A 60,348-nucleotide genomic window follows, 5' to 3' on the forward strand; every position below is an offset into this window, starting at 1 on the left:
TTAGTTCTCATCTATTAGTAAAAATCTGTGCTGCCTGTCAAAAAATAAACACGAGCTCCCAAACACAACTTAATTAGTTATTAATGTGTAGTTACCTGAAGCCACCACAGCTTTTCCAGGTGCGACACAATTTAGATAGGGTGCTGCTTGTTCTACTTGCAAAATACCACATACACAAATCCAAATTCGCTAATCACAATCCATTGTTTTTAATTTTTGAGAAGGAACTCAAACAATACTTAACAACTATCCAATATTCATCAAACAAAAAAGCTATTAAAACCACTGAGTTATGCATTTTATATAATATTTTATTGGATTAATAGCAATGTTTTGTATACTATTTTGAATACTGCGACCCCCTGGCATTGTATTGTTCTTTGTTTTGTATGTTTTACTAAATGTAATACCTGAATTGTCAATAAAATTTGCCAAAAAAAAAAAAGATAGGGTCTGTTACATACCTTTCCAAACCATTGATATACTGATCCATGAGACAGCAGTGCCTGACAGCCCCCAATTCTCTTTATGTCATTAACTAAGCAAGACTCTCTCAAGCTTTCAGACTCACAGGCTCATTAAAGATACAAAGAAGAGACCAAATCAATTCAAATCCATTTTGTGTGAGAGATCAGATGACAAGAGAAGTCACATGTGGAGTTGAATCAAGGATAGCTATTCACGACACAAAAATAAACAACTCACACTTTACGGCAGTAGAGTAGACATGGCTTCCCAGTTCAGCGGTGTGCTGCAGCTGACAGACCTGGATGACTTTATCACCCCCTCTCAGGTAATGACAGCTGCTGTGACATGTTATACCGTTGTACTTAGTCTGTATAGTCATCGATACTGACTCACATCACGTCTGTAAAAGCAGTTCAATAGCCGTAAAGACGTAAAGGACGTAGCCAAGCACGTTGACTAAGTTAGCTGTTAGCTAGCTGTCCTTGTCAGAGATGTGGCGTATAAAAAGAGATGTCACCCGAAATAACAGCAACGTTAGATTACCCATCACTGACCGACCCTTATTTTTACGTGGTTTTACTCTCCTGCTGTAAATGTTTAGTGTTTGGAAAGTGTTTTTTTAACCCGAGAACTTTAACAGAATAAAAAAGTACGCAGTTAGCCTGATGCTAATGTGAGATATGATGCAACCACAATGAAATAACAGGTGCTTGGTGATAGCGATAGCTCAGTTTTAGTGGATAAATATGAGTTTAACTTCATCTTCATTTCATTTTTGATTTATTTCATTCATGGTATTCATTTATTTATTCATTTATTCACATAGTTGCACATATACATTGTGTACACATTTTCACCATGAACGAAAAGGAGCAGGATGAAGAAAAAACTTATAATACCTGCCCCTCTCTGTTGTTACAAAATATTAAAGATGATGAAACATACCGTAGTAATGACAAAAAAAATAAAAAATAAAATAACGGTAAACACCACTCGTCTATCTATCTTTTTCTTTTTCCCCTCTTTTTCTCTTTCTCCTTCTTTTTTGTAGATACTTATCTTATCTTTTTTAAACATTTTCTTAAACTGAGACATACTTGTACAACTTTTCAATTCCTTGCTTTGTGAATGCCATAGTTTTACACCTGCAAAAGAAATACACATTTGTTTTAAGCTTTAACCTTGCAAGTGTATGTTTAAAATCAAGCTTCAGTCTGTTTCAGTCCTCTTCCTCCAATTTAAACAAGCTTTGTAAATGTTCAGGTAATGATCTGTTCTTTGCTTTAAACATTATTTTTAGGGTCTGTAATTCTATTATATCAGCCATTTTCAACAAACCTGCAGAAATAAAAAATCTATTTGAGGGATCTCTATTACCTGCCTTGTGGATTACTCTTACTGCTCTTTTTTGTAGCAGAATCAGAGGAGTGATGATGATAGATACTCTTTGCCACCTTTGCTTTTACATATGTGGTTTTATTAAACGATGTTACTATAATTCGGGTTAGTGAGTTTAAATAGTCAAGTCGTGTGCTATTTTACGAGTTGTTAGCTGTTGCGTAAAAGAAAGAGATGTCACCCCCAAAATAACAGCAACGTTAACTTACATTACCCATTTTACCTCCTGCTGTAAATGTTATTGAGAAGTGTTTTTAACCCGAGGACCTTAACAGAATAAAAAAGTAGCCTGTTACGCATTTAGCCTGATGCTACTGTTAGATATGATGCAACCACAATGAAATCACTGGTGCTTGGTGATAGCTCGGTTTTAGTGGATAATGGATGGAGTTATTAGTTTAACTTCGTCTTATTAAACGACACGATACTATAACTCGGGTTAGTGAGTTTAAATAGTCATGTTGTGTGCTATTTTACGAGTTGATATTTGAGTTAGTCACCACTTGGCATCAGGGCCGTTGCTAGGAATTCTGGGCCCCCTTAAAGAATACTAAAGTGGGCCCCTCCCCCTAACTTTTCCTTTTTTTTTTCTTAGACTACGTATGTATTATCGTTTTTTTATTTTTATTTATCTATTTCTTTGTTTTGATGCTAATGCAGCATTACACTGCAAAAACTCAAGTATCTTAGCAAGAATATTTGTCTTATTTCTAGTCAAAATGTCATTTCTAGTCAAAACAAATCTCATTCTACTTAAAATAAGACACATCATATTAAAAGTAGCTTGTTTTTAGACACTTTTTACTTCTTTCAAGCATATTTTCACTTGGAATAAGTAGAAAAAATCTGATAGTGGAGCAAGTTTTTCTTCCTTATTACAAGCACAAAAAACTTACTTTCACTGGCAGATTTTTATATTTATTGTGAATTTAAGTGAAAATTATTTAAAAACAAGTTCATCTTTAGGTAATGAGGTCTTATTTTAAGTGGAAAGAGATTAGTTTTGACTAGAAATGAGACATTTGGACAAGAAATAAGACAAATATTCTTGGAAAGATGTTGAGTTTTTACAGTGTACTATGAGTATTAGTCAGGGTCTTATGCAGAATAAATCAGTCATACAAAGATTAGACTACTGGGGGTTTTTATGGGCCCCACTGGGCGCTGGGCCCCTAGAGTTATCATCACCTTTCTCCCCTATACAACGGCCCTGCTTGGCTGAGTGATTTGCCTCTGCCCCGGTTGTTTTTATATTGTTGTATTTGTGTCGCCTTTCTTATATGTCATGAAAAACGTTCTCGTATATGTTTGCTTTGTGAGGGGCAAAGACCCCAGACTGTGTCTTGAAACCTTGGACTCTCAAATCATTGCTTATAGTTTTATTTCGGTTTATTTGTGTCTCTGTGTTGCAGGAATGTGTCAAACCTGTCAAAATAGAGAAGAAAGATGGTAAATCTCTGGCCAAAATTCAAATAGAAGACGATGGCAGCTACGTCCAAGTCAACCAGGTGAGAGTTTATAAAGGCTTAAAGCAAAACTTGTATTTGTGTGAGTCATTCAAGTTTAAAGGGATAGTATCATTTTTTAAAAGTGGGGTTGTATGATCTACAAATAGCCCCTAAGTACTTTAATTGCAGTAGCAGAATCTCTGCACTCCTCCCGTTAGCAACGCCAGCCCATAGCCCTGCCCAGAGATTTACAACATACATTGTTGTGAATGGACCCAAAGAAACAGCCTATTTTCACGGCCTAAAAGAGGTTTTACCTGAAAAAAACATACACAGTTCCATTGTTCGCTATAATACAATTTTTTCCAGCCCCTCAAAGTGCAGGAAAAACACAGTTTTTATTTGGACCTAACCAACTGCTGAACTGTGTTTTTCCTGCACTTTAAAGGGCTGGAAAAAATTATATTATAGTGAACAATGGAACTGTGTATTTTTTTTTCATGTAAAACCTCTTTTAGGCTGCGAAAATAGGCCGTTTCTTTGGGTCCATTCACAACAATGTATGTTGTAAATCTCTGGCCAGGGCTATTATGGGCTGGCGTTGCTAACGGGAGGAGTGCAGGGAGTCTTCTACTGCAATTAAAGTAATTAGGGGCTATTTGTAGATCATACAACCCCACTTTAAAAAAAATGCTACTATCCCTTTAAGAATGACACCTCTCTGTATGCTGTGAATTAATCAGCTTTGTGTTTGTAGGATGGTGCGAAGAAGAAGCTGGAGAAAGCAAAGATCACACTGAACGACTGTTTGGCCTGCAGCGGCTGCATCACGTCAGCAGAGAGTGTCCTCATCACACAGCAGAGCCACGAGGAGCTCTTCAAAGTGCTGCGCAACAACAAGGTTAGAGCGGGATATGTCTGTTTTAATCTGGTGGTTTCATATGCCTGCTCAAGACTGCTAGTGCTTTTGCAGCCCTTTGCAACATGAAAAGTGAAAACCTTTTGTTTCAGGCCGATGCCACTGAGCAGAAGGTTGTGGTGGTGTCCGTGTCACCACAGTCCAGAGCCTCCCTTGCAGCACACTTTAACCTCAGCAGTAGTGAAACAGGCAGGAGACTCACCTCCTACTTTAAAAGCATCGGTGAGCACAAATATCATTTTCTATGCTTTTAATCTACTCTTTAAAGCATACAACAGCTATACAGGAAATTACAATTAAATGGATGGAATTTGGCTGAAGATTTATTCCCATTCCCTAATCCATTTATATTATTGTAGGGGTGCATCATGTGTTCGACACTGGCTTTAGCCGGACATTCAGCCTGCTGGAGAGCCAGAGAGAGTTTGTGGAGCGGCTTCAGAGGAAGGAGCAGGATAGTAAAGCCCTTCCCATGATGACATCTGCCTGTCCAGGTATTTGACCGAAAATTGATCATGTGTACTGTTGAAACCTGTTGTCATTTCTCATCCTCATTTCCTGTCCTGTCTTCTACAAATCCAGACAAAAACATTGTTGATTTTATTTACTGACCGCCTAATATATTGCCAGATTTATGTTTCCACTGCAGTCATATTTCAAGCTTCCAACGTGTAATTTCATTCATTCATCAGTATAACATATAAGTCGAGTAAAACCGCAGTACCTTCATTTGTATGCAGCTATGCAGGATGTCATCTGTGATCAACCATGTAACTCACCAATAAATGCCTAATAAAACACAGGAAGTAGCATCATTTAGTGTAATGATACTTAACTCTATTGTACTGGCAGTGTTTGTTTGGCAAAACCAACTTCTATTGTGTGTGAATGTGTCTTCTATTCAGGGTGGATCTGCTATGCAGAGAAGACCCATGGGGACTTTATTCTTCCATACATTAGTACCACTCGCTCGCCCCAGCAGATGATGGGTTCACTGGTTAAAGGCTACTTTGCTGAACAACAGGTAAAGTTTGAGTCTGAACTACAAATTTAAGTTTTAGTATCAATCAGGGTTCCTACGCAAGTATGGAAAGTATGGAATAATATGGAATTTGATTTCATACATTTCCAGGTCTTGAAAAGTATGGAAAACGGAAACTAATCGAAATATATTTATCTTAATACTTATCTGGGTTTGGTCTTATTCACATTATTACTTTGTAGCCTATGCGCTATTGTACCTAGCTACAATATCCTGGAAATGATTTGGTTTCATAATGGCATACAAATTCAGAATAATGAAAACAAATGATTAATTGCATGCTTTATTAATGTGAAACACATCTATTTACTCAAATGTCACAAATTATTTAAAAAAAAATTTACTGAGACACTGCAAAAACTCAAAATCTTTCCAAGAATATTTGATTTGCCTTATTTCTTGTCAAAATGTCTCATTTCTAGTCAAAACTAATCTTTTTCCACTTAAAATAAGACTCGTCACCTAAAAATTTACTTGTTTTTAGATCATTTTCACTTGTTTCAAACAAATTTTCACTTGAAATAAGTAGAAAAATCTGCCAGTGAAAGCAAGATTTTTGTGCTCGTAATAGAAAGAAAAAACTTGCTCCACTATCAGATTTTTCTACTTATTTCAAGCGAAAAATCTGCTTGAAAGAAGTAAAAAGTGTCTAAAAACAAGCAGCTTTTTATGTGATGAGTATTATTTTAACTATAATGAGATTTGTTTTGACTAGAAATGACATTTTGACTAGAAATAGGACAAATATTCTTGGTAAGAGTTTGAGTTTTTTGTAGTGGAAATCCGGAAATTAGGGTCTGGAAAAAGTATGGAATTTGGAAATTTAAAATGTGTAGGAACCCTGATCAATGCAAGTGAGTATCCAGTGCTGGTGGAGGCTGACTGCTACAGACGATTATGGAAAAAAGAGATAATAATGTGTTGCCATTAAGGTGTGCACTGTGTGTGTTGTTAGGGCCTGAGTCCACAGCAGATTTACCACGTGGCAGTAATGCCATGCTTTGACAAGAAGCTTGAAGCCTCGAGGTCAGATTTCTACCTGAACGAAGCTGAGACCAGAGAAGTGGACTGTGTCATCACCTCTGGTACAGTAACTACTCCAGTGATGCTGTGTCTGTGTGTGGCTACGGACTGTCTAGTTTTTTAAAATATATTTTCCACTGTCCCATACAGCGGAGGTACAGAAAATGCTGGAGGAGCAAAACGTGTCCCTAAATGATGTGGAGCCTGTCGTCCCAGATTCATTGTATGTTTTGTTCCATTTTGCTTTTTACTGTCCTCTTAAAATAAAAAATAGCATAAATGTCCAGAAGTATAGATACATTTATACATGCTACATTTTGTCATTAACTTAACCCAGGTTCAGCAGTGTTTGTGGGGATGACTTCCTGAGCCATGCTGGGAGCGGTTCAGGGGGTTACCTCCATCATGTCTTCACTTACGCCGCCAAGCATCTGTTTGGAGAAGAAGTGAAGAAACTCTCATACAAAATCCTCAGGTGTGTGTGTCTATCTCAACAGCTTTTAAATGCTCAAGAGCTTGATGGAAATGAGTGGTTGAGGTTAATTATGTGTCCTGGGTCGGTTAAACTAGAATTTGATATGAATCCAGTTCATTATATACATTCAAACAGGTCTCAGTTTTCACATAAGTAAAGTTTAAGTCCCCCCAACCACCAACTTGTGTGTTAAAAGATTGCTGAACGTCCCTGTCTTCCGACCTCAACCCCTCTCTGCCACAGGAATAAAGACTTTCAGGAAGTGACTCTTGAGAAGGATGGAGTAGTCCTGTTGAGGTTTGCTTCCACATATGGCTTTCGCAACATCCAGAACCTTGTGCAGAAACTCAAGAAGGGAAAGATGACATACGACTTTGTGGAGGTTATGGCCTGTCCGTCAGGTAAGGAGAAACGGGTTCAAGTAAAAACTCCCAAAAACCTACAATTATTTGTGCACTTTGTTCTGGTATAACATGAATTTGCCACACCAGAGAGTGACACAGTTGTAGTAGCAGTATTACCGAGACATCCTTATTACATGTCACCAAAAAGCACAACATACACAGTTGTGATTGGGCCTCATTCACGAACCGTTGTTAAGAACAAATTTGTTCTTAAGTCCTACTTACGAAGTTTTTACGAAGATTGTGGCATTCATGAATGTTTTCTTATCCAGAATTTGTTCTTAACTAAGAACAAAATCTACAGTCAGGAGTATACTTACGCACTTTTAAGTGCTGAGACTTCTGCAAAAATAACCGATTATATCGTTTTCTTTTGTTCTGCAGTTGTATGATATTATATGATTTGAATAAGAATTATTTTCTTATCTTTTATGATGTTTTTAATAATCATATATTAAAGCAGATATCAGTGGAATGTTTTTGTTAATATAAGTCCTAAATAGTCCTATTTTCCGTCAGCAATCACTTACATGAAGTATTTCAGCCTAAACACGAGTCTCTCCGTCACTCTGCTCTGCTGTAACCCGAGGAGAAAATTTTCCTTGTGGGATACAAGTGTTATCCAATGAGGAGAGAGAACGGCATGAAGGGCTGTGTGTGCAGCCAAGGGATGCGCGTGAATGTGGTGACGTAGCACGAGGACCAATTGATGCCTGACAAGGGCGGGGGCTGCTAACTCATGGTGCGTTCAAGGAAACTCGTACTTTGTGTTTTTCCTTCCTGTGAAGTCATACCAGTTCGATCTGGTACGAGTTCACGGGTCGGAAGTTACGAGTGGCCGTTATAGGGAACTTTCACAGACAACAGGATGGTAAAAACACGAGCTACGGGTTACCTGGAACGCTACCAAGTCGTAGTTGTGACTTGAAGCTGTAACTTACGGTTTCAAAAGCCTGCAGAGAACACAGCATTAGCCGAAACGGCCGTGAAGCTGATATCTGCTTTAATAATAATAATTGACAAATCATTGCAGTCTCTTAAAAAACATTATAGACACTTAATTCATATCAGTTGTTGTTGTTTTATCTCTTTTTTTTGGGGGGGGGGGCATACAGCTGCCGATATGATTTTTTTTTTCCTAATTGCGGGCTGCAACAGTGCACTTACTGTAAGTGTTCACACTACACACAACTGTTTTTTTTTCATATGTGATAATATGATGATATTTATGATGGCACACGTGAGAGTGTGGTCTCTCTGATAACAACCGAAGAGCTGCATCCACTGCTGACGCTACTAAATATAGCCTAAATGTAAAAATATAAACTAAATATATATATTTGTTTGTTTCTTTGTTTCATTCCTGCCGCAGTAGCGCCACTTCACTATTTAAGTTCTTTTTATGTTTGGAGTCTGGTGCTCCCTCCCAGATTTTCATTTGAGCATTTCAACTTTCTTTCTCACTTCACCTTCTCTGCTCAGTGCCTGTGGGTGCTGTGTGCACACGGCCCTGCAGTCTCATGCCCTTTTACGGGCATTGATGGGGCTGTTACCTATGCTAATCCTATGTTAATTAGACTCACCTGGCACACGCCCTCAACTTACGAGGAGTTGGCATTCATCAAGTAGGAACACAGCTGCGAACAATTCTGAGGCTTACGAACGCGTTGATGAATCTGACGTAGGGTTTTCTTAAGGAACCTCTTAAGAACAACTTAAGAAAGAATCTAAGAAGGTTCTTAAGAAGATATTGGTTGCAAGGAAATTAAAACCCATCATTTTCTTCTGAACTTCTTGTCTACAGGTTGTCTAAATGGCGGTGGACAAGTGAAGGCTGCAGCAGGTCAGAACCCAAAGGAGCTTCTCCAGAAGGTGGAGGAGCTCTACAAGGCAGAACAAGCCCTGTCGCCGGAAGACGACACTCGGGTGGCGCAGCTGTACCAGACCTGGCTCCACAGTGTGGGGGAGGACAAAGCCAAAGAGCTGCTGCACACACATTACCACACAGTGGAGAAAATGACCAATGGTCTCGCTATGAAGTGGTGATGAATGAATGAATGACTGCAGAACCGTCCAGATATGACCGTGTTTATCTCTCCTGTGAGAGAAGTGGGCTGAGGTTTGATGTATGCCAGCAGACTTAAACCACTTTTCCCCTTGTCCAAAAGCTGTGTGCCTTACACGGAGGAAGACCAGCTAGCTAGGGCAGAATGATGACATAATGCATACCATGCAACCATAATGAAACAAAGCCAAATCATGTGTATGGTCTGATGATTCTACCTTTCACTACTGAGTGTCCTTTCATATCAATGAATAGTAAATAATCTGTGTGCTACTGTTACACTTAGCGAATGTAAGCTGAATGAATATGGCAATATAATCATTCCTTGTTAATTTAACATAATGAGTATTCATATTTTGAAGAATAAACACATTATTACATTTAAGCCATTTGTTTTATAATTGAAATGAAGAACGTGTCCAATAGAAAACAGACTCAGACTGATGTGTTGCATTGAATTTTCTTTACTCTGACGTACAGTTACAAGCTCCTGTAAAGTGAGGACATAAACTCTGATGTAAAAAGCAGCAATTCACATTATCTTTGACTGGCCTTATGGTGCAGTTTCTAACATAGCAGGAACCTGTCCCGAAAACTGTCAAGTTCAATTTAATTGTATTTGACAGTACATTAATTCTCTATAGCTTTCAACCCCCAAAGTAAGTACAAGACTGACTGCAAAATGTTAAAGGAGAAAGCTGTGGCAAGGTTACCAGACAGGAAAAAGTCTTCTAATACAAAAAATAACTTAAGCTTTTTCTATTCAAAGCAATAAATACATACAACACAGTTTAATCTCATTGGTGTTTCAGTGGAAACTGTTACATTAGGTTTGTGCATAGCAAGCTGGGAGACTGGCCTTCAAATCAATAACATTTTTTAGGAATATTTTAGGGAAGCAGCTTCATACTGGCCTTTTTGTGCAGACATAACCAAAACAAATGCCCAATGATGGTCAACCTGGTAACCAGCAGCATGAATTAGTTAAAACTCAGGGTAATGGCATCACCATGCTCTCTCTACACTCGTGTCCTGCTGCATTCAGTTGTTACAAGTCATTCCTACTTGATACTTGAACATGTCACATGCTCCAAGCTCTGAAACTGGATCTCAGGGTCGGAGAAGGCCCCACTCCAAAGCCAACATAGCATGGGGAGGAAGTCTCTCCTTGGGCTTCTTAAATTTATCCTTCTCCTTGCGCAGGACTCTAAGCACCTCTATTGGGTCGGTCTTCCCTGTGAACTTCTGCACTCCTTCCTCCCTGTAGTAAAGTAAAGAGGCAGGGAAGAGTGATTAACGACTGAAACAGAATAATGGGACAGTTTTCCACTTGGCATCCTCTATGTTTCATTCACAAATGTGTGTAAATATCCAAACTCACGAAAGGCGAAGGAAAGGGTTGTATTCAAACTCTTCCATTAGGGTAGATGGCACTGTGGGTTTGTCATCATCATCTCTGGCCTGCAAATACAAACCCCACAAAGGGACTGAACCACCAATGGTAATATGATCCTAAAATAGCATTTGTCAATCTGTATTGTTGGTGGTCACTACTTTAAAAACATCAATAATAAACACAGATATTGTTGTTTTATTTGTAGACTGTATTTCCTCTCCTCTAAAAACTCTGTATTAACCCACAGCTGAAAATAGTCCCAAACAAATGCACTATTTTTTGAGTTTTAGAAAATAATTTAGCCTTGTTTTAAAAATGAAACTCTGATCAATGAACCAATGGGCATGGGAATTACAGAAAGGCACAAGAAAGTAGCTAGGCCTACTATGAGACAGACTAATCAATTGTTACATTTTGGGCTTTTGTTGACATTAATAAAATGCAATAAGACAAACTTTATTATTTAAAAGGTTTTCACCACAGTGCTCACCCTGGCCCAACTCAGCATCTCTTTAACCTTCTCGTTCTCTGGCTCCACCAACATGGCAAACTTCAGGTTCTTAATGGTGTACTCGTGTCCGCAGAACACCTTCTACAGATGAGCAGAGCATGGTTTCAAATCAGGCCACCTCATTCCTCACCTCAGGGCCGTTGTATAGGGGAGAAAGGTGATGATAATTCTAGGGGCCCAGCGCCCAGTGGGGCCCATAAAAAACCCCAGTAGTCTAATCTTTGTATGACTGATTTATTCTGCGTTGTCTTATTTCTTGTCCAAATGTCTCATTTCTAGTCAAAACTAATCTCTTTCCACTTAAAATAAGACTCATTACCTAAAAATTAACTTGTTTTTAAATAATTTTCACTTAAATTCACAATAAATAGAAAAATCTGCCAGTGAAAGTAAGTTTTTTGTGCTTGTAATAAGGAAGAAAAACTTGCTCCACTATCAGATTTTTTCTACTTATTCCAAGTGAAAATATGCTTGAAAGAAGTAAAAAAAAAGTGTCTAAAAACAAGCTACTTTTAATGTGATGTGTCTTATTTTAAGTAGAATGAGATTTGTTTTGACTAGAAATTACATTTTGACTAGAAATAAGACAAATATTCTTGGTAAGATAATTGAGTTTTTGCAGTGTAATGCTGCATTAGCATCAAAACAAAGTAGGCTAAATAAAAAACAATAATACATACGTAGTCTAAGAAAAAAAAAAGGAAAAGTTAGGGGGAGGGGCCCACTTTAGTATTCTTTAAGGGGGCCCAGAATTCCTAGCAACGGCCCTGCCCCACCTACACACTAGTAGAGTTTGAATCTGTGCCAGGCTGAACTCAGTCCCTTCATCAAATGTGTGTTTATTCAGCAGTGTGACTCAGCCTTACGTCTGCTCTTATCTCAGGTCATGTGGGCCGGGGTTAACCTTGTGAAAGCTACACACACACCACATTGTATAATCTCTCTATATTTCCACTCACCGTGTCTTGAGGTAGGGAGCCCAGCACTTGGGTGAGGTTGTGGTACATCTGTTCAGCCGTACCCTCAAGAAACCGCCCACAACCGCCAATGAAAAGCGTATCCCCTACCAAAGACCAACCAACCAAAGAAATGACAAGGATCAGTGTTCAGTCCTTCTCACACCACACAACAATGCACACTGCGTTGACCGATGAGGATTCATATCTCTAGCCACTCAAAGTGAAGCGTTTTAGCATTTTAAGGGATAGTATCATTTTTTTTAAAGTGGGGTTGTATGACCTACAAATAGCCCCTAAGTACTTTAATTGCAGTAGAAGACTCTCTGCACTCCTCCCGTTAGCAACGCCAGCCCATAATAGCCCTGCCCAGAGATTTACAACATACATTGTTGTGAATGGACCCAAAGAAACGGCCTATTTTCATGGCCTAAAAGAGGTTTTACCAGAAAAAAAAATACACAGTTCCATTGTTTGCTATAATATAATTTTTTCCAGCCCCTCAAAGTGCAGCAGAAACACAGTTTTTATTTGGACCTAACCAACTGCTGATCGGCGGGCGCTACACCCTGGGCGGAGGGATACTAGAGTTTGTTAGGTCCAAATAAAAACTGTGTTTTTTCTGCACTTTGAAGGACTGGAAAAAATTATATTATAGCGAACAATGGAACTGTGTATTTTTTTTTCAGGTAAAACCTCTTTTAGGCCACGAAAATAGGCCGTTTCTTTGGGTCCATTCACAACACTGTATGTTGTAAATCTCTGGGCAGGGCTATTATGGGCTGGCGTTGCTAACGGGAGGAGTGTAGAGAGTCTTCTACTGCAATTAAAGTACTTAGGGGCTATTTGTAGATCATACAACCCCACTTTAAAAAAAATGCTACTATCCCTTTAATGAGTGTACAATACAGGTGTAATCTCAGTGTGTCTCAGATTTCAACTGGTTCACTAGACCTGTGAACACAGCCGGGGCGTCAGTGCACTCATCCTCCCAAACAAAGTAGCACATGTGACCAGAGGTATGGCAAGGAGTAAACAGGCACCTCACATTGATGGAGTTAAACTGCAAATGGAGAAAACACAACGTCAATGACAACAGGGCAGAGAGACAAGAGAATCTGTATTTTTTTTGCCGCTGACATGTTGGTAGCATAACTAAAAGGACTGTCCAGGTCAAGTACTAAAACCAGGACTGGCCCCTGGCATAAACACTCTGTGCGGTTGTTTAGGGCCACAGCCGTTAGGTGGGGGGCCACATGATCAGAAAGGTGAAAGGTACCGGGGTTCATTCAAGTCATTTAAACATCCTGAGGTCTGCACGTGCACGCTATGAGCTTTATATGTAATGTGAAGTCAATATTCAGCTTCTTTTATCTCACATTTGAGACATTTGGTGAAAATAGAACGGCAGAATGACAACATTTGTGCTCAAAAAGCAATCTTACAAAATGTCATTTTAGACTTGTTTTCTACACTTACTGTATCTATTACTATTACTGTATTCATATCCTATTTCAAGCACCAAAAAACAGTTCATTCTCATGACTGAAGGAGTGTTTTCACAAGGGATTTGACATTTTTCAAAAAGCAGACCTCAAATTTCCAGCATTTGGCCTAAATTATTTCTTTCTACAGTGTTCTAGGACAAATTGAAATTGGCCTCAGTGTGCTTACAGCGGAGGTTCTAATATTTAGACATAAAACACTTGAGTATTGTTACATCTGCAAGTATCTTAAAAAGATAAATTTAAGAAAATATGTAAAAGTCGAGAAAATGGCCTCAAACCTCAGAGGGGATAAACACGTCTGTATTCAGTTTTAACCAGTGATTTGGTGTTTGCGCTTAGAGTGCAGGGCCACAAACAAAAATCTTGTTTAGGGGGCCACCAAAATCCTAGAGCTGGCCCTGACTAAAACTAAACTAAAGACATTTTACTATCACTTTGTGGGCACCTTGAGTTCCTGAGCACTGGTGACTTTATCCGTTAGACCCCCGATCCGGTCGTCTCCTCCGTACACCCTCAGGCCAGGAACATCCTTCAGCAGAGCCTCGTTCCCCCGAGCGTGGTCCCTGATCAGTGGCAACAGTTCATTATTACATCCATAGTGATCTGTTTGGGTGTGATGTATTCTTGCCTCTTGTATCACCCAAACACTCTTCTTACCAGTGATGGTGTGTGGTGAGAACAGCCGTCAGACACAGGCCCTCTCTCTTCACTATTTCTAGCAGCTGGCCAAAAAACACATGTGACTTTTAGCAGTCATTCCCACCAGGAAGTAGGCTATGGATCTCTATCGAAGAGCTCGAAAAAAAAATAAAAAAAATAGCCAATCAATCACCAGTTATTTTGGTTATTGATCAATCATCAAATCACATTATTTACTGTTTTTCTTAAGTTTCTTATGTGATGCTTAACTAAACATCTGAGAGGTTTGGACTGTAGACAGACAGACAGACAAATTAAATTAAAGGACTGGCTTTGGGGTTTTGTAATGTAGGCTACGTATTTGAGGCTAAATAACTGATTAACAACATCATCAACAAATTAACGAATAGCTCAGCCCTATATAGTCTACTTGCCAACAATGAGTACCCGAAAATGTTGAGTACCCCAAAGTTTTATGTTAGAAATATATAGTATGGGTCCCCAGTATTCAGAAACTGCTGGATGCTAACTTATATATATTGGGCAATTAGCATACTTGACATAATTAGCATAAATTAGCATAATTGCCTATATGGGCAATATTTCAACAAAATTGACTTGGCTGATCTGGGCAATATTAGTGTGCTTTTAGGGGTTATTGATGATGCTGAATCCATTTCTGACATTTTCAAAATTCAAAATGGCTGTCTAAACCGGAAGTGACCAGATTTTAACTGCCAGTGGCGGTTAAAATCTGGTCACTTCCTGTTTAGACAGCCATTTTGAATTTTGAAAATGTCAGAAATTGATTCAGCATCATCAATAACCCCTAAAACCACTCCAATATTGCCCAGATCAGCCAAGTCAATTTTGTTGAAATATTGCCCTTAAAGACAATTGTGCTAATTTATGCTAATTGTGTGTGTTATGCTAATTGCCCAATATATATAAGTTAGCATCCGGCAGTTTCTGAATACTGGGGACCCATACTATATATTTCTAACATAAAACTTTGGGGTACTCAACATTTCCAGGTTCACAATGGGGCCCTATGGGCTGGCAAGTAGACTATCTCACATAATTTATTATGATTTATCCACAGTTGTTGTTTTGCAAAATGTTCCTTGCTTGTTTATTCATCAGTCAGATCTAGTTTAATGCCTATAATGGCTTCATAATGAACCATAGTGTTGCTTCCACTGTGTATCACAGAGACTGAGCCTGCAGCTTTAACATCTGTTTCTCACCCGGTGTGGCACAGCTGGATCCACAGCTATGGCCAGTTTACTCTGCTCCTCTATCACCAGGTACATGTAGTTGTCTTCCAGGATGGAGATCACCTTTACCTTCATGGCACCCCTCACTGCACTGTGAGAAGAAGTTGTGTTAGTTACATGGATCTATATAATACCTAGCCTACATCCATCATGGTTAGTTCACGTTGCTTATATCGACAGTCACTAAGCACCAACATCTGCACCAGCTGTTGCCTATTCCCTGATGGACATGTCCCTGTTAGCTGCAGCAGCGTTCAGACTGCCCCTGCCCCTGAGGCTGAGTCATGGAGGGAACTGACTGAGACGTTCACGGTCATGCAAACAACCTACAAAAAAAAGAAGGAAAAACGTGCTTACCCCAGTTTAACAGATTCCGATGATCCTGTTGATAGTTGTGATGCTCTCAAAGTTAATATACTATTGTATTCACAGTTGGAAGTTATCGCGACACTTTGCTTACATTTCAAAACCAAGACATTTTAATCGAAACCAGAAACTTTCAACCTGTGATTTATTCAGGAACTGGTCAAATACGGAACATTTATAATATTCAGTTATAGATAGTGGAGGACTTTTATGATTTTAGTGAATAGCCTGTTGCAAAGTTAATGTTATCTTCATGTCATTATTGTGTGAAGCATCTGTTCTTGTTAATAGTACTCCACATTTTTGAAAAACAGGTAGGCCAACCATTATGTTAGTATTTATTTTATTTTTTAATAAAATAGACTTAAATGAAGGAAAATACTACAAGAAATCTCGCCAAGTGATAGTAATGCAATACTTATTTTAATATATTAGACGGATATCTATATTTTCTGCTATACTTTTACTTCACTTTATATAAAGACCTTTTATTCACATTTACTCTGCAGTTGTATTGTTTTTAATTTTAATAGAAAACAGTGTATAAAGGCCCTGCAGGGTCTTATATGGGTGGATGAGGTTGTACTGCTATTACTCCTTTTGGCTCATAAGGTTTGGTAATATCATGTAAATGACAACAAGACTAGCTTGCTTTATCTGAGCAGAAGTCTGTCAGCCTGAATTAAGTTTAAACATGTGTGTGGGACCTATAAAATTAGCTTGATCCTCTAATAATGTGATAAATATGATCATCTCATACTTATACATCATTCTGACCGCTCTCATTTGTACTGACTTACACAGACGTTTAATTGCTTTTTTTCAAACATCATGCAGTAATCTTTGTAAGACTGAATTTCACATGCAAAACAGCATCCATGGTAACTGGATCTGTACACCATCAAGTAGTGCTCACAGAATGCCTTCATAGTTTTCATGCCAAATCATACATATGATAAACAACTAAACAAACTACTTTCATGCAAATATGAAAATAAAATGGCAGGAGGAAACATTCCAGGTCAGAATAAAACATTAATACGAATTTTTACAGACAAAGAAAATACTTTATCAATTTACAATTTACATTCCAACATTTGTTTCTCGAGTGACTCCCTGTCTACTTCAAATTTCAACTCTGAATGCAACAGCTGAGTTTGTACATCTATATATATATTACATCATATTACTAAATACACTCTAAAACTTCCATTTACAGATGAAGAAACGTATTTCTTATTTAAAGCGTTCAATTAATGGCCATGGTTCCTTTCTACATCAGCCAACCAAACTACATGATAAAATTAAAACAAAATGACGGATAAGTGTCTCGCCATATTAGCTTTGAACGTAGCGAGAAGAACTGTATGCCCTCGAGTATGGATGCAGCAGGTCTATTTCAAATGGCTTTGAGGATTAGTTGCAGATTTTTTCTTAAGTATTACTGTTGATAGCTTGTAGTGCTCTGAGCAGTTCTTCAAAAACAATCAGCATGAGCGGCGCAGGGGGGCGATCCTCACTCCTTGGGCACCCGGAAGCCATCTTTTTCTTTCCGGAGACTTCTCATGGTTTCAATGGCTTCTGTTTGCTTTACGTGGTCTTGGACGGACTTCTCTCTAAATTTAAAATCATAAAACAGGAATTACTGAGGCAGCCCTTTATAAAGTCAAAGTCAAAGTCAAAATCTTTATTTGCCATTTGTGCATACACACATAGGAATTTTTGTACGGTTGTTCCAGGTCAGGTGGAGAAACAAAAAGAGAACTCACAAAGATACAGTATACCAGACACAATGAAGACACTTTAAAAAGGCTCAAGCCTGGGATTAAAAAAAGGACAAGGAGATAACATTTCTAAAAAGGCCAGAGATCTATGTCTATAAGTAAATAAATATAAGAATAAATAAGTGTAAAGTGCCAAGTGCTACTGAGGTGGATGCGTGTTGTGTTGCCATGTGCCCGGGTTATTTTGTGTTTGCTAAAAGTCTGACTGTAGCCGGGTAGAAACTGTTGAAGAAGCGTGATCTGTGTGTGATGATGCTGTCTGGTCGTTTGTGTTTAAGCAGGGAGTGAGCTGGATGTTGTGTGTCTTTAATGATCCTCTGTGCTCGCTTTTGACAGCGCAGTGTGTAGATGGAGTTCATGGATGGAAGTTCAGTCCCTATGATCTTTTCTGCAGCCTTTATGACTCTTTGCAGGGCCTTCCTCTCTGACTGGGTGGTGTTTCCATACCACACAGTGATGCCACTTGTGAGGATGCTCTCTACCAGTCCTTTGTAGACCTGGGTGAGAGGGCGACAGCACAGGCCTGCCTTCCTGAGCAACCTGATGAAATACAGTCTCCGCTGGGCCACAAATGTACACAAACTACAATCCTCTGAAATGTTTAGTATTCACTCAATTTGTACTTACTTAACTCTCATAAAGGGGTTAAATGTGAATTCATCTGCCAAAGTGGATGGAATAGTGGGTTCCCCATTGCTGCACTTCTCCTACAGAAATACAAACACATTACACGTACACGCCGAGTTGTCTTTGGTTTCAACTCATCTGATTGAGGGAGGGAGTGATTGATTAGATGTGACATGTTAAATCCAATACCTTTGCCCAGGCTAGCTTCTTCTGAATGACTTCATTGTCCGGCTCCACGTGACGTGCAAATTTCAGGTTGCTGACAGTGTACTCATGACCGCAGTAAACACGCTTAAACGAAAGCAAGACACAATGGTTAGTCAGTCAGTCAAATAAGTCTAAGTATACCACACCCACAGTTAGTCAGTCATGTTATGAATGACTCATATCTTCCGTGTTACATTAAAGGGATAGTAGCATTTTTTTAAAGTGGGGTTGTATGATCTACAAATAGCCCCTAAGTACTTTAATTGCAGTAGAAGACTCTCTGCACTCCTCCCGTTAGCAACGCCAGCCCATAGCCCTGCCCAGAGATTTACAACATACATTGTTGTGAATGGACCCAAAGAAACGGCCTATTTTCGTGGCCTAAAAGAGGTTTTACCTGAAAAAAAAATACACAGTTCCATTGTTCACTATAATATAATTTTTTCCAGCCCCTCAAAGTGCAGGAAAAACACAGTTTTTATTTGGACCTAACCAACTGCTGATCGGCGGGCGCTAACCCTGGACGGAGGGATACGTGAGTTGGTTAGGTCCAAATAAAAACTGCGTTTTTCCTGCACTTTGAGGGGCTGGAAAAAATTATATTATAGCGAACAATGGAACTGTGTATTTTTTTTCACATAAAACCTCTTTTAGGCCGCGAAAATAGGCCGTTTCTTTGGGTCCATTCACAATTATGTATGTTGTAAATCTCTGGGCAGGGCTATGGGCTGGCGTTGCTAACGGGAGGAGTGCAGAGAGTCTTCTACTGCAATTAAAGTACTTAGGGGCTATTTGTAGATCATACAACCCCACTTTAAAAAAATGCTACAATCCCTTTAAGGTTTGAAGTAACACCTTTTACAATGCATTGGAGATACAGTAGGAGTACAGATATTTACTGTTTCAGGAGGCAGGCGTCCCAAAATGTCTATCAAGGCTCTGTACATCTGCTCTGCAGTACCCTCGAAGAATTTACCGCAACCAGCCACAAACAGTGTGTCCCCTGAAAAGAAAAACAAGAAAAAACTCAAAAAGAAATAAGAGCATTAAAAGATCACGCATGACAGAGAGAGGGATGAGTAAGCAAAAGCTTGAGAGATGAATGGGTTTTGGCGGTGAGTACAATGTCTCAGATATCTCCTAGTATCCACATGAACAGTTCATCAGACCAAAACGCTTAATTCAGGGTGTATACAGGAATCTTGAAGTTAATTTTAATACCTTTTTAAGACTTTTTCAAGACCTTATCAATATTTTTTAATACCTCACCACCACTTCAAGCTGTAACCATTTACATCAATGACACTTTTAACTTAACAGTTTTAGTTTGTGATAAAGACTATAGACCACTATGATACAACAGAATTCAAAATAGGCTGGGATAATAAATCAAAGGCAAAGTTTATCAATTTACAAACAATTTACGAACACACCCACAATAGCCTAGTTTTCTATGCACCGGTTCATCTTTGTTTTTTAATAAAACTAATAAATTCACACACTTTCACAATGTTTTTTAGGACTCTAGCTAATTCAGCTGATTCAGAAAAAATACCTTCAAAATTTAAGACCTTATAAAGTCGTGAAAAGACTTTTCAATACTTTTTAAGGGTCTTAATTTTCCCAAAATTGATTTATCACCTTCTAATACTTTTCAAGACCCCGCGGATACCCTGTAATTAGACCTACCTGTGAAAACAGCTGGCGGCTCAGTGCTGTTTTCTTTTGTCACATAGTAGCAGATGTGACCAGTTGTGTGACATGGTGTGAACAAGCATTTGACATTGAGTGATCCAACCTGGGAGAGAAAAGAATAACAGCAGTGAGGAAACCACCAGGCATCAGGGGTACGTAGTATTTGAGTTGTAAGATACAGTAGATGACTTGATGGTTTTACTTTGAAACTGTGGTTATGAGAAACTTTCTTTGTAAGAGCATCAACTCTGTCATCTCCTCCATACACCTTCAGCCCCGGCATTAGCTTCACCATCTTCTCATTTCCACTTGCATGATCCCTAAAAGGCAGAATGATCAGTGCATTGTTATAACCATTTGGCTCATGCAGATAGTAGACATCGTGCATACAAGTAAATGTGTTTTTTACTCGTTATCTCAAGCTTTTGTGGAAATTTATAGTGAATGTAGTAGCCAATGTTAACATGTGTATAGGGATGTCACGATTATAAATTTTCTTGGTACGATTATTGTCAGAGTAATAATCACAGTATTACGATTATCACGATTATTATGCATTAATTAATTTCACAACCGTATGAATGTGTAAAATCAAATATAGTCAAAATATAATTACATTACTCATTGTTTACACAAAATATTTCAACTATCTATTAATATATGACCAATTCTTAATCCCCAGGGGAAGTGTTTGAAATATTCAGGTCATAAATTGTCATCTATACCAAATGTTTGCGTTTATTTTAATCGTTTTTTGTTTTGTTTTGCTTTTTTTTAAATTAAAAATGACACGCTAACATTTAAATTACTACCAATTCATTGTTACATTAAGTAAATGGACCAGTATCTGTGCATTTACCTTTATTTTTGCGCACATCTGCCAATACAGATCCGACATAATCTTTTTCATAAAGTGACGGTATTTAGGAACCTTTACGATTAATTAATTGTGCCGTTTAATATCACGATTAATTGTGAAAACAAGTAATCGTGACATCCCTACATGTGAATTAGTAAATGATACACATATCACAGCATGTAGCCTACCAATGGTGATGAGTGGTCAGAATGGTTGTGAGTTTAACACCATGCTTCCTAACAGCTTCCACAACCTGTTGAGAGAACAGATACAACCGTGTGAGATATTATTGCTAATATGTGCGGAAGAAAATATTCATTTGGTGTAGTGAAGAGAGCAAAACCCAAAACCTATGAGTGTCTCTGACTCCACACCCCACTGGCTTGTCCTATTGAACTGTATTAGATAACACACACACACACACAGAGCAATAAATAACCTAAAATGATATAAATATCATGACAGTAAAAATGCATGGCCTAACAAATGGCGTTGTGCATTCTGACGGCAGCAGGAATGAAAACTTTCCTGAATCTTCCTGTTCTGCAGATCAGGGAGATGAGATGATAATTGAGTCACATGTCTCTTCCACTCATATGTGTGACATTAGGACTTCCCTGTCTCCATCAATACCTTTGTTCCCCATGTAACCTTATATGACCCCCCCCCCCCCTCTTTCCTCAACTAACTGTACTGTATATCTGCCCCCCTGTCCTTCATTCTGGGTCGGTCTATTTCCATGGACGTGCTCTGTGACACTGAGCTCACTGTTTTCCGGATTAATAATAAACTCACCACACCACGGCAAAACTCATGAACTATGTACTGGAGTGAATTTTCTTCAACAGTAGCTGGTTAATCGAACAAGAAAAGAAAATTATAAACTATAATAATAAATTACAAAATATACATCATCTGCATTTTGGACTGAATATGCCACATTTGGGTCATGAAACTTTTTTTTTTTCCATTATTTTATTTAATTAAGGATTTAAAAATATTATTACACAGAAAATCCTAAGATGCAGCCCCTAAATGGAAGGAGTGATGGAGGAAGTATTGAGATCCATTGGTTATATGGTAGCATGTAGCAACACAAAAATACTACCATGCACAGAAATGTCATCAACAAAATGCACTGCAGGTATATATAAAAAAAGGCACTTAACTTAGCTAAACAGAAGCACATGTACCGTAGCTACATCAGTATGTTTCACAGCAGGGCCGGCTCTACGCAGGGGCAAGAGGGGGCTGTGCCCCCTCAAATAAATGTCTTGCCCCCTTAAAACCGAATTTTAGAAGTTGAGAAAGCACATTTTAATATACTCAAGAAATGTGTATATTACAAGTGGACAAAATCATCTGCAGTAGCACAAAAATCCGCCGAAAAAGGGACAGTGTTCTTTTCTAAAATGTTCTGTTCTTTTTTTTTTTGTATTCATAAGACTACCTTTCAGTTTTGTAAATCTTGACCATAGTAGACCCCCCCCCTCTTCTCAGGGTACACCAGAATGCTTCACTCACATTTTAAAATTACAAACATTTTCTGGGGGGGGTGTCCCCAGACCCCCCTACAGGGGTTTAGCTACTCACCTTTTTCACCCCCTCTGGGTTTGCAATGCATCTTCAGGTATATGCACCCCTAACCCCCAATATAATGTGGCTCTTTGCATCACAACAGTAACAAATTGGGGCTCCAAGACCCTGGTTGGCCCCCCGGCCCCTAGTTGGACAGGTCTGAAGGTAGAGGCCTGACAAAGTGCAATCCACTTCTCCAGGTTGGGGTTGGACACATAGTCAACAACCCAATTCAATGAAGTTACTACTGTATAAGCACGGAGAAAAAAAAGTGCTGGAGCATGATGTGTTCACATGATGCCCCCTTCACATTTCTGACTGCCCACTCATATATGCCTGCCTAGAACCGGCCCTGTTTCACAGACTGAGTAGCCTATCTTTTTTAAAAGAAAATGTGCCAAACTATGTATTTTTACTTAATAATTAATAATTATATTTTTAATATAATATAATATAATAATAAGGGACCTTTATTGGCTCCACCGGGTCAACGACAGCCGCTTCTCTGGAGTCAGCATCGATGAGCAGGTACATGTAGTTGTCACTGAGCGCTGGGACCAGTTCAACCCTCATGTTGTGTTGCTCCACCAGGGAAGACTTCCTCACGGCGCTGTGAAGCAGAGCAGCTGCCTGGGCCTGGACTTCCACAGGGGCTACACCAGAGGAGAGGACACACACAGCACAACACATGTCACACAAAGACCAGCGTCAGGCTGACACGAAGACACAAGACAACTCCCGGCCTGAGTCTCATTTAACTCTTTACATGATTCACAGTTTATCTTTTCCATGGAAGCTGTTTGTTTACACTCAGGGCCGGCCCTAGGATTTTGGTGGCCCCCTAAACAAGATTTTTCTTTGTGGCCCTGCACTCTAAGCACAAAAACACCAAATCACTGGTTAAAACTGAATACAGACGTGTTTATGCCCTCTGAGATTTGAGGCCATTTTCTCAGCTTTTTACATATTTTCTTAAATTTATCTTTTTAAGATACTTGCAGATGTAACAATACTCAAGTGTTTTATGTCTAAATATTAGAACCTCCGCTGTAAGCACACTGAGGCCAGTTTGTCCTAGAACACTGTAGAAAGAAATAATTTAGGCCAAATGCTGGAAATTTGAGGTCTGCTTTTTGAAAAATTTCAAATCCCTTGTGAAAACACACCTTCAGTCATGAGAATGAACTGTTTTTGGTGCTTGAAATAGGATATGAATACAGTAATAGATAAGTGTAGAAAACAAGTCTAAAATGACATTTTGTAAGATTGCTTTTTGAGCACAAATGTTGTCATTCTACCATTCTGTTTTCACCAAATGTCTCAAATGTGAGATAAAAGAAGCTGAATATTGACTTCACATTACATATAAAGCTCATAGCGTGCGTGTCCACCTCAGGATGTTTAAATGACTTGACTTATGCCAGCGGGGCCCTGTTACACTGCACGTAACACTGATAAACAACGTTAGCTTCGATGCTAATGCGTAAAAACGCGTCACATTTTGACATCTCGCAGCTAAAACATTGATATGAAATGACAGTCACAGATGATATTATGTAAGAGACAGGACGGGTTCTCTAACATAGACCAGCTGTGTGGACATCTGACAGCTTCCTTCTTCGTACACGACCAAAGGAAAAAAAAACCTGTTAGCAACTCGTAACTACATAATATCAGTGTAAACAGGCTAACGCGTGCTGGGTGTCTGTATGTAGCTAAGAAAAGAGAGGACGTACCAAACTTGAAGGCTGTTGCAGCTCCTATTAGAGTGCAGGCACTCCCTGCTAGGGACCTGAATAACATAACAACAGTATGTAACTACAGCCTTCTTATCGCAGTCACAGTATGAACCAGAAAAGTTTGGTTGTGGTTCAGTTCCGCCGCCGCCCCCTCTTCAACTCCAACCTCCCAGCCGTCACCAGTCAAACCTGGGGGAGTCGATCGTGTAATATTCACTTAAACACATGGGGAAATGCGTTTTTTATGTATAGTTTTAAAGATTAATCCACAATGAGGCGTTGCTGGGTGTGAATTGTGTCGTTTTTATCCGCGTAAACTGCGCATAAACATCGATTTTTATAGATGTGATCAAAGATATTCAATAAATGGAAAGATACTCCATGAGCGGCTGCTCCAACACTTCCTGTCTCTCTAAATGGGCGTGGCCAGAGCGATAGATAGATATAACCATATATAACATATGTTATATCTATCGCTCTGGGCGTGGCCAACCGTCACCACCTCGTCTGTGATCTCGTGTGTGGATTTATACAATTTGTAGGTAGATAAAAGTGAGATATTTATATTTTCTTATGATAACATTAAATATTTACACTACTAACAGTCATATTTAGCATGACAAAAATAATTTAAATCATTTTCACGGGAGTTCGCGGCCGTTTGTTTGACGTTGCCTAGGAGATCTGTGCCAAATCTCGCGAGAGTGTGTCGTAGAGACAGAGACAGGTCTGGAACAAAGTGGATTTTCTCCTGATGTGTCCGTCTGAAAATCGCCATTTTGGTGTCAAAATGTTCAGAAGAGATGTGGCTTGTGAAAAATGAGTCCAAAATTTTCCTTCAGTGACTGTGGGGAGAAAGGACAGACCATAATCTGTGTTCACGTTCAATTTTCCCATTGGAGTCAATACATTCCAGGCTGCCTCTGGTCTCCCTAAAGGGGCGTGGCCGTGCAGAAGCCCACGTGACATGCATACAGGAAGCTGACTCGTCATGGAAGGTCTTGGTTTATAAACCGTCTTTGATGTGATTAAATGTTCGCGTTTTTTTTGTGTTTGTCCCTTCGCGGTTGCCGTAGGTCAATCTGGTCCTCCTGTCCTGAGTGACGGTCAAAGTGTAGTTGAAGCTGTCCCGGACCAGTACTGACTGCTTCGGAGCGGCACAGACAGTCACAGACACACACACACACACACACAGACATGACAGCGCGGAATATATCCCGGTTTTGGGAGTGGGGGAGGAAGATAATTTGCGTGGGGAGAAATTACGCGGATCACGCCAAGGAGCTGAAAAACGCGATTCCCACAGAGCCCGTCCTCTTCCTGAAGCCCCCCTCTGCATATGTGAGGGAGGGGTCCCCGATCCTGGTGCCCCTGTACACCAGCAACCTGCACCACGAGGTGGAGCTGGGGGTGGTGATCGGGAAGGGGGGCACCGCCATCCCCCAGTCCGCCGCCATGGAGCACGTAGCCGGCTACGCGCTGTGCTTGGACATGACGGCCAGGGACGTGCAGGACGAGCTGAAGTCCAAGGGTCTGCCCTGGACCCTGGCCAAGGCTTTCAACACCTCCTGCCCCGTCAGCGAGTTCATCCCCGCCGAGCGCATCCCCGACCCGGGCAACGTGAAGCTGTGGCTGAAGGTGAACGACCAGCTGCGGCAGAGCGGCTGCACCGACCAGATGATCTTCTCCATCCCCTTCCTCATCAGCTACATCAGCGACTTCATCACCCTGGAGGAGGGGGACCTCATCCTGACCGGGACCCCCAAAGGAGTGTCCGCCGTGCAGCAGCACGACGAGCTGCAGGCCGGGATCGAGGACATAGTCACCATGAGCTTCAGAGTGGACAGACAAGAACACTAATAGTCTAAGTTACTTGCCAACAATGATAGTACCCGGAAATGTTGAGTACCCCAAAGTTTTATGTTAGAAATATATAGTATGGGTCCCCAATATTCAGAAACTGCCGGATGCTAACTTATATATATTGGGAAATTAGCATAATTGACAGAATTAGCATAAATTAGCATAATTGCCTATATGGGCAATATTTCAACAAATTTGACTTGGCTGATCTGGGCAATATTGGAGTGGTTTTAGGGGTTATTGATGATGCTGAATCCATTTCTGACATTTTTCTGTCTAAACCGATGACCAGATTTTGAAATCCATCAAAATCGGCCCACTGGTGGTTAAAATCTGGTCACTTCCGGTTTAGACAGCCATTTTGAATTTTGAAAATGTCAGAAATGGATTCAGCATCATCAATAACCCCTAAAACCACTCCAATGTTGCCCAGATCAGCCAAGTCAATTTTGTTGAAACATTGCCCATATAGGCAATTATGCTAATTTATGCTAATTATGTATGTTATGCTAATTGCCCAATATATATAAGTTAGCATCCGGCAGTTTCTGAATACTGGGGACCCATACTATCTATTTCTAACATAAAACTTTGGGGTACTCAACATTTCCGGGTTCACAATGGGGCCCTATGGGCTGGCAAGTAGACTATAAGGGAAAAGATGAAATATGAAATACAGTACAGACCAAAAGTTTGGACACACTCAATGCATTTCCTTTATTTTCATGACTATTTACATTGTAGATTCTCACTGAAATTCCACTAATGAACCCTGACAAGGCACACTGACACCTGTGAAGTGAAAACCATTTTCAGGTCAGGTTCACCTCTTGAAGCTCATCAAGAGAATGCCAAGAGTGTGCAAAGCAGTAATCAGAGCAAAGGGGGGCTACTTTGAAGAAACTAGAATTGGTGGGGGCAGAGATAGAAGAGGAGGAGGAGGAAGAAGGAGAGGAAGAAGAAAAGAAGAAAAGACATGTTTTCAGTTATTTCACCCTTTTTTGTTAATTCCACATGTGTTCATTCATAGTTTTGGTGCCTTCAGTGAGAATAAAGGAAACACATTGAATGAGAAGGTGTACGTGTCCAGACTTTTGGCCTGTACTGTAACTGTATACGACCAGTCAGACCCGTGAGAAGAGAGTGATTGTACTGTAAACTTGAATTTTAATTGTCAAATAATTCCTCAGCATCTGTGTGGACCAGCAGGTGGCAGTACAGCGCCACCAATGCCATGTTACTGATGAGTTTAATGCTGCCTTGTTCAGTGGTTTGGAGTCCATGAAGCAGTTTGATGGTTAGATTGATTGATTGATTGATTGATCTCAGCATCATCTGTGGATTTGTACTTACTGATCATCGGTTTTTACTGCATCTCGACTCGAACCGAGGATCTGAGAGTCATGCATTATGTGCTGATGCTGTTTTTGTGGTTTTGCTTTTAATCCCCTGTGGTGGTGGGAGAAGTTTTCCATACTTTTATTATTCAAAGAGATATAGAGATGCAATGACATGTAAAATATTTTCACACAAATAAACTGCATTCAAAATTTAAATAGGCTGAGAGTGAGTGCTGACTGTTATCTCAAACCAACAGTGTCATATTGTTCTATATAACATTATGAGATCATCACTACGACAATTCAATTTAATTCATTGCAATGGGTTGTAATGAGTTAAATACAATGCCTGCAGAGATATTGAGATCTTATACAAATGTAAAAGTGTCAGTGCAACAGTACAAGAAGTTTGCTCTGAATTACAAAAGTTGTTTAAAGTATGAAAATTACCCAGAGTGACCGATTCAGACTTGTATAATTGCATTTTTTAATGATGCATTTGATAATGGTGCTATTTTTGACCGACTGAGATCAACAATATAGGCTACCTGGTTTTATTTTGTTGATTATATGTTGCATTATCTATACACAGTATCAAATAGCCTAACCTCAGTTTTAAATAAAAGTAGTGGAGCAAAAAGTACAGCATGTAAGAAGCACAAATAGACAGACTCAAACATAGTTACCTCAAAAATTGGATTGTAGTGCAATGCTTAGTATGTGTTTACTAACATTGCATCACTGGTTAGATACATAACATAATTCAAAAAGTTGAGATTTAAAATGGTCTTATGGGACTGTTTTACCCCAAAGTTCAAGTACATTTCATCTTCACCCTGCAGGTCATATTTTTGACAAAGGGAATAGATGTTATAAGTACAGTAATGCCTGAGGGTGTAAACTGACTTTAGTCCGTTAAATTAAAAATCAAATGCCTCTAAGACACAATAAATGACTGATGATTCTTTGTCACAGAAGGTCATCCACAACAGCACCACAAGTCATGCTCAAAATACCTCATGTTACAGTAATATGGACTCAAAATACCGTATGTTAATATGGATTTTGAGGTAGTGAAACCAATCATTACCAGAATTATAATATCACAGTAGTAATAGCAGAAAGTCCCAACATTTTTGGCATTTGGCATTTGTCACACTATAGTATTACTGTATATTATATATACAGTATAGTGTGTGTATATATAATACGGTATATTACTGTAGAACAGTGGTTCTCAACTGGTGGGTCGGGACCCAAAAGTGGGTCGCGGACAGCTGGTCAAAAAAAGTAAATATTTAATGCGCATGTGATGTTGGACATGTCTTTTATTTTGAAAAATAACTTGTATTGAAAGGCACACGTCACGTGAACACATGCAGTTGTAATGCTCCTCCTCAGTTTCTTATTATTTGCTCTGAATGCAAAGATATCAGTTTCTTATTAATGTGGCCTGAATGCAGCAAATCTTGTTTTGTTTTGTGGGTCTTTATTTTGTGCAATTTGATATTTATTCACTTTTGTGAATATGCTCTGAATGCAGAGATGCATTAGAAGTCAAATTTGTTGGTCTCCATTTTGTGCAGTTTGATATTATTTTATTCACTTCCGTACATGCAGTTGTCATGGTCCTCCTCAGTTTCATTCATGTGCTCTGAAATGCACTTTGCTCAATAAAGAGCAAAATGAGTTTTTAAAGGCTTAAAAAAAAAATCTTGGTTTGAATTCTATAGAAGTGGGTCGTGACTTAATGACCATGGGAAAATGTGGAGCCCAGAGTGAGACTAGTTGAGAACCCCTGCTGTAGAAAACATTCCCTTTGCCGTTATCATTTTATAAATGTGTAATTTTGACTTTCCCACTGTCTACCGTTGGAATAAGCACATTCTTCCAGGCCTGTTTAACATCTGTTCCAGGTTCAATTACAATTCTCCCACAGGCTTCTCTGTTTTCAGGATCAATCAGAGCCTCCATGAACCTGTCCCAGGCCAGTCTGCTGTAACCCGAGTCTGTGTACATCATCTCTCCACACCTGTAGGGCACGTTATCTCCAAGACTCACACTACCCCGACCCGGGCAGGGCCCTCCGGGGGCTCCAGGTTATATATACGTGTCCATCATTAGAACAGTTATGACAGATTCAATTAGATTTGGGATCTGAGAAATTTAGTCGTGGCCTCTTTTTGCTTTCCACGTTAGAACAGAGTTGGAGCAGCCCTGCACGGTTTAGCTCACATGTGCTCACAGGTGCTGTCTGTCGCCTTTATGAGATATGAATCATACTGTTCATTGTCCCTGTGTGACTGAAGGTATTACACCCTCACAGGTTTTTAACAATGGCTTCAAAGCTCCAGCTCAGCTCTGGTTTAGTGTTCACCACATGAAGCAGCATGTTGTCACGGAGAAGGTGTATCTGACGCTTTCAAGGCAGAGGGGATTACGTGGAGACAACAGTCTTCCGATCTAACTCGGACTCACAGTGATGTCATCCATGCAGGGCCGTTGCTAGGAATTCTGGGCCCCCTTAAAGAATACTAAAGTGGGCCCCTCCCCCTAACTTTTCCAGTTTTTTTTTCTTAGACTACGTATGTATTATCGTTTTTTATTTAGCCTACTTTGTTTTGATGCTAATGCAGCATTACACTGCAAAAACTCAAGTATCTTACCAAGACTATTTGTCTTATTTATAGTCAAAATGTCATTTCTAGTCAAAGCAAATCTCATTCTACTTAAAATAAGACACATCATATTAAAAGTAGCTTGTTTTTAGACACTTTTTACTTCTTTCAAGCTTATTTTCACTTGGAATAAGTAGAAAAAATCTGATAGTGGAGCAAGTTTTTCTTCCTTATTACAAGCACAAAAAACTTACTTTCACTGGCAGATTTTTCTATTTATTTCAAGTGAAAATTTGTTTGAAACAAGTGGAAAATTATCTAAAAACAAGTAAATTTTTAGGTGATGGGTCTTATTTTAAGTGGAAAGAGATTAGTTTTGACTAGAAATTATACATTTGGACAAGAAATAAGACAAATATTGTTGGAAAGATGTTGAGTTTTTACAGTGTACTATGAGTATTAGTCAGGGTCTTACGCAGAATAACTCAGTCATACAAAGATTAGACTACTGGGGTTTTTTATGGGCCCCACTGGGCGCTGGGCCCCTAGAATTATCATCACCTTTCTCCCCTATACAACGGCACTGCATCCATGACATGAAGGTGGTAACTGAGCCAAACAGTGGATTGTTTGACCGACATGGGCGTTTTTACAGTTATGTTGAATTTATGCAGCGGTATGGAATCCCTGTTACACCCAAGGGTTTTTCTATTGTTTTTGATGCTGTGCCTTCGGGTATTATTTCCCTCTTTAAAAATCTTAAAGGGATAGTAGCATTTTTTAAAAGTGGGGTTGTATGATCTACAAATAGCCCCTAAGTACTTTAATTGCAGTAGAAGACTCTCTGCACTCCTCCCGTTAGCAACGCCAGCCCATAATAGCCCTGCCCAGAGATTTACAACATACATTGTTGTGAATGGACCCAAAGAAACGGCCTATTTTCGTGGCCTAAAAGAGGTTTTACCTGAAAAAAAATACACAGTTCCATTGTTCACTATAATATAATTTTTTCCAGCCCCTCAAAGTGCAGGAAAAACACAGTTTTTATTTGGACCTAACCAACTGCTGATCGGCGGGCGCTAACCCTGGGCGGAGGGATACGTGAGTTGGTTAGGTCCAAATAAAAACTGCATTTTTCCTGCACTTTGACGGGCTGGAAAAAATTATATTATAGTGAACAATGGAACTGTGTATTTTTTTTTCAGGAAAAACCTCTTTTAGGCCGTGAAAATAGGCCGTTTCTTTGGGTCCATTTACAACACTGTATGTTGTAAATCTCTGGGCAGGGCTATGGGCTGGCGTTGCTAACGGGAGGAGTGCAGAGAGTCTTCTATTGCAATTAAAGTACTTAGGGGCTATTTGTAGATCATACAACCCCACTTTAAAAAAATGATACTATCCCTTTAATAGGTGTCATGATGCAAGAAAATGAAAGCAATTACATTTGTGTGAACAGAAATGCACATATACACCAAAAAGGGACAGCACAAGATGGGATACATGAGCAGCAGCTGACTATAAAACTTGTTTTACAGCAACTGTACCACACCATATGTGACAAATTACCTCAGACATGTCATAACATCTGTTAGTAGCCATCAGTCCATCAGTACTTTTAGTGCAGAGGAATCCATCTTGCTGGAGGTGATCAGGTCAAATCTGTCAGGTCCATGAGGAAAATAACTTGAACATTAATACAAGTTTGAACATGTAACCGTGTTTCATATGAAGAGAAGCAAATTTATGTAGCTTTTAAAACAGTTTTTTAACATTACAGTCCTGTTAAGTCAGTATAATCACTTAAAAGAAATATATAGCCTTTTGCATGTTTTTTTGGTCATAAAAATCTTTGTCTTATCTTTATGTCAACCTTCTTTACTGACCTTCTTTGTTGAGGCTTTGATGCAGCCATCTTCAAAAGAATATAATCAGCTCTGATCATGTAACAATTTACGCTAAACATATGAAACTGCACATAAATCATCAGGAGGATTTCTTGCTTATGTATTTTTTGGAAACATATGAATACTCCATTTAGGGCCTTTCAACTGGAAATACTTTTTATGGTCACTTTTGTGACCGATGGGATTAAATGGCCAAATCAAACGTTTCGGAATTTTCAAAAGTCCGGTGCCAGGTACCCCAACTTTCAGCGTTTTTTTAGGAGGTTTCCCATGGGAGTTGAATTTCAACATTTTAATATGTGATATTACACACCTTCCTGAACACAATAGTGGAGAAATTTCTTGGTAAGGACTTCGTTCCCAGATTTTTGTAACGTTTCCCTATAGTCACAGTTATTTCGATCTTACATTTTTGTTTTTCATGTTAGGAAATCCAGGGTGGCAACCAATATAGCTATAAAAAAAAACATACATAGGACAATATTTCAGGCTGGGATCATCATCATTTGTTTACAAGACATCTTAAAGATTGTAAAAATATTAAAAAATACATACCGTATTCATGTGACATTAAAGACAACCCCTGCCATGCTAAGGAATAGCCTCTCTGTAATACATTGTATTGGTGGTGGGGGGAGTGGGGTGTGTGTAGGGGGTTCCGATGAGCGGGAAATGTGGGCATGGCTGTTTTTATTACCACCAAGGAGTGTTTTGGGTGAAAAACTAATGCTTGCAATCAACTCAGAATCGTGGAAAACCCCTCACAAGCTACTTAAGGCCAAATTAAACACTTCGGAATGTTCAAAAATCATATTAGGAAATCCAGGTGGTGGCAGCCAAAATAGCCTAAATAAACATACATGGGATAATATTTCAGGTTGGGATCATCAACATTTGTTTACAAGACATCTTGAAGATTGTAAAAAAAATATAAAAGTTAGGAAAAAATGTCAATAGGGCGACAAAAGATGTTAAAAAAAAACATGCATGGGACAATAATTAGCGTGGGGATCATCAGAATTCATTTACTAGACACCTTAAGGATTACAAAAAGCTAAGTTAGAAAAATATATCTTTCGGGTGCATGGGAACCCCCCCCCCCCCCCTGGCTACTAGACTAAAATGCACAGATGCTGCCATGCTGTATGTATCATCGTCCTAAGATGACTGACACGTGGCAGAAAATTTGAAAAGATTTTGCACTGACCATTTTTTCATGGAATAAAACCATCCAGTGCAATACTTTAATTTCAATGCAGGGAGTTCCAGTGTGTGTGTGTGTGTGTGTGTGTTTGTGTGTGTGTGTGTGCGTACGCGTGCATTCAGGAAAATGACCGTTTGCGATGGTTCACTGTGCGTGCTGCACTGTATGTCGTGAGGCGGTGCTGTGGTTTGCTGTGCTGCCATTCTTAGAAAAAAAACCACCAACACACGCAACTGTTGGAGGGACTGAGTCAGAAAGGATACATATGACTTACTGCATCAAAAAGACATGCACTCACATGGCCAGGAAATTGATTTTATTTCATTTTTGGAGCAGCAGAGAGGCGACTGGATGCGTCTGATCTGGATTGGCCTTGTCCTCTTTACATGTCTCCTACATCATTGACGAGTTCTGACTCGTTCTCTCGCATGCAAACAGTTACGATGTATTTAATTATTCAGTCACTCCCACTGAATGAATAAGTGGGTATTTAGGGATTAATAAAGCCACGCAGCAAATCAAGAACCAATTTGTGATTTTTTTTTTATAGGCCAAACTATGGGCCTGTAATGTATTCTTGTAGAATAATGAATGGGTTCTTTGGCAAATGAAAACAAACCATGCATGAAGGCCAGGTGCGAGCCCCTTTCATTCAGAGTGATTGACTGCACGTAGTGTGTTAACATTTTGTTTGAAGATGCAGGTGGAAAGCAAAGTGGGCAGTATACCATGGAACATAATGTAGACTTAACAACTAAAGGCAGCATTTGATTTCTCCATGCTTCTTCCACATGTTTGAATTTCTTGAAGCCAAATAAAAGTGAATGCTCCTACATTAGGGATTTGAGTTTCCAGAAGAGTTGTATTTTCATTTTTAGAATGCACTTTTATTTTTTTCTCGTGTGTGAAAGGTTTCCATACAATTGGCAGCAGCGTTTCAGTTAGTACCTCATCAACCGAGTGTAAGCCTGTCCATAAACTCAGATTGTTCAAGTTTTCCAATCAAGGCCCAATAAGCAGACCATAGCTGGTACATTGCAGACTAAAATGGCAACACAAGTATGTGCTGAAACGTGTCCAGAAAAACAATGTTATAAAATCCTATTGTAAAAGTTCTTAATCCCATATCCCTTAAGAGTTCCCCAATTTGTGTTGAGCTCCCCTGACCATTTGAAAATCTCTCAAACCCAAATTACTTTCTCATCAATTAAAGCCGGAGTCACAATTTAACAAGATACTGTGAGGCCGAAACCACAGAGAAGAGAGAAAATCCCCGAGCATTTCTTCCTTGAACTTAAGGAGACTGCGGTATGGGTAGAAAACGTGTGGAGTAGCGTACATACTATGAACCGTCTTCATTTGTGGCTGCTCAAAGGGAAACTACTTTTACACTCTAATCCTACTTTGTATCTGATATGTAGAAATCACCCCGCTTTCCTTCGGCACAGCTCTCACGAGTGGTTCATCCCGACCTCAGACTGTTTCTAATTAGTCTGACATGTGCCCATTACTCCCAAATAAGAGTCACCACACAAAATACACATCTCTCATCACGCCTTATCTCAAATAGTCACCCTGGCCTCTAACTCAGTCCATATTGGGTGATTTTCACTCATGCAAACAAATCCACAATGGTAGGAATTGATGGCATGTGTTAAAACTGTGGGCTCAAATCCTTGGAGGCTGCATGCCAGCCAGAGGTAAACAGATTACTGTCCCCATGAGAACGGTGTTTTATGGACTGGTAATTTATTGTCTTTGCCTTTCAGTTGTTTTGAGCAATCGTAACCCAAAAATGCCCAGAATTCCTAGATACTAAGAGAAAAAGATACACTCTTTCCATCATCTGGTTTTGGCATGAGTATTGAATCTGACAACTCGTTTTGACTTTAAACTGTTGGACCCAAGCTTTGGCACTACGTATGTGAAAAAGAACAGCAATAACAATCCTTTTTTTTTTGGAGTTATGAACAGCACATGTAGGAGATGAACAGAATGATTCTGTGATACAGTGGTTCATTTTTAATATATTGATCTCTGAGGTCATTTTTAGACTTTTAAAGGAGCTATTTGTAAGTTTTGCCTTGGCCAACATTAGCATTAACAGGTGATAGTGTGAATACTTCAGCATCTTCTTACTTGCCAAGAGCTGTTTCTAGAGGTAAAAAAAGAAATACCAGTGTACATTCTTGTTTTGCTTTTATTTTCACTTCTTCTTTTCGTCTTCTAAAGTTAGCATGCTATCCAGCCACCTGCAGTCCAGTCCACCTGGCCTATCCATTGTTACGTTTAAATGCCAAGTCACTGTGGTGTAGCATTTCTTATAGGACATATTATAAACTATTGTAGTGTATTGGCTAACTGTGTCATAACAGATCATAATATATACCCAGGGGGCAAAGCAAAAAGACGGACACGGAGCGTTGTAAAAGGTTTGACAACAGAAATGATATCTAGGAACTTCAACTAGCTGCTGGAAAGCTACAGGGGCCAAAACCCCTTTCTTGGGTCATTTTGCTGGCGAAATGATGTAAATGCAAATATTTAGGTACTACAATGGCATAAATAGTCATACAACTATAACATTTGGCAGAGAGTATCTTGACACATAGGGGGAGGCATGAAAAAAAGATTCTGGGGTTTGTTGCAACTCGATTTTAAGATATCACCCTCAACATCCCAAAAAAGACCAAAAAAAGTACTGTTCACCTGACAAATTCTCATGAAAATTATGAGTTTTCAGCACTTTATGGAGAATATCTATGCCTAACATGTATATAGAAAATGTCCTTAATTCATAAGCTTCCATTTGAGTCCAAGATAGCCTTTCTATCTCCAAAGCCCCACTTGCTGTGGCCAACGGTCTTCTCTATCTGTTCACTTTGGGAAGACCAGAAATAGAATGGTTTCTGATCATGTCAGTTAACGTGTAGTTTTTCACAATAGGTGTTGTTGTTTGGAGACAGCCTGTAGCTTTCCAGTAGCTAGTAGAAAGGCTATAAAGTGCTGAAAAATCATAATTTTCATGAGAATTTGTCAGGTGAACAGTACTTTTTTTGGTCTTTTTTGGGATGTTGAGGGTGATATCTTAAAATCGAGTTGCAACAAACCCCAGAATCTTTTTTTCATGCCTCCCCCTATGTGTCAAGATACTCTCTGCCAAATGTTATAGTTGTATGACTATTTATGCCATTGTAGTACCTAAATATTTGCATTTACATCATTTCGCCATGCAGCAAAACTACCCAAGAAAGGGGTTTTGGCCCCCTGTAGCTTTCCAGCAGCTAGTTGACCGGGTTGTCCACCCAGGTTTTAATCCTTCAAGTTCCTAGATATAATTTCTGCTGTCAAACCTTTTACAACGCTCCGTGTCCGTTTTTCAAAAAACTGGGATTTTGCCCCCTGGGTAATAACATCCCTGAACCTGTGTATTTATGTAGTGGAGGGGCACTTAAAGTTAATGCAATACAGTACCACCTGTTACTGCCACCATCGTTTTTGTTGTGCTGTTAAAGCAGTCTTAAGTTTTTCCACGTTGCATATTCTGAAGACTCAAATGTTTGGCCAGTATAGAGTTGATAAATAAACTGGTGATGAAAATGAATTACGGTACACATACATTTTCTTTAAGTTAGAACAGTAACACCAATGTACCCTACTGAATCAAATGAAATCATGAATTTTGTGAACCTCCATACACCTAAAATATTGATGACAGAGTCAATAAACATGACTCAATGCTGGTTGAGCACATATGAGCTCAGCCGACCACAAATGGAGGTTGGCTGTTCATGAGCTCATTATGTGCAAACATAGACCAGAGGCCATATATATTGTCAGCCTTGTTTGCGTAGATCACAGAGTTGGATGAAGTTATAGTTTAGTAAATGTCGTCTTCATGTCCCAGTTTTTGGCATGTATTATCAATCATTCCTTCATTTTTCTTTTGCGTTCTTTCATTTGCCTCGATTGAATTTCTCACATCATTACCACTGTTTGGTGACAACTGTAGATTATGGTGAACGTCCTGCTGATTTAATGAAAATTAATGACCAGGCGAGTCCTGCAAATGCCGATACTAACATCTTTCCCAGATGGCAGAATGGCAAATCAGTTATCTGTAATGCCTGCTGTTGGGCTGGCACAGCGAGAAGGCAGCTATCGGTATGACTGGTAATACAGCTTAATAAAAGTTGGCACGGATGAAGTGAGCCAACCATGTTTAAATTTTACTGTGGCCCACTAAAAGCTAATGCCAGACATATAAAACAGAGGGGGGATGTGACAGAAATACAGACTGGAACTAGAAGAGGCAAGATGCATGGAGAGGGCCAAAGCTCTGGGTGTGTGTGTGTGTGCATGCAAACCAAAGACGCACACCGACATACTCATGCGAAGCCGTATGCTATTTTTGCACTCATAAACCACTGACATTTCCACAAACAAAGCTCAGTTTTAATTGATTTGATTGGATATTTTTGGTTTAATCATTGATTACAAGCACTGGCTGAGGATATTGCCATGCATTGTTAGAAGAACATCTGCAGTTCAGTGTATATTTCAGTTCATAAGAGTGTGTTCCTTTTTGGGTTGTTCCACCAGAGCAGATGTATTTGTTTTCCTTTCATAAAGGATAGTGTACCATGAAAGAGAAGAGCTCTGCTGCTAATTCTGAGCCCAGAGAGGAAGGAGGGGGCTTTTTTTTGGGGGGGGGGGGGGGGGGGTGAGCTGACATCTTTCATAATTAAAGGGCCACAGTGCAGTGCACACAGGCCTCAGACTGTACATGTGGCCTCGCTGTGTGGAAGTGGTGAGGGGAAAAGCAATGTGAGAAAGACTGAGGGAAAGAAACAAGTCAGGCTGAGGTTTCTCTCTACTGATGAAACGAGAGAAAACAAAGTCAAGCTTTGGAGAGAGCTAAAGTTTACGTAAGAGGGATGACACAATTTTCACTTTTATTTTTGATACTGGTATATTGTGTCCTGCTTTTTTTATCTTCTCAACATTAACTTGCATGTGTCTGAGTTCACTTCAGGTGAATCCTGTGACCTCTCCAAGACGCAAGAAAGCTGTTTTTATGCAATGACTTTAACATACTAACAATACAAACTATTGTAACCTACAGTAGTTATTCCATGATGTGCTATTTTGGCCATAGAGATACCATCGACATTTTATACATTTATGGGTTTTTAAAAGTCACCATCTTCCAAACTCTTTAATGTGGAGTTACAACAGCCCCACTTTAACATGTGGAGCAACCCGAAGCTTAACAGGCCTGACTTGCTTGATGTGGTCGCTAAGATATGAGTGGACTATAGCTGGAGGGGTTTAGTGAATAGTGGCCGATCCTTCCACAGATAAAGGGATTAGAATATGGCAAATAGGTTCCAGCTACATGTATTACATCCGTTGGATTAGTATTTACTTTTGCAGGCTCCAGTCTTCTTCTCTTCAGTTCTCGGTCTAGATAGTGTAACATGAAATGAGAAAGGATGAAACAGTACAGAACGAATGTCATGTGAGATAAAACTTTACTTCACAACACAGAGAATCAGAGTCAGAATGAATGCTTTACACAAACTATTGTGCTTGGAGTACTTTACATATGGAATTAAAACTGGTCCAAAAATAATCACAGATAAAGATAGTTTATCTTATTGTGGACGTGTGTAACATACAGTTGGTGCTGTCCAGGCTGAAACAGTGATGCTGTTTCAAACGGAAGAATATTTACAAATGCCTTTATGGAATGTGTTCATGATCGGTATTTAATATTTACAGATGAGGTATCATTGGTGCAGTAACTGCAATATACAAAGAAATATCCTCCAACGTCAAACGAAGATAATGTAGCATCCCAAGGACAATTTGGAAACAGTAAATGTAATAAAAATATAAATGCAATTATTTTTAGTAACACTGCTAATAATTGAAAAGAAATAGTGGTTTATCATGGAGTATGACATTTTCTCCAATGTCCTGTCTATGAACATAGAGTCAGTTTCAATGTCTTGTCTTGTCATGTAATAAATACATTTATTTCATTAAAAAAATGTAACTGTTGTATTTCAAATCAACAGAAACTATAAATATCAGCTTATTTTATAAACACAACATGAAACAATACAAAAATGATATTTGAAGGCAATGTTTTTTGCTTTCCCTTTGGTACCTAGTTTGTTTCTAACTTTTATACAACATTAACATACAAGCAAGAACATGGTTTAATAGTTTATCAACTAAGCCATTAACTATGCATGTAACTTGCATACTGGCAGCAAAGGGCCAATGTCGGCTTTTCACTCGACAACAAAATAGCGACAGTTCATGAGTGCTGCATGTCATGTTGATTCCACTGAGGCAGAATGGTCCAAAAGGAGTCCCAGTTTGTATTCCTCTACCCCGTCCCTGAGAACGTCAGCCCTGTATCGTATTAAACAGTAAATCTCTCCAAAATGGAAGAGACTGTTTTTTTTTCTGGGCTATGACAGGATCTTCCTCTATTAGTCCCAGCCAAAGTCCTGTCCGCTCATCTGGTAAAAGCGGTGGTTGAAGGGCCTGTAGAAGTCTCTGAGCCTCTGTAGGACCTCAGAGGGAATCTGGGGGTGGGGTCTGCCTTTAGACTTTCCGAGGCAGCGAGGTCGGCTGCTCCCTTCGGGTTTCTTCAAGCAGGGGAAACCTTTGGTCTCGTTAAAGTAGAAGTGTTTGTCTGAAACAACCCTCTTCAGACCCAGGAAGTCCTGAACCCGTCCCATCTCCCCGGCTGGATCAGACACCAACCGCTCACCGCTAACAAACAGAAAATGAGACAACGGGAAGTGCTGCAGCCAGTTCTCCAGATGTTTGGCATAGAGGCCGATACGCACGGCGCTCCACGTGGTGTCAATAAGACCTGTGGAGGAGTTTTTCAAGGCCAGGCTCTGGAAGGATGGAAGGCCTGGGTTCTTGGAGAGTGTCTGGGTGTAGTCGGATACAGCCCGCGTCACGGGATCCCTGACCACTACAATGAGCTTGGTTTGGCAGTTCATAGTGCAAACACGGCCGGGAGCCTCCTTTGTGACAAAGTAGCTGGGGGTCTTCTCCATGGTTATCTGACCGTCCAGCGTCCGAGGCATCAGATTCCTGGATGAAAAGGAGAAACTGGTCAGACAGAGAATTTTTGATTCTTTTCTTAAAGGGATAGTAGCATTTTTTTTTAAGTGGGGTTGTATGATCTACAAATAGCCCCTAAATACTTTAATTGCAGTAGAAGACTCTCTGCACTCCTCCCGTTAGCAACGCCAGCCCATAATAGCCCTGCCCAGAGATTTACAACATACATTGTTGTGAATGGACCCAAAGAAACGGCCTATTTTCACGGCCTAAAAGAGGTTTTACCTGAAAAAAACAAACATAGTTCCATTGTTCGCTATAATATAATTTTTTCCAGCTCCTCGAAGTTCAGGAAAAACACAGTTTTTATTTGGACCTAACCAACTGCTGATCGGCGGGCGCTAACCCTGGGCGGAGGGATACGTGAGTTGGTTAGGTCCAAATAAAAATTGCGTTTTTCCTGCACTTTGAAGGGCTGGAAAAAATGATATTATAGCGAACAATGGAACTGTGTATTTTTTCACATAAAACCTCTTTTAGGCCGCGAAAATAGGCCGTTTCTTTGGGTCACAACAATGTATGTTGTAAATCTCTGGGCAGGGCTATTATGGGCTGGCGTTGCTAACGGGAGGAGTGCAGAGAGTCTTCTACTGCAATTAAAGTACTTAGGGGCTATTTGTAGATCATACAACCCCACTTCAAAAAAAATGATACTATCCCTTTAAAGCCAACACAGGCAGCTGCTTCTCATTCTCAAATGGCCAAATGTTTGAAAGCTTGTTTTCCTGCACATAATAATTCATCATTAATAATTAAAACAGGGACAGACAAACAAGCTGTAAACACAATACTGACTTATTGCCACAGCCATATAATGTTCACAGTGGAGACCCTAAGTACAATCAATCAAATCAAGATCAATCACACTCACACTTAGCAATCTAATCATATACTGACTTCAGTGAGCGATAATGTAAACACATTATATACACTGAACATTAAAGCACCCCAGAGTCTGTGTGATTAAAGCTTCAAGCACTGTACTGTGTTTATGTACGAGGGCCCCAGACAGCCCCTCCGAGTCCCGCTGTAAGGCCTGCACAACAGGACCATCCACTCGCTATGGGCCTGATGAGTCAAAAACCACAAAGCCTCAAGAACCACTTAACAGCAATTTCCTACAGATTTCCAAACCCCCTTCTTCCTGCAAGCGCACTACCCTCACCTCCCCTACGGATTCCCCAAACAGACCAAACAGACCAAAGTCGGCAGGAAGTGCGACCAGGATGGCAAGATGCTGAGCTCAGCTAGTGTGTTAAACATATGGCAGCAATGAGGAGATGTAGTACAGAGTGCAGCACTATGTGTTACTGTAGTGCCTAGATAAGCTTCACACAATAATTTGTTAGCTGTTACTCTGTCACTTGATTGATCCCTTATCATCTTAAATTGTACGTTTACATTTAGCTTTGATTCAAAGTTTCCTCTCTGCTTTGCAAACAGTGTGCACCTGCTGTGCAGTGATCTTTGTCAAAGTAGTTTTTCCTCATTGATTTAATTCAGCAGCATCTGCTTACAGTTCAAAGTAGCTGTCTTGCACGTCACACAGATTTATTTCAGCACTATCTGCCAAACAGGCAGTGTGGGTATCACAGATGCGGCGTTCGCTCGTGCATCTACGTTTGACACTGAAAGACGGCATGAGGCAGAGCTGTGGTGGATTTCGATTTAAGAAACGATTTGTTTTGCACGACAAACGGATGAGCAATGTTCAAAACAGCAAATGAATTGTCTGTAGTTGATTTACATAACACGTCTTGTGCTGTGTTACTGGAAACAGGGAGCTTTCATGTGGCTCCTTATAAAATAAACAAATAGGCTAATGTAGCCTGTGCTGCGTTTGTCTCAGACTCAAAGTCCATATCCAAGACAAGAGGCCATTCTCAATGTGGATGAATGACGTCCAAGAGATTTTATTTTCTTTTTTCTTTTTCTTTTTTTACTGTGATTCAATGATTAATAAAAAGCTGTATTCATAAACTAATGGTTCAGTGGTGTCATTGCTTGCAGAAGTTGGTACAAAAATACCAACTGGCAGCAGAAATTAATTTCAATCAATGAAAGCAATCAGTTAAAGGACATTAATACACGCTGTTTGCCTTGCAGAAAGATTGGCAAACATCTTGAGCGCAGCTTGCCAGCATCATTTACTTTTTTTTTTTTTTTTTAATTTCAGCTGAATCATATGCAAACCAGAGAATCAGTCATTAGAAACTCTTGTTGTGCAGCCAAACATTCTCAAAAGCCACAGCGCTGGACTTTATTTTAAACTCAAGTGGAGATTTTTTTTTTTTTTTTTAAACAAGCAGTTTGACATGGGCCTAACTCACTTATTCAATTTGTTGCTGAAAGTTAAATGGGAAGATTGGTACCAGTCTTGCATCTGTAGCCATGGTAAACATGAATCTACCACTAGTGGCCACTTAGCCTTGAAGGGGAAACAGCTAGTCTGACTCTGTCCAGAGGGCAGGGAACAACATCCACCTCCACAGACTTAGTCCGTATCATTTAGAAACAGCACATTATTGTTGTAGGAAGGGTTATGTGAGTTTTAAAGGTGCTACTAAGTAAGTATGTTGGATTTTGTTGCCAAGCGAGCTGTTCTGGGTTCTCTGTTTGCAGGCTGTGTGCTAAGCCAACCGGCTCACAGTAGCTGTGTTTAGTATCAGCAATTATCAGACTATTGCTGTGTAGATACTTAACATGTCAAATCAATTATATGTAGGCTAAACAGTGAGTGTGACTGTGAAGAGTTTCAGAAGACAGCTGGATGACTCAAGCACTAATACTTCAGAGACTGTGCATTTGAAGACTGATAGTATCATTTATTTTTTCTATATTCTATGGCAGGGGTGTCAAATGTGCAGCCCACGAGGCAAAACCAGTTCACCAGAGGATCCAATCTGGCCCACGGGATGAATTTGCCAAAGAAGGGGCATAATATTGTCGAAACTGCAGGTTGTTTATAATGTTCTGTAAAAGGACAGTTCATTAAATGGAGCTAAACATCGTAATAATGTACTTGTACTTCTTTGCCCTAAAACAAAGGGGAACTTTTTTAGTTCTCATTATTCAGAGGTTATTGTGTTGTTATTTTAAAGGTCTGTATGTGGCGACTGAACTAAAATGCATTTGACACCTCTGGTCTATGGTCACGTCACATAGCTGCACAAATGAGCTGCTCCAATTCGAGAATTGCGGTCTTCTTTTCCTGACCCAACCTTTGCCAAGATACTTTGCACATTGATGAAGAAAATAATGTAACAGCCAACGATGCCAAGCTGTATGGTGTCTGTTCTCTTAGAGAAAGTCCATGAATGTAAGCAAGAACAAGGAAAAATGGCTTATGTGGAGTTGTTCCTGAGTAAGTTTCAAGTTTCGCCCTTTACTTAAAGTTAAGCCATTTCAATCAGCCCCATTAAATGATCCATCTAATAAAAGACCATTAATTGATTATTATCCAACTACAAGACCTGCAAATGGCCTATCCCTGTCTCTCTGTCCCCTGTTTATCTGTGTCTGATCAATACGTCTGTCTCTGCATGACAGATTGTTCAACGTGTGTGTGTGCTTGAGTGTGTTGGTGCACACACACATTCACACACATGCGAGCGCAGAGTGTTTACTGATTAGAAACTGAGCTCATCTCCCTCTTTGCCCTCTCCTCTCTCGACAAAAATCTTGGATTTGTCCTTCACTCCTTCACATAAGTGTCACTTCAGTAATTGACCATAAGTTGCCTCTCCATACTCATGAATAATTCATGACTTGTGGCTTTTGCCCCCCCACTCTGCTAAGGTCCCTATCCCCCTCAACAGAATTTGTCTCATTATCAGAGAATCAATATAAGACATTTTCTATCATAAATCTGTTCTTGGACACGGTGTCAGGAGAAACTGTAAACAGATCATGGATGATTCATTTCTTGTCAATTTCCTCATGGATGTAAATCTATTCTTATGCTATATATGTTTTTAAAATACACCTCTTCTATTTAACAACATTTCTGGCTACTGCTATTGCATCTCAACATGCAAAGAGAGTAACTCAGAGCACAAAGATGTTTTCTATTTAGCGCTATATGGGAAAGTCTTGCTGACTAGCCACATTAGTCTGGAACTCCCTGCTGTTAAAAGGATGTAGCGCTTTTCCTCCCTGAAGTGCCACAGCACTGATTACACTACTGATATGTTCTAGGCAGTCTGGATCAGAAGATTAAATACTAATGCTGGCAACAAAGATGTGGCCAACAGGCTTCCTGCCCCCGCGATTATGGGTTCTCCTGCTGAAGTGCTGCAGCTACATCCCCTGTAGTGCCCTAACAAAAGGCATTCTGCACAGACAGCAGAATTAAATCCAGACAAAAAAGATCCTAAAAATCCAATTATCATGTCATTTTCTTCATCGGAAACAGATGTCAAATTCCTTGGATTATTATCGTCATTTACTGAAACATGTGCGCTTAACGTCAATGGAGACTTCTGCTCTGGCAGGTATCTCTACGTCCAAAAATGCTTTCTTTGTTTAGATTTATTTTCAAACTTAGTGGAAAATCAAAGTTATATAAATGAGAAAGTGAACAACAAAACGTATGGGGACATTTTTCACAGCAGTGCGCTCTATATGCTTAGAGTGTGACAGATCGAGCCTCTGGGTCACGGATGGCCCATCAGCCTGACAGGATGAGCATGGGAACCTCGATTTACGCCTCCATGCCTGAGTAAAACACATGCTGCCATTCCCCTCTGACTAGGAGACAAGAAAAAAAGCACAACAAAAGAAGTCTTGTGAGCTCAATAAGCAGCAAATGGAGCAGTTGAAAGAAATTGTTTATCCTGATGAGAAGATTGAGACTCTCTGTAGGTACTGAGTGTATGGCTACAGTGGCTGGTTAGCTGAGCATACAGACTGGAAACAGGGAGATAATAAAGCTAACTAGTCTACTTGCCAACAATGAGTACCCGGAAATGTTGAGTACCCCAAAGTTTTATGTTAGAAATAGATAGTATGGGTCCCCAGTATTCAGAAACTGCTGGATGCTAACTTATATATGTTATATATACAATTAGCATAATTGACATAATTAGCATAAATTAGCATAATTTCCTATATGGGCAATATTTCAACAAAATTGACTTGGCTGATCTGGGCAATATTGGAGTGGTTTTAGGGGCTATTGATGATGCTGAATCCATTTCTGACATTTTCAAAATTCAAAATGGCTGTCTAAACCGGAAGTGACCCGATTTTGAAATCCATCAAAATCGGCCCACTGGCGGTTAAAATCTGGTCACTTCCAGTTTAGACAGCCATTTTGAATTTTGAAAATGTCAGAAATGGATTCAGCATCATCAATAACCCCTAAAACCACTCCAATGTTGCCCAGATCAGCCAAGTCAATTTTGTTGAAATATTGCCCATATAGGCAATTATGCTAATTTATGCTAATTATGTCTGTTATGCTAATTGCCCAACATATATAAGTTAGCATCCGGCAGTTTCTGAATACTGGGAACCCATACTATCTATTTCTAACATAAAACTTTGGGGTACTCAACAATTCCGGGTTCACAATGGGGCCCTATGGGCTGGCAAGTAGACTAAACCTGGTTCTATCAGTTTCACACACACACATTGACACATTATACAGTATATCATGTGTTTATTCTATAGTAATAGTATATAGTAAAAGTGTCATAGTCACAGTGTTTACATGGGGTTATGTGTCAGTCGACAGCCAAGGGTGGTAACGTCTCAAATTAGCCAGCCTACCCCCTGGTTTCCTGGCAACCAAACAGTGACAGCAAAACATAATTCCCAATGCAACCAAGACATGTGATTGTTTTTTGTATATTAGTCATCTCAGTGTTAACTGGTTATATTTTCTTTCATTTGACAGTCAGGTTTGCTGCTTCCCCTTTTCCAGTCTCTTTGCTAAGATAAGCTAATACAGTAATGACTAAAGGGAGTGCAGCTTCATGTTTAATGGACAGACACGGTGTGGTTGTAATGTCATCGAACTCTCTGTAAGAAAGTGAGTAAATGTATTTGAATGTTGTTTTCTGTGTAACCTTCATAAAGCCTGGAAGTTAGTTCGCTGTAAGTGTGTGTTAACATGCCACTGACACAAGAGGAGTCATCATTGTCTGTGGGAAGGTAAAGGCGATCGCCGCCACGCTGTCTATGCGTTCTTTGTCTGAACAGAAATCTGAGCAAGCAGCAAATCCTCAAAGTGTCACGGACGTCAAAGTTGGAACAGAACAGGAATTAACAGGAATAATGCCGACCGTAGCCTGAGGAGAGGCTTGAGACTGAGAAACAACAATATTATAAGAAATGGGCTATTTCACAGCTAGTGAAACAGTGTGTATTAAAGTTTAAGTTGTAGATCCAAACACACACACACAACCACGGTGTGACGGCAGTGTGTCACACCACCGTGACCGTCAGCCTGGAGGTGAATTCACAGCTGTCACCTCTCTCCATAGGCAGAGGGAGGAAGTGGATGCTAGATCCCGCTGGAAACCACATGACAACAGGGAGACTGTTGCCACCCACACATTTTAAATACATTGTTATCAGATTTTTTTTTTTTTTATCTATGAATAATGATGCAGCAATTGACTCAGGGGTGGGTTTTCTCAACAGGAGGTTTGCCCTCACTACACAGAGACAGTGTTTTACATTTTCATCTTTGGTGGTTTGCAGCAGGATACCATTGTAAGGCTGTGTGTGTGTGTGTGTGTGTAAGAGTTGGTGAGTGGGTAGGGGTGAAATCATGGACACATGTGTGTGAGGGGGGGTGACTTTTCTATAAAGGAATGAGATGGTTTTTATTGGTCAAAGGCTAATTAGTGACTACTGTTTAAGCGTCCAGTCATAATTAGGAGTCTTAGCAGGATGTCAGGCTTTGCAGGGGAGTTCAATAACATTTGGCTCATGAAAGTAGTGGTGACACAAGGGTGGAAGGGATGATTAGAGATTTCAACGCCCATACGAGTACAATGCTTTTTTTTTTAATACATCACAGTGGTGGCTAGAAAAATGTTTTTTCTTTTGAAATTCGTCTTCATGTTGAACAAAAGTAACAGAAAACCCACCATGGACATTGGACACTGTCTATCTCAACAACCACTTAATGATAAACCATTTGGTGATTTCTCTCTCTCAAGCTTTCATCTGGTGCCATAATCAATTAATAATATTCATCAACTTACAATGTACTTGTGTTAGCAGAAGTGTGCCAACAGACATTCAACTCTTTGTCATCAAACTTTACCCAACTAAATTCTTGTGTGAATACTTATAGAATAATATAACAAGTCTATGGCACTGACAACACATTTAATACCAACGTTCAGCCTTTGACAGTTTTTGATAATTGATGCTTAGCACACAATTAGTGTCTTTAAGTACTAAAGTTTACCCAGTCCTTGTATACAGACATTAAAACCATGCAATTGTTGACGACGTGTGATACAACAACTGTTCAAGTTTAGTATCATTCTATTTCTATTCCATACTTCCATTCGTTTTTAAAGGGATAGTAGCATTTTTTTAAAAGTGGGGTTGTATGATCTACAAATAGCCCCTAAGTACTTTAATTGCAGTAGAAGACTCTCTGCACTCCTCCCGTTAGCAACGCCAGCCCATAATAGCCCTGCCCAGAGATTTACAACATACATTCTTGTGAATGGATCAAAGAAACGGCCTATTTTCGTGGTCTAAAAGAGGTTTTACCTGAAAAAAAATACACAGTTCCATTGTTCGCTATAATACAATTTTTTCCAGCCTTTCAAAGTGCAGGAAAAAGTTTTTATTTGGACCTAACCAACTGCTGATCGGCGGGCGCTAACCCTGGGCGGAGGGATACGTGAGTTGGTTAGATCCAAATAAAAACTGTGTTTTTCCTGCACTTTGAAGGGCTGGAAAAAATTATATTATAGCGAACAATGGAACTGTGTATTTTTTTTCAGGTAAAACCTCTTTTAGGCCACGAAAATAGGCCGTTTCTTTGGGTCCATTCACAACACTCTATGTTGTAAATCTCTGGGCAGGGCTATGGGCTGGCGTTGCTAACGGGAGGAGTGCAGAGAGTCTTCTACTGCAATTAAAGTACTTAGGGGCTATTTGTAGATCATACAACCCCACTTTAAAAAAATGCCACTATCCCTTTAACTTTCAGTTATTCTTTTTCTGGCCATGGCAGCACAGTGCCTACCAAGCATCAAAACATTAAACCATTTTCCCAGTAGCCTATTTCTTCACACAGTGTTTTCCTCACTTGCTAACTGCAGCACAGAGCTAAAGCGACACAACAGAAACCTCCCCAAGCCTTTAAGGGAACCCCAAAATAGACCACAATGCACCTCAAATTATTATAATTTCCACCATATGGCGTGTGTGAGTGTGGGCCGACTCAAACCTTATAACACCACCTACATCCAACTCCAGCCAAAACCTACCACCATTAAAACATACTATACAGCTCAACACAAGAGACCACTTCCATGTCTGTTACACCAATCAGCCGCGTTCAGCCTCTATCACTAATGGCCTCAGGGATGGACACAGAATGAGGTGTTGGGAAAATCACCCTCACTCTGAAAAGGTTGCCCCATGTGCATTAAAGTCTATACATACATCTCAACTGTCAGAAATCCAGACATGGTAAATATTTGAATCTGGCTGGATAGAAAATACCAAGATAAAGCATGCATATGGAGTAAGTAGTATTTTACTGTAAGTGTTAAAAAATACAGAGAATAGTCTCACCTAACAGATATACACATACATTAATAATGAATAGAATAATGAACATAAGGTCAATGTTTGCATATTAAGTATTTAATCAAGATTAATTTATATTCACCAATACAGAACATTCATAAAGCCAACAACAAATAATTTCTGCTCAATATGCAAGCAGATTGAATATTGTTCAATCAATAGTCTCTTATGCCCAATCAATATCTTTAAATATGATGTCTTTAATTTTCTTTCAATCTAATGGGATAGTGAAGATAGGGCTATTTGCATACAGACTGCAATAATCTCATTGCAAAGTGTAAGAAATAAAAAAGCCAGTAGTTTAATGTTTTAGTTAGTCGGAAAGGAAAATTGAATTGGGAGTAAGAATTCAGATCTGGATTTGGAGATTTGGCTGATCCAACTAACTTGATCGAGGCTATATTAAAAGAAAAACTGACCTATACAGAGCAGCATGGTTCTCTCTGACTTCTTGTTATCACTTCATAGTCCTATATAATATATATAAATAATAATCTAAGGACATTCCTGCCTGCCCTTGTGCTGCTGCCCTTAAAGGATTTGTACTATATTTTAATGGCTATCCGATCAGGCCATGGCCTTTGGTGTCAAGACAGTAGGTCAAACAATTGACAAGCTTTCAAAATATTGATGACACTTTGAGTTTTTCCTCAAATAGAAATGCATCAATGATCTTTTCATAAATCAGACATACAGAGACTATAGTCATTTGGTTTCAAGGATGTTGAACCCACAGCTGTGGAACTGATTTTCCTTTCTGCTATAGTAAAATAAACCACTGCTTGTTCTACTACAAGACAACAAAAACAAATGCGTTCATTCTCACGTCATCAAATTGAAGATTAAAAAAAAAAGGAGACTTCATTTATGGATTAGTCATTCCAGACAACGTCATGGTGACAAGGCCATGACAATCAGAGCCATTGTGCCATGGAAAGCTGAGGTCTTTCTGTTTTCTGTGGTGGTTCTTAAGTTTCCCATATGAAACCCATCACTCCATGAAGTCCCCTTAAAGCCATAAAACAACACAGAAAATCATTAAATCTTTGCTTCATTTTGAATGCGCTATTTGTGGCTTTTCCATTCCCATAATGGGCTCATATGCACACATGCAAACGAGAGGACGGGGTGGAGAGACAGACAGACAGACAGACAGACAGGGCGGAGAGGAGACCGACCGGATCGCTCAGATAAAAGAAATGGAAAACACACATGAATGAGGTCTAAGTTTGTCTCACAGTAGACAATGCTGTTGGAACAGCGCATCCCCGCTGCCACGTCTATGAGGCGTCTCCAGTATGTAGATCAGCCTCGGCTTCTTCCAATATCTGACAGCAAGGACTCAATATATGACAGAGCACGAATCTCATCCATCTGCTAAAATCGCCTGCAGTTTGTCCTTGTTTCTCCGTCCAACACATGTGGAACCAAGCTGACTATCTCAACGCACAAATTGCAGTAAGACATGCTAATCTCATACTAGACAATGAGGTTCTCACTTACCGCTACAAAATGATGAACATATTTCTGGCTTGGGAGCATTTGAATACGTTTTTCATTTTGATTATGGTTGAATGTCAAGCATGCAAAGGTCATATGAGACAATGTAGCTTAATAGTCTACTTGCCAACAATGAGTACCCGGAAATGTTGAGTACCCCAAAGTTTTATGTTAGAAATATATAGTATGGGTCCCCAGTATTCAGAAACTGCCGGATGCTAACTTATATATATTGGGCAATTAGCATAATTGATATAATTAGCATAATTGCTATGGGCAATATTTCAACAACTGCTTGGCTGATCTGGGCAATATTAGTGTGGTTTTAGGGGTTATTGATGATGCTGAATCCATTTCTGACATTTTCAAAATTCAAAATGGCTGTCTAAACCGGAAGTGAAATCCATCAAAATCGGCCCACTGGCGGTTAAAATCTGGTCACTTCCGGTTTAGACAGCCATTTTGAATTTTGAAAATGTCAGAAATGGATTCAGCATCATCAATAACCCCTAAAACCACTCCAACATTGCCCAGATCAGCCAAGTCAATTTTGTTAAAATATTGCCCATATAGGCAATTATGCTAATTTATGCTAATTGTGTCTGTTATGCTAATTGCCCAATATATATAAGTTAGCATCCGGCAGTTTCTGAATACTGGGGACCCATACTATATATTTCTAACATAAAACTTTGGGGTACTCAACATTTCCGGGTTCACAACGGGGCCCTATGGGCTGGCAGGTAGACTATAAATGGTGCTACGCTAAGATTAAATTAAAGAGTCAGTGATAGATCTATATCCATATACATTGCTTATCCTGTTGACCCGAGAAGAAGATAAAACGTCAAAGCTTAGAGCTGCTTTTCAGAGGCTGTCATACGCAGCAGCCTGAATCGTGTGTGTGTGTGTGTGTGTGTGTTTGTTTGTTTGTTTGCTTCCAGATGTGAGGGTGAGTTAACCCTCTGTTCCCTGACAGTCAGCAGAAGACAGTCGCTTGTTCCACATGGATGACTTCTCTCTGTCACTGCTCTCCATAACTTCCCAAGGCTTCTCTGTGGGTCACTGCAGATGACAGCAAACACATTTTCCCCCATTTCTTTCTCTGATTCAGTGACGACAGGGGGGAATCATCTTTCAATGATTTCACTGAGGATCACGTTGCTGCAGTTTCCGTTGCTGTGTTAATCCTTCCAACTCTTCTCCACCTCAGCTTTCAGTGAGATTATCTTCTATGAAAAATCTCCAAAACAACTTCAAAAACTTCAGTCTATCACAACCAGGCGCCCTGCACTCATTTCATCATCATTTACGCCACTGAAAAATCAGCACTTACAAACGCTGATGCATTTGTTCATAAAAACACTGACTTCAGATATTGGCTTTCTTTTTCAGTTTTGCTTTTCTATATAAACGACATAAAATTGACTGATAATATAATTTCTATTTTATCAACATCAAATATCAAATATACAGATTAGTTGTCTTTCTTTGTTACACATTATAGTAAACTCAACTGAATATCTTTGGGTTTATGGTTGGTTGAATTTCACCTTGAGCTCAAGTTTAATAGACATTTATGCAACAACAAAAAAAAATCATTAATGAGGAAAATAATGAGAAGCTTGGTAGTGAAAATAATTACTGTATTACTTTCAGCCCTTATTGTGATTGATTTAACTTTCACAGGCTTTGTTGGTATTGCTGCTGTGTTACAGCACTAACAAAACATAACAGCTTTACACCACCAGTCAGGCTAATTAACACACACAGAAACACACATAAAACATGCCCTGGAAACACCAGGTCTGCCGCAGGTATTTCCACATAAAGACGCCCTCAACAGTAAAGGAATAATTAAGAGAAGAGAAACTAGACGAGGAGGATAAAAAAAAAAGATAAAAATAAAAAAGAGGAATGAGAAAAATTCATGAGAAGGATGAATAAAATGGTACAGAAGGATGTGGGAAGAGGGATGGGCTAGACATGTGGTGTAGAGAGACATGTGAGAAAGAAGAGTGTTAGATAAGGGAGCAAAGCGCTAACTTGCATATGTGTATGTGGCGCATGAGTGTGTGTGTGTGTGTGTGTGTGTGTGTGCACACAGAGAAACAGAGAGGAAGCTTAGCATCATGCTAAAATTATCAATGCTGAAAGTGTTTCCATGTGTTTGTGTGTTCTCACTTAAGACACAGCTAAGGGGGTAAGGAGAAAAAGTCAAGAGAAGATTAAATTACACCTTGGTGTCTTGGCATCGAAGAGCCTGTTAATGAGCGGGTTTTATCCTGTCAGACCTTCCGTATGGCACCTTTAATGCTCCACTCACAGGTCAGAAATAGCACCCTGAAACTGCTGCTGATGAGTCTGTCCTCAGCTGAGACTTTCTCCGGGAGCTTGTGGAACATCTGGAGATGATCACGATCCGCTTCAACCAGACCCAAATCCTTCTTTAGGGCCGTAACTACACACAAATCACAGCTCTGGTCAGCCCGGTCACCTCAAATCAGCTGCTGCCACTGCTGGAGTAGCTGATGAAGCTTTCATCTGCCTCTGTGTGTGTGCACAACTGTAAAATTGTGACATGCAACCCCAGAAAATTGTACGAGTCACTTTTATACCCCTGATGCATGGAAAACACATTAGAGCAACCACCATGTTCGGCTTCCTCTGCAGAACCCTTCAGAACAAGGTGAGGGTGTTAATATAGAGGATGAACGTTGACGTGTATGAATGGTGTTTAGAGGACTGTCAGCATGATGAACTGCTCCCCGGGGGCCTCGCCATGCAGCCTTTTGATCTACAGTGCAGCACACAAGTAGAATATTGGCTTTAGCTGATTTGAATAAATCAGCCACAGTGTGTTGTTGTCTATTGCTGCTGTCTTGTCTATTGACAGGGAGCATCAGCAGCATGTCTGCACAGGTGAACGGCTGTCAGCAGGGAACCTCACTGATGCTCATCTGACCCTTCAGCCTGCCACCATACATCATCTTGCATTGGCTGAGATGCCACACACTGCAAAAACTCAAACTCTTACCAAGAATATTAGTCTTATTTCTAGTCAAAATGTCATTTGTAGTCAAAACAAATCTCATTATAACTAAAATAAGACTTATCACATAAAAAGTAGCTTGTTTTTAGACACTTTTTACTTCTTTCAAGCAGATTTTCACTTGAAATAAGTAGAAAAATCTGACAGTGGATCAAGTTTTTCTTTATTACAAGCACAAAAAACCTGCTTTCACTGGCAGATTTTTCTACTTATTTCAAGTGAAAATTTGTTTGAAATAAATGTAAACTTTTTCAAAACAACTTCATTTTTAGGTGATGACGAGTCTTATTTTAAGTGAAAAGAGTTTAGTTTTGACTAAAAATGAGACATTTTGGCAAGAAATAAGACAAATATTCTTGGAAAGATTTTGAGTTTTTGCAGTGCACAGCTTCATTGTCATCTATTATGTCTGGCATTTGTGTTTTTAGAATGAATATGTAGATAGTAGATTAAAGGTAATTTGACTCAAACATACACATAATTAGGTGTAAAACAAGAAACAAGTTTGTGTTTCTTTCTTACCTGTACCACTCCAGCCCTTTATCATAAAACCTGTCGAAGAAGTGAGGCTCCGCACCGACCGCTCTCACATCCGGGTGGATGCGGAGAAACTCCAGCAGCGCGCGGGTCCCTCCTTTCTTCACGCCGATTATAATCGCCTGCGGAAACCTCTTGGTCCCGAAAGTGTTGGACACGGGGATGCCGTTGCTCGGGGCGCTCTCCTTGGCGCTGTCCGGTGGTGTGTGCTGAAGCAACTCTCCGGGCGCGTCCATCTCCTCCTCTGCGTCCGCGGAGGCTGTGCCGTTCCGCTGAGACGGCGCGTCCTGGAGGGGGCTCGGCGGTGGTCGCAGGTCGCCCAGAACGCGGCGACGATCGTCCAAAATGTCATAGTCTCTGTCTGAAGCCCGTTGGCTGTAGAAAGTCCTCGGAGCCGAGTCGCAAAATCCGGTGAGGCAGTAGAAGAGGTAGGTGAAGATCAAGACCATGGTAAAAAACACCGAGACTTTGGACAGCACCTTTCCAAAGTTGAACCTGACTCTGCATCCGCTACATCCCATGAGTTGATCTCCTGCTCGATGCCAAAGCGCCAAAACGGTGACAGCATTCTTCTTCTTCCTCTTCCTACATGGGTCGGAGTTGATATACTGTTGGATTTATCTCGCAGAACCTGTTGCGTAAAAAGTGAGGCATCACATGGAGAAGCTCCACTCAGCAGCGAGATGGCACAGTGGATTTGTCAAAAAAAAACAAAAAACAGCCTGCATAGTCTTTCCTGGTCTTTCCTTTCCCAGTTAGAAAAAACAGTCAATAAAGTTTTGTCATTTTACACGACTCATTTATTATCAGTCAGCTGAGACCTCCAGCCTGCTGAGTCTGTGCGCTCTGAGGTGCACTAATCCCTCATTCAAGGTTTCTCCTCTGCTTCTCTTACGCCCCGTTTTTTTTTTTTTTTTTTTTACAAGTCTCCACCCTCCCCTGCTCGAGCCATATGGAGTAAACACGTATAAACATGGACTTGAGTATGTATGTGTGCTCATTTCCTGCAGGCAAAATCATTCAGATATCTTTATGCATTATTATATGAAACCACCTGATGCTTTTTAGACTCAAATCTGAAAAGTTAATCTTTTTGATTTTCTGTGATTTAAAAGATTTTAAACATTTGAATTTAGTGTTTTTGAAACAGAAATTGACCTTTTTTTGTAAGACTTTGTGACCTTTCTATATTGGGTCTATGTGTGTGACATGGGGAAAAAAATGATAATCTAGTGCACTTTGTTATGAGCTACAGGCACATCAGTGTTTTGCAGATGTAAACTGACTCCACAGAGGAAAATCCTACTTGGCCCTTTGAACCCATTTGATAGATGTCTCAGTGAATAACAGAAGCCCCGGGGATGTCTACCCAAAACCTCTTGTACTCTCCGTGCACCCTGAGACTCAACACTGAGCCAAACACATCGGCAACATAGTGACAAGTCTCCCGAGACAAACCTCCATAACAACAGGCCTGCAGCGAGGAGGGGCCCTCTGCGACTGCTCTGTCTCCATCCCATAAATACAGTATCTGAGTGTGTCACCTTTGGGGGATATGTGCAGGAAGGATCGGCAGCACTGGGATGTTCCCCTCTGATTCTTTAAAGCTGCTGTTGAGTATTAAGTTTCTTCTGGCAAAGAGAAGGAGTTCAGACTTTGAACCTGACTAACACACCGAGGGGACGGCCGTCTGGATGGAGGGATGGATGGAGGGAGGGAGGGAGGGAGAGGGCGGAGTGAGGTAAAGAGAGGTGAGAAAGAGGTGCACACACACTCACACACACTCACACACACACACACACACACACTCAGCCCTGAGGCACTGTATGGTTCAGACAGAGATAACAGCTAAATGAATTTGGCAAACTCACTGTGTTGCCTAATTGCAGATTTTTACATTTTATCTTTATTCCAGCTCTCTTCCTCTGTATCCTCGGAGAAAAAAACGTGAGAGAAAGTTGGACATTTTATTTGCTTCTCTTAGTGAGAGTTAACAGCAGGCTAACTTAGCTTAGCACAAAGACAGGAAACAGCTGAGAGAAGACTAGCTCTGTTCGACGATTATTCAAAACCTACCAGTAAATTTTACAAGATGAAAAGGTTGGATATGCAGAGTTGTAGGCTATATGAAGATTGATACCACTCTCATACATTAATTAATTAATCATATTTTGCTTTACACAAAGACTGGACTTGATTTAGCTACTTTGTCATATCAGGTTTTGTCCAAATTAAGTTACATTTTCAGCTCGTGTGCCGTGCACATGGTCATCATAGAGGTAACATATTGACAGGGCCGTTGCTAGGAATTCTGGTTCCCCCTTAAAGAATACTAAAGTGGGCCCCTCCCCCTAACTTTTCCAGTTTTTTTTTTTCTTAGACTACGTATGTATTATCATTTATTATTTAGCCTACTTTGTTTTGATGCTAATGCAGCATTACACTGCAAAATGCACTTGCACTGCAAGAATATTTGTCTTATTTCTGGTCAAAATGTAATTTCTAGTCAAAACAAATCTCATTATACTTAAAATAAGACACATCATATTAAAGGCAGCTTGTTTTTAGACACTTTTTTACTCCTTTCAAGCATATTTTCACTTGAAATAAGTACAAAAAATCTGATAGTGGAACAAGTTTTTCTTCCTTATTACAAGCACAAAAAACTTACTTTAACTGGCAGATTTTTCTACTTATTTCAAGTGAAAATTTGTTTGAAACAAGTGAAAATGATCTAAAAACAAGTAAATTTTTTAGGTGATGAGTCTTATTTTAAGTGGAAAGAGATTAGTTTTGACTAGAAATGAGACATTTGGACAAGAAATAAGACAAAAATTCTTGGAAAGATGTTGAGTTTTTACAGTGTACTATGAGTATTAGTCAGGGTCTTATGCAGAATAATTCAGTCATACAAAGATTAGACTACTGGGGTTTTTTATGGGCCCCACTGGGCGCTGGGCCCCTAGAATTATCATCACCTTTCTCCCCTATACAACGGCCCTGCATATTGGTGGGTATGTTTATTCACAGTAACAGAATGTGTTGCAGAGTTTGTGACTAATGTAGCTGGAGCTTCAAATGAAGTGTAAACAAGAGTGGTGTCTTTCTTTTCTATCTCACATTCCACATTAAAGTGAATAGGCGTGAGTTTGAAACTGCATTTCAAAGTACCACAAAGCCTTGTGATTACAATTTCCACCTTATGAGACTAAAAAAGCAGCTTGACCACACAAAAAACGACAGTCTTCAAACAAAGGTCTCTGAGGAAACAGACATGACTGTGGCAAATATAGAATAATGATATGTTTTGAAGTACAAACAGCCATTGTAAACCCATCCAAAGAGAGGCCAGACTGGCACTGAGGAATTCACAGCTTTGGAAGTGACTGTCTGTTGGCTAGAGGCAGATTCAGTCAGAATGAGGTCAGGATCCAGGCTTTGCTTTCATCAGACATTTTATTTGCTTTTCCCTCATGTTAATTGCTCTAGTTGGAGCTATCCTGACAGGTTTGGACCCAGAAATATAAACAGTGAGATTACAGAAACAAACAGACAGCAGCAGCATTGAAGAAACAAATATGACATGCGAGTTGTTAACACTGTACTTTTAAGTTCGGTGTGTGATTGAGGTTGGATAATATTTCTGTCTGTTGATGTGTTTGTGTACATGTGTCTCTTTGCCTTTGTGTACATTACTTGTGTGCTCACAGTCATGTGCAGGCACTTACGCATGCATGTGCACAGTCCAGACTACATACCCGACTGTCGCGCCTGCAGGTGTGCGCTGCTGCCGCTGCTGCATCCCCGTGTGTACCACTGATAGAGATTTCCATAGCCAAAGGCCCGCTGATGGCATGTACATGTGTCAGCCATTACAGCAAATTACAAATCCTCCAGAGTAAAGGCAAAATGTTCCACTCTCATTTTGTAATTTCCAGTATGAGGAAGAAGCTGTCGGTCATTTGCGATAGCCGCAAGATACCAGTCAGAATCCTTAAAGCCATCATGACAGATCTTTGAAACCACAGCCCAGGAGATACTCATTTAGCGGTGCAGAGGCATGGCTGTAGTTTCTTACAAATGGAACCTCATGTTTTTTTGTGTCTGGAATGAATATCAATGAGATATTTACTGATAATGAGCTCCAGACTGAAGATGTACTGTATGAGGACAATTCCCTACTGTCTTGCATTAGATATAGTAGCTTTTGTGGGCTCAAATTCGTTTTTTTTCATCTAGTTTCCTTTGTCGTGATGTGGTGATTAGATTAAAGTGGGATTATACCATAACAATTCATCTTAGCGATCACATTGTGGTGTCTGTAGCGCAGCTCCTTTGAAGAAATGAAAGACGTCACACACACACACTCTCTGTAATATGTTAGATGCTGAACCGTCAGGCCCTCGGGTACAGAGGATCGCTAAATACAAAAGCCAACAACAAAGTGGCGGTGCATGGAGCCCCACCCTTCACCTGGAGCCTTCCCAACTTTCATGTGCAAAGTCAATAAGAATGATGGTCGGATGGGGAGACGGACGAAGGAACAAAACCACTCTGATCCAATGTTCCCTCTAATTTTCAAAACTCCTGAGCAGAAATTCAACTCCCCTGATGAGCTGCTTGAGCGACTGTGAGCGACAGCTTAAACATACACACTATGTCCACATGCTGGTGCTATGGCCTCACCTCTCCAACTCCAAATATCAATACAATACAATACAATATCAATCAATTACTATAATGATTAATAAAAGATTATTTTGACAACATTACCTAGGCTGCTCCATATCTAGGTCAGTTACAGTTAATGATAACAAAATACAATATTGTTTTGGCAAAATAGAGTTTGCATTTATTGCCATATGAACAATTATGTCAAAAAATAACTAACATCAAGTTGGTGTCATCAACTCTTGGCACTGAAGCATTCTTGATATTAACAGTAATAATAATTCTCAAGCAAAAACTTAAATCGTAGTTGCACTACAGACCACGGTTAAGGTCATAAATTTCACAATTTGAAGCGCACATGAGGGAGAAATAAACAGTAAACTAGTCGGGGATATTTGAGTGTGCAACTTTTTTTGTCTTCTGGGCAAAGAGGTGGAGCAGTAAAACACCTTAGAGGGAACAGTGGTCTGATCTCTCCATCCATGCACAGTTTCCTGGCTCCACATCTTCCTCCTCCTCCTCCTCCTCCCACCCTCCATGTCCTCACACAGGTGCCTCAGTTTTTTTGGCCTCAGGCAGAACTTTTCAAACTCTACAGACCTGCCCCGAAGCTTTATAGAGACATCAACAGAAAAGACGAATGTACAACAAAGGAGCTGAGCGGAGACTTGTTTGCAGCTTACGCAACTACTGCCTCGGCGGCCTTGAAAACATTAAACAGTGTTAGACCCACATAATGCTTCAAGTTCAACATGGGAGTAATTTATATCCGAGGAAGGGTTTGCTGCGATTCATTCCAGCCTCATGAGGGTTAGATTTGGGCAGCACCCAAAGCCAGGATGTTCAATTACGGAAATTATATACATGTATAGAGATACAGTGTGAGCCCACAGATATTTTTCACATGAACAAAAATGCATGCAAGCCATCCTGGACCACTAGAAAGCAGCTGCACAGAACCATTTTCAATCTGTCTTTCATCTTGGCAATAAAAAGTAAAATACCTTTCCAGGAAGCAAGTCTGCACAGGAGCCCCGGGTTTTTTTCAAACTGTTATTTACCTTCTTTTGGGGGCTTTATTGTAGCAGTAGAGTCAGGCGAGAGGGAATCTAAAGAGTACAGAGGGAATTAAACTGAATGACAATCATGTCATCACACAAGCCGCAGACCATTTGGGAAATGCCTTCTTTTCTAATCCACAGCTCTGCGGTGAAAAGTGGGATCTGGCGGTTGGCTGCGTAGCGATGCTGGGTGTGTTGGGAAGGGTGGAGGAGCGGTGGGGGGGGGGGAGCAGGGTGTGTGAGGCAACTTGTGTGTGTATGGGTCTATA

General features: G+C 39.9%; 5 protein-coding genes across 6 annotated transcripts; 2 read left to right on the forward strand and 3 right to left on the reverse strand.

Annotated features, from left to right (window-relative positions):
• The first annotated feature begins 725 nt into the window (after window positions 1-725).
• ciao3 (cytosolic iron-sulfur assembly component 3) lies at window positions 726-9,627 on the forward strand. Its single transcript, XM_085784319.1, has 11 exons — window positions 726-793; window positions 3,279-3,374; window positions 4,072-4,215; window positions 4,326-4,455; window positions 4,593-4,727; window positions 5,139-5,257; window positions 6,231-6,360; window positions 6,449-6,521; window positions 6,636-6,773; window positions 7,017-7,174; window positions 8,982-9,627. Exons 1-11 carry the CDS (start codon window positions 728-730, stop codon window positions 9,221-9,223), a joined length of 1,431 nt encoding a protein of 476 aa, XP_085640445.1. The 5' UTR covers window positions 726-727; the 3' UTR covers window positions 9,224-9,627.
• Window positions 9,628-9,692: 65 nt separating this feature from the next.
• hagh (hydroxyacylglutathione hydrolase) lies at window positions 9,693-15,980 on the reverse strand. Of its 2 annotated transcripts, none has more exons than XM_085784321.1 (9): window positions 15,887-15,980; window positions 15,500-15,615; window positions 14,271-14,335; window positions 14,059-14,176; window positions 13,060-13,168; window positions 12,109-12,212; window positions 11,129-11,230; window positions 10,624-10,703; window positions 9,693-10,503 (listed from the first exon to the last, which is right to left on the reverse strand). In XM_085784321.1, the coding sequence occupies exons 2-9, from the start codon at window positions 15,602-15,604 to the stop codon at window positions 10,353-10,355; spliced, it is 834 nt and encodes a 277-aa protein (XP_085640447.1). In that variant the 5' UTR covers window positions 15,605-15,615; window positions 15,887-15,980; the 3' UTR covers window positions 9,693-10,352. The 2 variants fall into 2 exon arrangements, with proteins under 2 accessions (XP_085640447.1, XP_085640446.1); XM_085784320.1 differs by having other exon boundaries at window positions 15,500-15,622; window positions 15,869-15,950.
• Window positions 15,981-16,680: 700 nt separating this feature from the next.
• On the reverse strand, window positions 16,681-24,461 carry LOC146983005 (hydroxyacylglutathione hydrolase, mitochondrial-like). Its single transcript, XM_085784323.1, has 9 exons — window positions 24,382-24,461; window positions 23,114-23,298; window positions 21,256-21,320; window positions 20,411-20,528; window positions 20,203-20,311; window positions 19,413-19,516; window positions 18,496-18,597; window positions 18,307-18,386; window positions 16,681-17,511 (listed from the first exon to the last, which is right to left on the reverse strand). The coding sequence occupies exons 1-9, from the start codon at window positions 24,446-24,448 to the stop codon at window positions 17,412-17,414; spliced, it is 930 nt and encodes a 309-aa protein (XP_085640449.1). The 5' UTR covers window positions 24,449-24,461; the 3' UTR covers window positions 16,681-17,411.
• Window positions 24,462-25,550: 1,089 nt separating this feature from the next.
• fahd1 (FAH domain containing oxaloacetate decarboxylase 1) lies at window positions 25,551-27,797 on the forward strand. Its single transcript, XM_085784324.1, has 3 exons — window positions 25,551-26,252; window positions 26,909-26,921; window positions 27,361-27,797. The coding sequence occupies exon 1, from the start codon at window positions 25,582-25,584 to the stop codon at window positions 26,242-26,244; it is 663 nt and encodes a 220-aa protein (XP_085640450.1). The 5' UTR covers window positions 25,551-25,581; the 3' UTR covers window positions 26,245-26,252; window positions 26,909-26,921; window positions 27,361-27,797.
• Window positions 27,798-38,834: 11,037 nt separating this feature from the next.
• On the reverse strand, window positions 38,835-55,195 carry LOC146983007 (heparan sulfate glucosamine 3-O-sulfotransferase 6-like). Its single transcript, XM_085784339.1, has 2 exons — window positions 54,333-55,195; window positions 38,835-40,438 (listed from the first exon to the last, which is right to left on the reverse strand). The coding sequence occupies exons 1-2, from the start codon at window positions 54,866-54,868 to the stop codon at window positions 39,820-39,822; spliced, it is 1,155 nt and encodes a 384-aa protein (XP_085640465.1). The 5' UTR covers window positions 54,869-55,195; the 3' UTR covers window positions 38,835-39,819.
• Between the last annotated feature and the right edge of the window lie 5,153 nt (window positions 55,196-60,348).

The sequence above is a fragment of the Trachurus japonicus genome, chromosome 8 (assembly GCF_045865225.1).
Source record: "Trachurus japonicus isolate A0001 chromosome 8, Traja_1.0".
NCBI lineage: Eukaryota > Metazoa > Chordata > Actinopteri > Carangiformes > Carangidae > Trachurus > Trachurus japonicus.

What these genes read in the sequence shown, in the direction of transcription:
- ciao3 (XM_085784319.1), top strand. Translation starts at nt 728, where the DNA reads ATGGCTTCCCAGTTCAGCGGTGTGCTGCAGCTGACAGACCTGGATGAC. An exon ending in AAGTGCTGCGCAACAACAAG is followed by an intron (nt 4,216 to 4,325) that starts GTTAGAGCGGGA and finishes CTTTTGTTTCAG; the next exon opens with GCCGATGCCACTGAGCAGAA. An exon ending in GCTACTTTGCTGAACAACAG is followed by an intron (nt 5,258 to 6,230) that starts GTAAAGTTTGAG and finishes GTGTGTTGTTAG; the next exon opens with GGCCTGAGTCCACAGCAGAT.
- hagh (XM_085784321.1), bottom strand. Translation starts at nt 15,604, where the DNA reads ATGAAGGTAAAGGTGATCTCCATCCTGGAAGACAACTACATGTACCTG. An exon ending in AGATGCTGAGTTGGGCCAGG is followed by an intron (nt 10,704 to 11,128) that starts GTGAGCACTGTG and finishes TTGTATTTGCAG; the next exon opens with GCCAGAGATGATGATGACAA. An exon ending in AACCCTTTCCTTCGCCTTTC is followed by an intron (nt 10,504 to 10,623) that starts GTGAGTTTGGAT and finishes ACTTTACTACAG; the next exon opens with GGAGGAAGGAGTGCAGAAGT.
- LOC146983005 (XM_085784323.1), bottom strand. Translation starts at nt 24,448, where the DNA reads ATGTTATTCAGGTCCCTAGCAGGGAGTGCCTGCACTCTAATAGGAGCT. An exon ending in GCCGCCAGCTGTTTTCACAG is followed by an intron (nt 19,517 to 20,202) that starts GTAGGTCTAATT and finishes TTTTCTTTTCAG; the next exon opens with GGGACACACTGTTTGTGGCT. An exon ending in AGAAGCTAGCCTGGGCAAAG is followed by an intron (nt 18,387 to 18,495) that starts GTATTGGATTTA and finishes GTATTTCTGTAG; the next exon opens with GAGAAGTGCAGCAATGGGGA.
- fahd1 (XM_085784324.1), top strand. Translation starts at nt 25,582, where the DNA reads ATGACAGCGCGGAATATATCCCGGTTTTGGGAGTGGGGGAGGAAGATA.
- LOC146983007 (XM_085784339.1), bottom strand. Translation starts at nt 54,868, where the DNA reads ATGGGATGTAGCGGATGCAGAGTCAGGTTCAACTTTGGAAAGGTGCTG. An exon ending in AAAGGGCTGGAGTGGTACAG is followed by an intron (nt 40,439 to 54,332) that starts GTAAGAAAGAAA and finishes CTTTTCATCCAG; the next exon opens with GAATCTGATGCCTCGGACGC.